The following is a 71,135-nucleotide window of genomic DNA, read 5'->3' as shown; positions in this document are numbered from 1 at the left end:
GAGATGTTCTATAACAGGTTAGTGTGACTGTTGAGAAGATACATGAGACAGTGTATAGCACACCTGTAGTAAAATTATGTGTGCATGCCTGATTGTGTACATTTGGGTAAATGGGTATAGCCAAGACTACATTAAGGAACATTAAAAAATTTTATTTCTGAAATATTTGCTTTTAGAAGAGGTAGTGAAGGGGGGAGGGGGAGAATGTATACAAGCATGCGTGCTCGAGAGACAGAGGGAGAAAGACAGAGAGAGAAGAGGGGGTTTCCAGACCCAATGGTGGTGCTAGAGATGGAATCTGGGGTCTTAGGTGTGAAAGTTCTGTGCTCTGCCACTGAGATCTCTCTCTAGGCCTATTTTTTTTAAAAAAATTAAAACAAATTTATTTATTCTCTTTAGTTGCCCTTGTTTTATTGTTGTAGTTATTATTGTTGTCGTTGTTGTTGGATAGGACAGAGAGAAATGGAGAGAGGAGGGGAAGACAGAGACGGGGAGAGAAAGACAGACACCTGCAGACCTGCTTCACCACCTGTGAAGTGACTTCACTGCAGGTGGGGAGCTGGGGGCTCGAACCGGGATCCTTATGCCAGTCCTTGCACTTTGTGCCATGTGTGCTTAACCTGCTGCACTACCACCTGACTCCCTCCAGGCCAACTTTTAAAACAAATATGTTTTAAAACGTGTCTCATGAATTACTTTTGCAATTTTACAGTCAAAATGAAGGAAAAAGTAAATATCATACATCTCATTTTTATTAGTTCCAAAAATTTTTTTATCAGTCTTCTCATCTCTGCACAATGTGCTTTTACTAGAAACTCAAATCTCTGATTTGCTGGGGAGGAGATAAACACTTACCATGTTAGCACTCATGATGGTTGAGTATATGAATGTAATAGCAAGTTCCATTAAGTAGAACGAAATTAAAATACTTGAAATTCTCCTCCCAAGTTTCTGAAATCAGAAAACAGGGATCCAGCTTGCATTATTACCTTACATGCAAATATGTTTACAGAAATCCCTAGTATCAGTCAAGACAAAGGGAAACAGAACAAATGAATTTCTTGTCACCATTTGACTTTTTTCTTTTTACTTTTTAAAACTTTATTGATTTACTAGCTAGAGATAGTCAGAAATTGAGAGGGACGACAGAGAGGAAGAGAGACAGAGAGACACCTGCAGCACTGCTTCACCACTCGAAAAGGTTTCCCCCTGCAGGCGGGGCTGGGGCTTGAACCTGGCTGGGTCCTTGTGCACTGTGAGGTGTGCATTGGATGAGGTGTGCCACCACCCGGCCTCACTATGAGATTTTTCTAGCTCTTTCTACACTTGTGTCTTCTGCTCCACTTTTCCTGGGTTTTGTTCCCCTACATCACAGCCTGCAGCTTCCATTCTTGATCTTTACCGATTCATTTTTAATTTCTTTATTGGGGAATTAATGTTTTGTACATTGGGGAATTTTTGTTCATGAGGAATTAATAGTTTGTACATGCATAACATCTCTGTTTTCCATATAACAATACGACCCCCACTAGGTCTTCTGTCATCCTTCTTGGACCTGTATTCTCCTCCCCACCCACCCCAGAGTCTTTACTTTGCTGCAATACACCAATTCCGGTTCAGGTTCTACTTGTGTTTTCTCTTCTGATCTTGTTTTTCAACTTCTGCCTGAGAGTGACATCATCCCATATTCATCCTTCTGTTTCTGACTTATTTTACTTAACATGATTTTTTTCTAGGTCCATCCAAGATTGACTGAAAATGGTGGAGCCACCGTTTTTAATAGCTGTGTAGTATTCCATTGTGTATATATAAAACAACTTGCTCGGCCACTCATCTGTTGTTGGACTCCTGGGTTGCTTCCAGGTTTTGGCTATTACAAATTGTGCTGCTAAGAACATATGTGTACACAGATCTTTCTGGATGGGTGTGTTGGGTTCCTTAGGATATATCCCCAGGAGAGGAATTGCAGGGTCATAGGGTAGGTCCATTTCTAGCCTTCTGAGAGTTCTCCAGACTGTTCTCCACAGAGGTTGGACCAATTGACATTCCCACCAGCAATGCAGGAGGGTTCCTTTGAGCCCTCACCCTCTCCAGCATTTGTTCCTGTTACCTTTTCTGATGTGTGACATTCTCACAGGAGTGAAGTTGTTGTCTTTACTTGCATTTTTCTGATAATCAGTCTTTACTGTTTTCATCTCACATTTTACAGCTTTTCCATTCTCATTATTTTCTTCTCTACAGACTCTGGAACTATTCAAAATATTCAGCTAGTAAGATCTTTGTTTTCTCCAGTGGTGATTATCCAGAGTTTCCCAAGCAGTGCTCAGGTTTTAAAGCATCTGTTAATTGTAAGTGTTATTTGTTTTACATGTGTGGTGACTCAAATCACACGTAAAATAATATGGAGGTGACCCTGGATCCATACTCCCAGCGAGACAGAGAATGGGAAGGCTATCAGGGGAGGGGGTGGGATATGAAGACCGGGTTATGGGAATTGTGGAACTGTACCCCTCTTATTCTATGGTTTTGTTAATGTCTCCTTTCTTAAATAAAAAAGAAAAAGAAAAAAAAAACACTGGTTGTCAGAGAAAAAAAAATAATACGGAAGATAAATAAAGTTAAACAGAGCTCAAAGAACAACGTTTCAATAGGAAGTAAAGATGATCGTGACTGCTGGGGTAAATAAGGGTCTTTGTCTCCATTAGAAAGGTATTTTCATTCAGGTCCTGGAACGTGCTGGCAGAGGAGGGCCTGGAGGGGTAATCGTTATGTGGAAAACTGAGAAATGTTACGCATGTACAAACGACTGTATTTTACTGTTGACTATAAAACATTAATCCCCACCCCCAATCAAGAAAATCAAAAAAGAAAGGTGTTTTCAGTTACCTATCAGCATGAATGGTATTTGTAATTAGTCCTGAAGGCAAATTTTAAGTTTTGTGCTGCCTGAGGAAGGAGGAGAATGGTGTTCAGACCTGGGAAGAATAGCATCACACACTCCACTTCAGTTTCTTCTACTTACCCTCCCCTTTTTCTTGGTTGGTTTGTTTAATACCTTTTGTATGCAATGAACTATTAGGTAGCAGGGATTATATGGGAAAATGAGGTCAAACCTAATAATTTCTCACTCCCTCAGTGTTGTTGCTCAAGTGGAAAAGCCAGAAAGCTAGTATGAGGTGACGTACAGTCCGGCTAAACAAGTCAGATTAGATATAAACTTGTTCAGCAATCACAGGTACAGGAGGCTCACCGCAAGCCTCCATGTAGGAAGATTCTATAAATATGTGGGACCTTGGAAAGTAAGAGTAAGAAGAGGAAAATTAAGGAGGGAAACAGCGCTCTAGGCAGTTTTCATGTTCACTTACCACTTGCTTCTTATTTATTCGCTTGTTATTTTTTGCTAAATTCCTTTATGGGGGGGTAATGGTTATAGGCTAGCTGATGATACATGGGTTCAGTTTCTCTTCTCCAATGATAGATGTCTGCAAATCACTCTCACCCCGAACTCAAGTCCCCCTCTCCCCGTCATGCACTGGGGCCCATGGCCCCTCTACCAGCCTCCTTCCTCAGCCTCCTTTCCTCTGCTTCAACACACTATACCTTGTTTCCCTGTAACTTGTCTTTTCCTAGAAAGAATTTAATAACATAAAAGTGTGACGACAGAACTAAGAAGTGGATCATAAACTAGAACTAGTAATGAAGTTAACATGGATTCGACCCGACCTGTGGTTTGACGTGAGCAAAAACTGAAGAGCAGCATAAATACTATGCTGTTGGGAGTCGGGCGGTGTCGCAGTGGGTTAAGCGCATGTGGCGCAAAGCACAAGGACCAGCTTAAGGATCCTGGTTCGAGCCCCTGGCTCCCCACCTGCAGGGGAGTCGCTTCACAGGCGGTGAAGCAGGTCTGCAGGTGTCTATCTTTCTCTCTCCCTCTCTGTCTTTCCCTCCTCTCTCCATTTCTCTCTGTCCTATCCAACAACGAACAACATCAACAATGGCAATAATAATAACCACAACGGGGCTACAACAACAAGGGCAACAAAAGGGGGAAAAGATGGCCTCCAGGAACGGTGGATTCATGGTGCAGGCACCGAGCCCAGCAATAACCCTGGAGAGAAAAAAAACAAAACTATGCTGTCAGCAAATTAGACAACAGCTTGCATGGATGAAACACTGTACTTGAGTTATGTATTTAAATGTGAGAAAAACATATTATCAGCCTATTTCCAAGACCATGAAAGAACTATAGTGGTCATCTATGGGGGTGGGGGTGGGGACACAGACCTTTGGTGGTGGGAGTGGTGAAATAAAAAAGAATTGGTCACTTACCGCTTGCCCAAAATTTCTATATGATACAGAATGAAAGGTAGACAACTCAACTATTGTTAGACATAATATAGAAAGTGCGATCAGTACACTGACGGAGTTCGCAATAATAGAAACCATCACCTGAAACGAAGATACAGGAAAAAATTATCATGTTAGCTTTGGTTAAATACTTAGCATTGCAGAAAAACAAGTGTGTTAAAATTTTGATTCTAGTTCTTGAAATGTTAGTACATTTGGAATTATAGCAACAGATATTCTGAATTCGGAAATAGTTGTGATGACTGCAAACACTGTAAATATATTACTAAATTATACAATTAGAAGTTGCCACAATGGCATTTTCCCCTGATTTTTATGAACCCAGTTCAGCTGGAGGAAACTCTGAAATCATACTAATAAGCACTAATCTTTCATTTGAGTTCACGAATATTGCATTTTTTTACTTGTCTGAGTCAGTTGGAAGAAAAGTTAAATGATTTGGGGAAAAAAAGGAGTTCCTCGGGAGTTGGGCGGTAGTGCAGTGTTAGGTTAAATGCATGTGGCGTGAAGCGCAAGGACGGGCATAAAGATCCTGGTTCTAACCCCTGGCTCCCTACCTGCAGGGGAGTCACTTCACAGGAGGTCAAGCAGGTCTGCAGGTGTCTATCTTTCTCTCCCCCTCTCTGTCTTCCCCTCCTCTCTCCAGTTCTCTCTGTCCTATCCAACAACAACAACAATAATAACCACAACTATAAAAAAAACAATAAGGGCAACAAAATGGAAACAATAGCCTCTAGGAGCAGTGGATTCATGGTGCAGACACTGAGGATCCCCAGAGGCAAAAAAAAAAAAAAAAAAAAAAAAAGGAGTTCCTCCACAAAAAAATAAATAACTATGTAGGAACACACTGAATAGGATTCAGTGATTTTTAATCTTGGGACTATTATTTTCTGGGGAGATCCATCAGTTAGTTACCTTTTGACATCAGTTTTTTCTCTCTTTCTTTTTTTAAAATCTGTATCACTATGGGATCACACTAATTAGCCTCTATAGTATCTTTTAAGATTCTCTCCACTATCTTTCCATTTATACTGTACATTTATTCATTTATTTATGCCTCTAGGGTTACTGCTGGGGATTGGTGCTGGCACTGTGAATCCACTGCTCCTGACAGACATTTTTTCCATTTATCTACTTATTGGATAGGACAGAGAGAAACTGAGAGAGGAGGGGGAGAGAGAGAGGGAGAGAGAAAGATAAGACGCCCAAAGACCTGCTTCACCACTTGTGCCGAGTCCCCCCCTGCAGGTGGGGAGCTGGGGGCTTGAACCCAGATCCTCGTGCAGGTCCTTGCACAGTCTTTGGCTTACTGCTCGCTATATGCGCTTACAGGATGTGCTACGCCCATCCTCCTACATTTATCTTTATTCTGGACAGGTCTTCTATTCTGTCAGAAGACACAGTCTTGTCTCTGCACTAAAAAATGAAGTTTGACAGAAATACCATGTTTCAATATAAAGTTCCAGTGCTAAGCATGCAGTATCGCAGGCAAAAATATTTCACAACACAGCATACTTATCTGATTAAGATATGTGCTCCTCCCTTTTAAAAATTTAATCCCTGCATTTATTTATGGGCTGGTAGAGTCCTTCATTGTTTAGATACTATCTTTTCATTAAACTCCTTAGCTGTTTTTTTTTTTGACAAGTTATTTCTAGGACAGTATAAACATTTCAACTTACATGTTTTTGAGTTGAATATATTGCTGCTCTTATTATAGAGGCTCCTGAAATGATAAACTGGATATAAAAACATTTATAAATACTCATTGATCATACACATCCACTTATAATGCATTTTTTTAACTCCATCTTCTGAGCCAATTATGTTTAAAATACTAACAAAACATCAAGAAATCTTAGGAGGAGGAAGAAAGTTTGTTTCTCCTTTTTCTTTTTCCTTGTTGCACTGGAATCTCACACATGCACAATTTCACTGCTCTGGGGCTTACTTTTTATTTCCTATAGCTAAGAAGATGTATTTGGGGTAGGCACAGACAGAGAGACATAGGCACAGACAAAGGAAGAGACATTACAGAATGAGAGTTTCTCCTAGTGTTGTGGCATGCCCATGTGATGCTAGAGTTGGAAACAGAACTGTGCATAGGGCAATCTTCCCGCGAGGGGCGCTCTCCCATCTCAAGTCTTTGTCATTAGTAGTGATCTCAAAGCAGGGCCGCCACTGGTAGAAATACATAGGGGACAGTGAACAGAATTCAGGTTGCAGCATATGCCACAGAGGATTTAAGTGGTCCTGAACTAGGGACCAGACGTGCTTAGAGTTCACTGGATTATTCTTCCCAATGAGATGATGCCAGTTACATCAATGACTATAGTAACTTTATCTACTCAGTTATGAAAAAGATACAGGAATCCACTCGAAAGTGTGTTTGTGCAAAAGAAATCTTTTAGCGGAGGTCATAGTCATCATTAAAGTGCCAGCTGCTATTCATGTCTTTACCTTTCTTCTTCAAGCATCTTATTTTCAATGTTTTTCTAGGGAAATGATGGTTTACAAGACAGTTGCTACCACATGGGTTCCATTTCTCAATCTTCTGTGACAGACGTCTCACACCAATCCCTCCACCAACTTGGGTCCTCTCCCAACATTGTGCGTCGGGCCTCCAGTGCCCTTAGCTGTTTCACATTGGGTTACTCTAGTTCTCAGAAGCACAAAGCTATCCCATAATATCTAAAGGTGAGATGCACAATTGTCTTGAAATACGCCCTTTTTCTGGTATGTTTTAGTAACTGACAGAAATCCAAGTTAAAAGTTAATTTGTAGAAAACTGTTTCTTTTTTTTTCTTTTTTTTAAATACTTATTTATTTATTTATTTATTCCCCTTTGTTGCCCTTGTTGTTTTATTGTTGTAGTTGTTGTTGATCTCATTGTTGTTGGATAGGACAGAGAGAAATGGAGAGAGGAGGGGAAGACAAAGAAGGGGAGAGATAGACAGACACCTGCAGACCTGCTTCACCACTTGTGAAGTGACTCCCCTGCAGGTGGGGAGCCGGGAGCTCGAACCAGGATCCTTATACTGGTCCTCGTGCTTAGCGCCACCTGCGCTTAACCCGCTGTGCTACCGCCCGACTCCCAGAAAACTATTTCTAAGAATGACTTATATCTAAAGAAGAAAAAGAATGCCACCACTTTGGATGTAATTTTTTTTCATTTTTAAATATTTATTTATTTATCTATTAGATAGGGACAGAGATATATTGAAAGGGAAGTGGGGAGGTAAAGGGGGAGAGAGAGATACCCGCAGCCTTGCTTCACCACTCATGAAGCTTTCTCTGCTGCAGGCAGGGACCAGGGGCTTGAACCCAAGTCCTTGTGCAATGTCCCACTTATACTCAACTGGGTGAACCACCACCCAACTTCCTTGGTTGTGAAATGTCTATGCTTGAATTAAAAAAAAAATACATTGTTAAAAAAAAAAAAAGAGTAACTAACAGAAAAATGAATATGGGATGATCTGACTCACAGGCAGAAGTTGAAAAACAAGACCAGAAGAGAAAACACAAGTAGAACCTGAACTGGAGTTGGTGTACTGCACCAAAATAAAAGACTCTGGGGTGGGTGCGGGGGGGGGGGGGGGAAGAACAAAAGGATGACAGAGGACCTAATGGGGGGTGTATTGTTAGGTGGAAAACTGAGAAATGTTATGCATGTACAAACTATTGTACTTACTGTCAAATGTAAAATATTAATTCCCCAATAAATAAATTAAAAATTTCCTTTTTATAAATAAAAAATAAAAAAAAAAGAAATTAAAAAATGAGTAGCTCAAATCTATGTATACTCAGTACTTCATTTTCAGAACACAAACGGCAATATCTTGTGGATTTTAAACTAGAGTAGTAACTAGATTGTTTTATCACAAAATGCTTTTATGCTCATAACCTAAATGAGAAGTTTTGCAGCGGATTACGTTTAATTGAAAGTTGAGGTAACTTATAATAGGAGCTAAGTGTGCTATTTTTGTAACATGAACAATCTAACACTGAGGGACATGCATCATTTTTCTTAACTTTGAAAATTCCCTTTATTATTCTCCCATTGTTCCTGAAAAAAAGCTCTTATTCTTATGAGGCAGTATATCAAGACAGGAGAGAGAGACCACTGCTCCCTCAAATAGTATTCATTTCTGATAACCTCTAAATTATTGACTCTAAGCATGGAGGGGGTTAAGTAGTCTCTACACTCCTTTTGTTAATTCCAACCATTATCTCTCCTCCAGCTTTGAATCAAATGTCATAAGGTTCAATCAGACACTATCTTCTCTGATATCTTCTCTGATGTGAGCTTTCTAATGTCTGAGCTTGTGGTTCTTTGAAGTTTTCTCTTCCAATCCTAACTCCTTTCTTTCTCATTTTCCTTGCAAGTACACCATCTTTCCAATCTCAGTTTCAATCACCTCGCTCTAACCACCACCTTTTGTCTTTTTAACTGACGTCCTGTGGTGTTACAGCTTTCCCAATCTTTGACCTCCATCTGGTTCTATAATCACCTAAGCCCCTTACCTCCTCTTTCTATTCTCTCCTTCACCAGCTTGTTTCTTGGTCAATTATTACAAAGCTCTCTTACTACACTCTCAATTCCTTGTCTGATCACAGTTGCGCGGTCAAACCCAGGTCTTGATTTGAGTGTGGTTCCCCTTTGTACTGCATATTTGCACCCATGGAGATGAACACAGCCTGAAGACACACAACTGTCTTGACACATCTTGTTACACAGTCATGAATGAATCATGCTCCTTCAAAATCAGTGAGTCCTTGGCGATGCATGAAAGTTAAGCGTCTTTTCCCCACTTCATGCATACTCTACTATTCTACTATATCTACTTCATGCATACTCTACTATTCTACTATATCTACTTCATGCATACGCTACTATTCTACTATATCTACTTCACGCATACTCTACTATTCTACTATATCTACTTCACGCATACTCTACTATTCTACTATATCTACTTCACGCATACTCTACTATTCTACTATATCTACTTCACGCATACTCTACTATTCGACATGACTGCTTCATATCTCCTCTTCTTTCTCAATCAGTTCTCTCTCTCATCCTCACTGCAGGCTCGTGACTTTGCTCTCTGATCCACTGAGGTAATTTGAAGTCATCAGAAGAAAAGGTCTGTAAGGTCCCAATATTCTGCCTTCCAATTTGTTTTCTACCTTTCCCTCCTGCTAAACCTGCCTTGATATTATTTTCATGAAGGGTGGATGATTAGTTGTTGTGGGGAATGCTTTGTGCACTGTAAAACGTTTTGGCCTCTAGCTAGCCACTTAGATGCACACCCCTAGTAGTGAAAACCGAAAATATCTCTGAGTGTCATCCTGGAGGAAATAGCACCTCTAATTGAGACTGAATTCTAGAGATGAATACCCAGACTCTTAGCTATTTGTATATTAAATTTCAGCATCTCTTGCCTCCACAGGTGCATGATTCCAGTGGTTCCTCTATCCCCTTGTTTACCTTTTATTATCCAATTTCTCTCTGCTGGTTCAGGTCCTTCAACAGAAGACATGATATTTGTCACTTGATGCAACAAATAAGAAAATCCTCCCTTGATCCAAATTTCATCCAGCTATCAAATCACTGCTACAAACCTAGTTATAGCAAAGTCTGTAAGGGGGTTATTTGTGCTTCTTGTCTCTAATTACTTAATGTCTCCCCATTACTTCTGAAATTGATTTCTAATTGGGCTTGAACCCAATCACTCCACTTGATCACATCAAGTTTTGGCCTCAGATTGCTAAATTCAGTGGTAGTCCTTGACTTCACAGACAATACAACTGAATTGAACACAATATTTTTTTTTCTATTTCTTTTAACACTTTTTTTCCCCCACTTGGCTTCCAGGATATCACACTTTTGAGATTTTTCTCCTACCTTTTGGGTAATTCAAAACCACAAAAGAGTTCAGGCAAAGACATGTTTACAAAATGTGTAAGTTTAGACCCATTCTGTGACAGAAGTAAGATAATAACCCTAAATATAAACGTTAACTTGTTAATAGATGTTGGGATTAAGATTCTTTACCTTTTTCATAATTAAAGGCAATCCTTTGGTTATCTTTTTGTATCTACTCTTCTTGGAATAGCACTACTAAACTAAAGGTACTCAATAAAGATTTGTTGGAAGACGGAATTTGATTTTGAATAACTAACAGAACTGTTACATAATTACACACACACAAAATCTGGTTTAGAAACTTCTGTTTTCCACCAGTGACACAAATATCAACAGTATTTACTGAATAATTAAATCATATAAGTGCATTTTACTCACAAAAATTCCCCATAAAGAAGATCCTGTTTTGTATGTTACAGGGTCATAAATCCCAAAGACTCCTTCAAATTGTCCCCAATACAAAGTGAATAGTAAATACCACATGAGAAAACAAAAGATGCCAATCATAATCTGGATAGCCTGTGAGAAGAGAATGCAATTAGTACCCAAGCTGTACAACCTATAACACAATTGTAGTATTACAATTAATACTGAAAGTATTAATACTAAAAGTAGCTAATTGTAAGAACTACCAAGAACACTTTTTTTTTTTTAAAGAAAAGAAGAAAGTACAATAACAATGTGGTAAATTACACAAAGTTTCAAGCCAGGACGTTCTGAGGTTAACCAAATAGGAACCAGAGAATCCGATGGTTCAATAATCATTCTGGCCACTGTCTTCACCAGTGTTGACAATCTGACTTAAATGACTAATGGCTTTTGGCTCTCCTCCCTACCAAGCAGTGGCCTCAGAGGGTAGTAGTGAGGCTTCTTACTTTTTTTTTTAAATACTTTTTTAAAAATATTTATTTTATTTATCTTTTCCCTTTTGTTGCCCTTGTTGTTTTATTGTTGTAGTTATTATTGTTGTTGTTGTTGTTGGATAGGACAGAGAGAAATGGAGAGAGGAGGGGAAGACAGAGAGGAGGAGAGAAAGACACCTGCAGACCTGCTTCACCACCTGTGAAGCGACTCCCCTGCAGGTGGGGAGCCAGGGGTTCAAACTGGGATCCTTATGCCGGTCTTTGTGCTTTGCGCCACCTGCGCTTAGCCCGCTGTACTACAGCCTGACTCCCAGTAGTGAGGCTTCTTGAGAGCAAATATGGCTACTAATTTATCTGCATGTAGGAAGTCATCTATCTAGTGCTTTCTTGTGTGTAGGGAACTTAATGAGGACAGTTTTTGGAATCTTATAGAAGTTTGATTTACTTTTTATTTTTCCCCCTTTTAAGGCATATTTGGAACTTTTTTCTCAAGGATTGTTGGACCTAAGTACAGTTGAAAACAAATATCAAGAATATTCAAAGTAGACTTTTGCTTGAACAGGGACTTTCTGTTGCATAAGAGATGGACTAGGGTAGGGGAGAATTATTACCCAACTTTATTTGTGTGAAGAGGATATAATCCCAGAAAAAATTCTGAATGTATATGTCAAGTGACAGTTCATCTACTGAATCATATTTCTGTCACTCTTTCAGAGAGGCCCGGGCAGCGGAGCGCCCATCCGGACACACACATTACCACGCCCAAGGACCAGGGTTCAAGCTCCAGGTTCCCTCTTGTAGGGGGGTATCTTCATCGAGTGGTGAGAAAGTGCTCCAGGTTCCTCTCTCTCTTTCTCCCTATCTCCCCTTCCTATTTCTCTCTGTTCTATCAATGTAAAAACAATTTCAGAGGGTACGTTATTTTCACTTTCAAATGCATTTTGATTGGAAGCTATCTAATGCTTTAATATGCCCCTTCTGGCCCCTGCAGGTGGAGACCAGGGCCTTGAACTGGGTCCTTATGCATAGAAACATGTGCGTTCAACCCAGTACACCATCACCTGGCCCCAAATTTACATCTTCGAGAAGTTTCTTTTAAATAACAATAACACTTAGGGGTAGATGATTTTATGTATCTTTTCACTGAACCCAAGGTCTCCAATACATAAATCAGGTATGCATGATTTCACTGCTCCTGGGCCAACATTTTTACTCAGGTAGACAGAAAGAGGCAGGGTATGATTACGAATTTAAAGTGAAATCTTACCCCTAAAACAAAACAATCTGCTGAAGATATCTTTTCACACATACACAGAGCCATGCTATCAGCATTTCCTTTAGATGTTTGATTCTAATCTTTTGTGATAACTTTATTAGTAAACTTCTGCAAAAAAAAAAAAACAGTATAAAGATATGCATTTTACTAAAAAAAGAAAACACTTGTTGGATGTTTCTCTTATTTCTTTCCACATTCATTTCCCCAGACTTGGAGGCAATTACTCCCCCCCTCCCATGTCTTAATTCTTAGAAGAATCACTTTGCACCCATCTGCCCCAAATAGCTTTTCTCATGACTGAAAAATCTCACCTATAAGTTAAACACATTTCTATATATAAGCATTATCTCTGAATTATGAGCAGTGTCTTTGGATGCTAAAAGGCACCTAAGTGAATAGAATTTCATAAACCATTTAAAAATATGCTATTTATTTATTTATTTATTTATACTTTGGATAGAGGCTGAGAGAAACTGAAAGGAAAGAGGAGAGAGAGACACCAACAGACCTACTTCACTACCTGTGAAGCTACATCCTGCAGGTGGAAACCAGGGGCTTGAACCTGGGTCCTTGCATTTAATAAGGTATGTGTGTGCTCAGTCAGGTGGGCTAGTCACCTGGCCGCCTCAGTAAACCCTTTTAACAATCCATTTGAGATTCAGTTGGTTCACTACAATTCACAATGATGTTTATGTTTGCAAAACTAAGTTTTGTACTTAAATTCATGGGAACGTAAGTTTTATTATTATTATTTTTATTTTGCTTTCCCTGACATATACCTGACTTCCTAGTTCCTCTTTCGACATCAAGTAACCTTTTTCTTCAAGCAGCCTCCTTATCAAAACTGCCACCCAAATTAGAAATGCTTCTTCCTGTTTTGTTCCTGTTATTCTTGAGAAAGTACCCCCTCCCCATGTTTATCTTGTTTGCCTCAAGGGCAACAATATTACTCATCTTTGTATTTGTATTAAGATAAAAACCTGGCTAATACTTGTGACCCTGGAATCACATCTGTACTGTATTTCCTAGCCTGGTGTACTGAGGTCAGCACCATGAGTCACAGCACTTAGCCAGGAGGCAACTTAATGCAGAAGTGGAGAACTTTTTTTTTTCTGCCAAGGACCTTTTGATTATTTATGACATCACCCATGGGTCACACAAAATCATCAGTTTAAAAATTAGCACTTAATGAGGTTATGAGAAAAGCTGCCTAGAATTACTGAATTTTGAGTCCTGCCTGCCAGCAGTTGCCTGGGCTGGGTCAGGTCAAATGATTTTGGGAGTTCTGTAAAGTCTGGTATCCCTTATCTCTGACGTAATGGAGGGCTTCTACTACTACTTGGCCCCTAGTCTTTTCAAAAAAGGAGGAAGATCGACCTAGTGACCTCTTATTCCTGCACCTTTAAAATGGCATGAGCTCATTATTTTAGTGAACATTTGGTTTCTAAAACTGATGGAAGAAGAGAAGGAACTAAGCTCTGCTCTATTTTCCTGAAACAAATGGTTAGAGGGGGCCGGGTGGTGGTGCACCAGGTGGAGGGCAAATGTTACACTGTGCAAGAACCCAGGTTCGAGACCTGCTCCTCACCTATGGGGGTGGGGGGGGAGCTTCCTGAGTAATGAAGCTGGGCTACAGGTGTCTCTCTTTATCTCTATCCCCCCCCTCAAGTACTTTCTGTTCTATCAATAAAATAGATAACTTGATGATTTCAGACTCAGTATATATATATATATATATATATATATATATATATATATATATATATATTTTTTTTTTTTCCCCTCCTCCAGGGTTATTGCTGGGCTCGGTGCCTGCACCATGAATCCACCGCTCCTGGAGGCCATTTTCCCCCCCTTTTGTTGCCCTTGTTGTAGCTTCGTTGTGGTTATTATTATTATTGCCCTTGTTGACGCAATTCGTTGTTGGATAGGACAGAAAGAAATGGAGAGAGGAGGGAGAAGACAGAGAAGGGGAGAGAAAGATAGACACCTGCAGACCTGCTTCACCGCCTGTGAAGCGACTCCCCTGCAGGTGGGGAGCCGGGGGCTCGAACCGGGATCCTTACGCCGGTCCCTGGGCTTTGCGCCACATGCGCTTAACCCACTGCGCCACCGCCCGACCCCCTCAGTGTATATTTAATGCCTAATTTAGTACCTGAAGAGATTTGGACCCAGTAAGCCATCTGCTTTGTCCCTCAAGCATGGATGGGCTTAAATAGCAAAAGCTCTCGGGAAGCCAAAGCTCCTGGGTTAACCCTTAACCCCTGGTATGTGAGGGAAGATGAATTAAGTGTTTTCTTTGGGGCACAACAGACAAAGATGGTGAGATGAGATATCAGAATGTGGAAGACTGAATTACTACCCCCCAAATCTGAAGGATGTTTGGATCATGTTGGCACTGTCTGGCCTGCTTCGTGCCTGAACTGACTTCTTTGTAACCTGGTATTCTCTCTCTGTTTTTAGTTTTATTTTATTTTATTTATTTATTCCCTTTTGTTGCCCTTGTTGTTTTTTTTATTGTTGTAGTTATTATTGTTGTTGTCGTTGTTGGATAGGACAGAGAGAAATGGAGAGAGGAGGGGAAGACAGAGAGGAGGAGAGAAAGATAGACACCTGCAGACCTGCTTCACCGCCTATGAAGCGACTCCCCTGCAGGTGGGGAGCCGGGGTTCGAACCGGGATCCTTATGCCGGTCCTTGTGCTTTGCGCCACCTGCGCTTAACCCGCTGCGCTACAGCCCGACTCCCCTGTTTTTAGTTTTTAAAATTATTATCTCTATGTATTTATTGAATAGAGATGGTCAGAAATCAAGAGTGCAGGAGGAGATAGCGAGGGAGAGAGACAGAAGTGACACCTGCAACACTGCTTCACCTCTTAGCAAAACCTTCTCCCTGCAGGTGGGGGCCTGGGGCTCCAACCTGGGTCCTTGCGCATTGTAACGTGGGCGCTCAACCAGGTGTGCTACTGAACACCCCCTAACTTGGTTTTCTCCATGTACTGTAAAACTTGCTATAAATTACAGAAGCTAGAAAGGCCCACCTTCTGCACCCCCCAAACTAATTTTGGTCCATGCTCTCCGAGGGGTAGACATGTTAGGGGGAAGATGACTAGAAGCCTCTGAAACCTAGTTCCATCAGGACACGGAGAGAGAAGTGGAAAAAAAAAAAAAAAAGGATGGACATCCGGAAGTAATAACAGGTGTAGGTGTGACTAGAAAGGAAGGGAAGGTAGGAACATAGGGAAAAAAATGGACATACCTATGTCTGTCTGTCTGTCTGTCTATCAATAATAGCCAACCCATATCTATCTATCTATCTATCTATCTATCTAGAAATAATAGCCAACCCATATCTATCTATCTATCTAACTAGAAATAATAGCCAACCCATCCATCCATCTATCTATCAATAATAGCCAACCCATATCTGTGACCTTGGGAGAACCACTGCAGTTTCCAATGGAGGGAATGGGGAGACAGAACTCTGGAGGTGTTCTCCACCTAACAGTACAATCCCCAATGGGTCCTCTGCCACCATGCTCCAGAACCCGAATCCCCCACCCTGACCCACCCCAGAGTCTCTTACTTTAGTGCAATGCACCAACTCCAAAGGTGTGGAACTGCACCCCTGTTATCTCAGAATTTTAAAGATCAATAATAAACCACTAATAAACAAAAAAAAATACTTGCTACAAAAAGGATTCTGGTCCTTAAGGGGAGGGGGGCTTGCTCCATTGTTTACCTCCCTCCTTTAGGGGTACGCGTTGGCTGGAGACCCCTTCAGGCTCTCAGACGGGTAACTGATGTCTCTTTGCGTCATCTTTGGGGGTTCTCCTGTCACCCTGTCCTGCTGGGAGTGTGGACAAGGGGACACAGAGGCCCCCATCACCCCTCCCCCGGGTCCCCTCTCTTCCCCTCCCGGCCCGGGTCTGGCTCTTGCTGTCAGGATCGGCAGCCATGTTGCTGCCCACTCCCAGACGCCCACTTCCGGTCACCGCCAGCCCTGGACCCTGACAGCCAGACGGACGGCAGGACACAACCCAGGGGACAGGGGTGGGCGCAGGGGTGGGGGTGGGGGGGCGGCAGGCCAAGAGGGGTAAGATCAGGAGGGTGGATTTTTTTTTATTTTGGGGAAGGGGGGTTCCCCAGACTGGGTGGCCATGTCCCCTTGTGACCTGTGACCCCGAGGGAAGAGGGGGGGCAAGGCGACATCTTTACCCCGCATTGTAGTACTCGCGCCTCTCAGCTGCCTCGGAAGAGCTGGTCCTCCCGGCAGTGCCCAGGCGGGTCTCAGAGGGCAGCACATTCAGGGCCAGGTCCCCGACAGGACCCAGCGGTCATCACTGAGGTCGCCAGGAGTCCAGGACTCCCACCACGGCTCCGCAGGCTCTTCAGGCCGCACAGGCCTCCAACGGGCAGCGGCCCAGTGCGCCTGCGCGGCCGCTCTGCGTGGGAGGGGGAGTGCGGTGGGGGAGGCCGAGTGCGCAGACTCAGTAGGGCCTGTGGCCTGGTGGTCAAAGCCAGGTCTGCTCCTAGCTGCGTGGGTCTGGCAGAAAGCGCTTGCCAACCTCCTCTTTGGAGTGGAACCCTGGGGTGTGGGTTTTTTTTTTTAAGATTTTTTTTTTTTAAATTTATTTATTCTCTTTTGTTGCTCGTTGTTTTATTGTAGTTATTATTGATGTCGTTGTTGTTGGATGGGACAGAGAGAGATGGAGAGAGGAGAGGAATACAGAGAGGGGGATAGAAAGACAGACACCTGCAGACCTGCTTCACCGCCTGTGAAGCGACTCCCCTGCAGGTGGGGAGCCAGGGGCTCGAACCGGGATCCTTATGCCGGTCCTTGTGTTTGCGCCATGTGCGCTTAAGCACTGCGCCACCGCCCGACTCCCCGGGTGTGGTTTTTCTAGGCATATCTGCTGTAGACTGGCTAGGATCCAGGATGGAAAGTCAGTCTTTCACGTTGTCCATGAAGTGGGGTGGTCCTACACACCTTTTCCCCCAAAGAAGACACTTAAGAGCTCAGATGAACTTCAGGAAAAGGTAAGATATTGAAAAAGACTGCAGGGAGCTGAATTGATGGATGGATGACTTTTTAATAGACACTCTTAAATGTATTTTTAACTGGCAATTCCAGTGTCGCTTTATTGAGGAAATGCAGCTTTGCAGAATTTTTGTTGCCAGAAGGGTACACTTTCAACAGTATAATTTTTTTTTTCCCCTCCAGGATTATAGCTGGGGCTCATTACGAATCCACTGCTACTGAAGGCCATTTTCCCCATACTGTTGCCATTGATGTTATTGTTGTTACCGTTGCTGTTGTTGCTGTTGGATAAGGCAGAGAGAAATGGAGAGAGGAGGGGAAGACAGAGAGGGGGAGAGAAAGACAGACACCTGCGGACCTGCTTCACTACTTGTGAAGCGACTCCCCTGCAGGTGGGGAACGAACTAGGGGCTCGAACCAGGGACTTACGCCGGTCCTTGCACTGCGCGCCAGGTGCACTTAACCTGCTGTGCTACCGCCTGACTCCCTTACCGTATAATTTTGTATTATAAAGATGTATTTATTTTAACTTTTAAGAGAGAGAAGGAAAGAGAGACAAGAGCAGCACTGCTCGGCTCTGGTTTATGGTAATGCTGGGGATTGAACCAGGGCCCACCAGGCTTTTTTTTTTTTTGCCTCCTCCAGGGTTATTGCAAGGGCTGCGAGCCCACCGCTCCTGGTAACCATTTTTTCCATTTTTTTTGGAGAACAGAGAAATTGAAAGGAGGAGGAGGAGGAGATAGGGAGAGAGAAAGACACCTGCAGACCTGCTTCACCGCTCAAGAAGGGGCCCCACTGTAGGTGGGGAGCCGGGGGCTTGAACCTGGAACCTTGCACAGGTGCTTGTGCTTAGTACTCTGTGCCCTTAATCTAATGCGCCACCACCCGGCCCAGCCCTTCAGTATTAAAACATATAAGTCTGTATAAGTCTGGTATTTCTGTAGAAGTCATATTCTGTATAAGACTGGTATTTCTGTATAAGTCATATTTCTCTCTTCTGTCTTTTTTTTTCTTTTTTCTTTTTTCTTTTTTAGCATAAGCGTCCAGGAAGGAAGTGGCGGAAGGCCACCTGTTGAGCTAAGTTTCCTTTTCTGGTTGATTTTGGCTCGGGTTTTTCTATGTGATGGGAACAGTCTTTAGATCTGGCTTTCTGTGTAAAGAAGAAGAGGGAGCAGCTTTAGGAGAGGTTTAGAAGAGTTGGGTCCTGGAAGAGGGATAAGGAGATGGACAAACAAACTGAAGCAAAAATTCAAGTGTAGCCTTTGGAAAAAAAAATGAGTGATTTAACAGTGGTTTGCAGGCTTATGAAATCACACACCACACTCAGCACCAGAGTTGTGTCTTGTGCTTGCTGCTCCCCTCCCCCTCCCGTTCTCCTAAAGTCTTAGAGACAGTTTGCAGTTTGGTTACATTGTTTGGTTTTTTTTTTTTTGTTGTTTTTTTTTTGCAAGTTCATGTGTCTCAATTATCTGTATCCCATATATGTGTGAAACCATCTGGCAGTTATCTTTCACTTTTTTACACTCTCCACTAAGCCTAATCACCTCCATCCATCTTATCCATACAATCACTACCTAGAGAAAAACATCGATGAAACACTTCAGGACCTTAACTTCTCATTAACTTTTACACATGCCTCCATGTTTCTCTGACTTCAAAAACAAAATTGACAAAACTCAAAAACCCTTCAGTGTACCATCCTGGTTCTATTTATCCACTAGGCATACTTTTTTAATTTAATTTTATTTACTTAAAAAAGGAGACATTAACAAAATCATAGGATAAGAGGGGTACAACTCCACACAGTTCCCACCACCAGATCTCTGTATCCCATCCCCTTCCCTGATAACTTTCCTATTCTTTATCCCTCTGGGAGTATGGACCCAAGGTCATTGTGGGATGCAGAAGGTGGAAGGTCTGGCTTCTGTAATTGCTTCCCTGCTGAACATGAGCGTTGACTGGTCGATCCATACTCCCAGCCTTAGGCATAATTTTAATGTCCCTGAAAATAGTCTAGAAATACCAAAACTCTGTAAATAGCTAAGAAATGATATGTTTGATGATACTTCCCCCCCTTGAATCGATGTTTAATATATGCATACAGTGAACCACACAGGAAATATTTGATGATATTGATAAAGAAGTTAATGGGCAACTGATCATTTGCTGCCAAACAGAAAAGGAGGGAAGGGAATTCAAGTGATTTGGGAAGGAACCCAGAGAAGCATAATGAAATTTATTTTTGATTTGGTCTGATTCCTCCTGCAAGTTCTGCATTATTTATTTTTTTTGTGGCTTTTTTTTTTTTTTTTTTTGCCTCCAGAGTTATCGCTGGGGCTTGGTGTGAATCCACTGCTCCTGGAGCCCATTTACCCCATTTTTGTTGCCCTTGTTGTTATTGCTGTTGTTGCTGTTGGATAGGACAGAGAGAAATTGAGAGAGGAGAGGAAGACAGAGACGTGGAGAGAAAGACATTTGCAGACCTGCTTTACCTCCTGTGAAGCGACCCCACTGCATATGGGGAACTGGGGGCTTGAACTGGGATCCTTAATTGTGTCCTTGTGTTTTGTGCCATGCGCTTCCAGGTTGTGTCCCCCAGGTTCTGAATTTTTTATTGTTTTTCTTTTTTTCATTTTAAATTTATTCCCTTTTGTTGCCCTTGTCCTATTGTTTTAGTTATTATTATTGTCGGATAGGACAGAGAGAAATAGAGAGAGGAGGGGAAGATAGAGAGGGGGAGAGAAAGATAGACACCTGTATACCTGCTTCACCGCCCATGAATCCACTCCCCTGCAGGTGGGGAGCCCGGGGCTTGAACCGGAATCCTTATGCCACGTGTGCTTAACCTGCTATGCTACCGCCCAACTCCCTTTTATTGTTTTTCTTTGCAGTTTTGTCCGATCTGCTGCTTTACAATTAATGCTAAGTCAGTGTGAATGAAAAAGAATACAAAAAGAAAGCTTATGCGTATAGTGATTTTTTATTGGGGCATTAATGTTTTACAGTAAGGACTCTTGTAGACACCTGGGTAAAATTTCTCATGTCTCCGTGATAGGTGTCTAAAAATACTCTCCTTAAAATTTTTAAAAATTATCTTTATTTATTAATTGGATAGAAACAGTCAGAAATCAAGAGTGTAGGAGGAGATAGAGAAGGAGAGAGACAGAGAGACACCTGCAGCACTGTTTCCCCACTCGTGAAGCTTTCCCCCTGCAGGTGGGGACCAGGGGCTTGAACCTGCGTCCTTGAGTATTGTAACGTGTGTGCTCAACCAGGTGCGCCACCACCCAGCCCCAAAACACTCACTTTAAGAGATGTAGATTTTTTCCCAGCCCTCTAGCCCTTCACTTCTCCCTGTGTGATAATGGAAGACAATAACAGGCAGATAAACCTGTTAACAAACCAAAACCCAAATCTCAAATATGATCTGTAAAGATTAGCAGTCATCACGAGCAGGAAAGCCCAGCTTCTGGAGAAGTCTTTGCAGACGCGTTTTTGCCTCCGTGAGATCGTCTGATAGTCCCTTCTCTTCTAAAATCCATTGGCGTTTATGGAAGGTAGGTAGGAGAACCCTGTTGTCACGGTATTGATGGCAGGCGAAACAAACATGACAGGCTGGAAACAATGAATACAACAAGCAGTATTGTTAGTATGATGATCCTAATCAGCCCTCTCTCTGAGTCCCATCCCACCAAGGCCAGTAGAAAGAATGGTCAGCTAGGTCCACGGTTGGACTCGGCAGACACTCAAGCCTTCAGTTCTCCAGTTCATAGATTATTTGATAGAGGTGAGGCCCGACTCACCCTCTGGATGTTGGCAGCTGCTTGGTTGGCCAGGTAGGCTGTGGTGAAAGCTACGCAGAAGTCCAGAAGGGAGAAGATGATCAGCACAGCTGAGATTCCTTTTCCAGAAAGCTGAATTCAGGAATAAACACTGTGAAATATGGGTCTCACACAAGCCTCAGACAGTTACTGGCTCTTTCTTTGTGTTACTGCTCACACTGTATTCACACCATAATTGTTTCTCTCTTACCAACTGCTGATTTCAGCTTGCATTTAAACAAAAGCATTTTATTGTTTATCTTGTGTGAGAGAGAGACTGAGCAGAACTGTAAGTTCTCATACATGCAAGTCCTGGGCTTTACCCACCAAGAAACCTGGAACATGCAAATTTCAGATCCATCCCTCCCTCCCTCCCTCCCTCCCTCCCTTCTTCCTTTCTTTCTCTTTTCCTTTTTTCTCCTCCTTTCTTTCTTTCTTTCTTTCTCTTTCTTTCTTTCTTTCTTTCTTTCCTCCTTCCTTCCTTTCTCCCTCTCTCTCTTTCTCTCTCTCTCTTTCTTTCTCTCCAGGGTTATCACTGGGGCTCAGATTCAGTGCCTACACTACAAATCCACTGCTCCTGGAGGCCATTTTCCCCATTTTGTTGCCCTTGTTATTGTTGGATAGGACAGAGAGAAATGGAGAGAGGAGGGGAAGGCAGAGGGGGAGAGAAAGACACCTGCAGACCTGCTTCACCGCTTGTGAAGTGCCCCCCCCCCACAGATGGGGAGCCAGACCTTGCACTTTGTGCCATGTGTGCTTAACCCACTGTGCTACTTGCCAGCCCCCAAATTTTGGATTCTTTAAAGTGCCAGGAGATTGTGAGTGGAATGCCATTTTATTTAGAAACATTAAAAAGGAGATAGATTTACTTTGGCATTATTATTTTTTCTTTTTAATTATCTTTATTTATTTGATAGAAACAGCCAGAAATTGAGGGGGGGAGACAGAGAGACACCTGCAGTACCTCTTCATCCCTCATGAAGTTTTCCCCTTGCAGGTGGGGACCGGTGGCTAGAATCTGGGTCCATGTGCATGGCAACATGGATGCTCAACCAGGTGCCCCCTAGCTGGCTCCTGCTTTGGATTATTTTTTTTTTAAAAAATCTTTTTTTTTTTTTTAACCTCCAGGGTTATCACTGGGGCTCGCACGGTGCCTGCACTATGAATCTACTGTTCTTAGAGGCCATTTTTCCATTTTGTTGCCTTTGTTGTTATTGTTATTATAGTTGTTGTTGTTATTGCTATTGTTAGATAGGACAGAGAGAAATGGAGAGAGGAGGGGAAGACAGAGAGGGTGAGAAAAAGATAGACACCTGCAAACCTGCTTCACCACTTGTGAAATGTCCCCTCTGCAGGTGAGGAGCCAGAGCCTTGAACCGGGATCCTTAATGCCTGTCCTTGCGCTTTATGCCGTGTCTGCCTAACTCACTGCAGTACTGTCCAGCCCCCTGAACAAATTTTAATATTCATATTGATTAAAAGATATAAAGCAGTAGAGGAAACCTGTCACTCCTAGATGCTAGGAATCGGTAAACGTAACATTTTATACCTTTTCTTCTAGGTGTCTCCGTACAGGCAGAAAGCAAATAGAAAAGTAAGAAAGGATTAAAACAAAACAAGGGGCACACCATTCTTTAAAAATGGAATCATTCTCCTGGTTCAAGCCCCTGGCTCCCCACCTGCAGAGGAGTCGCTTCACAAGTGGTGAAGCAGGTCTGCAGGTGTCTCTGTCTTTCTCTCCCCCCTGTCTTCCCCTCCTCTCTCCATTTCTCTCTGTCCTATTCAACAATGATGACATCAATAGCAACAACAATAATAACAACAACAATAAAACAAAAAGGGCAACAAAAAGGAAACATAAATATTTTAAAAATGGAATTCTTTGAACTACTATTTTGAGATGGATGTATTTATTGATTTCAAAAAAGGAAATTAAGTCACTAAAATGAAAATTTTATGAAACTTAATAAGAAGTCAAAAGCCTTTTAGCCTACAACTTTCCATATGAGACTGTGTGAGTGATGGCTCATTATGAACAATGAGGCAAATTACATTTGTAATTTATATCTTTCTCATCTTCTATCTCCATCTCTACTTTTCAGGTTTTCATGTTTATGCCATTTTCCACTTTTAAGTGATACATTTATATTCAGTTCTGTAGTTATCGTTGTTCAGCCTTAGATACACAGTCAAAGGGTTAGGGGTCTCCCGTTAATCTCTTTACACAGCTTCTCCCTGCCTGTCTGTCAGTATCCTTGCTTCGATTTAGCTTGTGTGACTGAAAACAACCAAAAACAAACAAACAAACAAACAAAAAAAGGGTTGGGTGATGGAGCAGCTGGTTGAACACACATGTTACAATACTCAAGGGCCTGGGTTTGAGCCCTGCCTGGTCCCCATCTGCAGGGGGCAGGTTTTGCAAGTGATGAAGCAGGGCTGCCAGAGTCTCTGTCTCTCATCCTCTCTACTCCCTGTACCCTCTCAATTTCTAGCTGTCTCTATCCCATAAATAAACGATAATAAAAAAATAACAAACATAAACAGCAGTGGGGATGAGTGTTGTTCTATGAGAGTGTCTTTTTATTGCCTTTATGAGTGTACAGTTGTCTTATTGGATATGTTATTGAATTTGTTCTCATCAAAAATTTAAAGTTTTTTACTCCTTTCTGTCTCCTTATGGGATTAACATTCATTGGTGGTGAAGACTGTCCCAATATGTTTTATTCAGCTTTTAGGCATTTTGATCTTTCCTCTTAAACATTATAACTATGTATGTATGTGTGTGTGGGTGTATGTAAAGAGAAATTATTTTGCATCTCTTCCTTCTAATATAGTTAATACTCTTTCAGCTTACTCTATTGTTTTTTGCCTACTACTGTTTTTACTAAATGTTGTTATAGGAGAGAAATAGTTTAGCTGGAACTAATTGGGCACCTGTGTCACTTGTCAGCATGGACTTTGCTTGCTTTCTCTTCAGAGAAGTGGCTTGTACAAAGGTCTGCTCCTATGGCCCAGGCGTTTTCTTTGTTAATGTGGAGGTGTGGTTCTGCCTGCTCCATTTTAGCCAAGAGACAGGCATGGCATTCACTCTGCATCTGTTTTTTCCAGTCTCTGAATTGTCTGCTCTCCACCTTAGTTTTCTTAGGTCTCAGTTGGTGAACACTAGGGAGAGTTTCCAGAATCTTTGACACTCCTGCCCCCCCCCCCCTTCAGTTTTCTTCTGGGGAGGAGGAGCCAGATGAGGCCTTGTGCTTCCTTCATAATCAGTAGTTTCTTTATTTGGACGTCAGTTTAAGTGGTGGCTCTTGACTATTTTGTTTGTTTGTTTTTCCTTTCGTATATCCTTGTAGAGGGGAAAGTTTGCATGCTCACTGTATCCCACCTTATTTACCTGATGTTCCTCTCATATTACTCAGCCCTATAAACATTTCCATACTCCAGAGGAAATCAAGTCCTTTGAGGAATACATAATGATAATGAAAAGACAGTTCTGTTTGGAACACATCAAGAGGCAGGTGCTTCATTGTTCAATGGCTTTATTATTTGGAGTTTTCCTAATAAGAACTGGATCTCTTTGTGACTGTCATCTTCTCAGGCCATCCTAAAACAACTCAGTACAAACAAACAACTCAGTAGCTTGACTTATTGACAACTCAGTAATCAAACAACTCAAACAATTCAGTAGCTTGACTGTCTTATTGACAAAGGATTTCAAATCTTTGGGTAGTTGTGTGGTTCTTTAGGGGTCTTTGGGAGTCTTCCCCACTGGTCATGGGATTCACAGAGCAGTGGAGTAGTAGGGGACCCTTTCTTTTTAAATTTTTAAAAATATTTATTTATTTCCTTTTGTTGCCCTTGTTATTTTTATAGTTACTATTGTTGTTGTTATTGATGTCATCATTGGTGGATAGGACAGAGAGAAATGGAGAGAGGAGGGGAAGACAGAGGGGGTGAGAGAAAGACACCTGCAGACCTGCTTCACCTGGAACCGGGATCCTCATGCCAGTCCTTGCACTTTGTGCCATGTGTGCTTAACCCGCTGTGCTACCGCCCAACTCCCAGGGGATCCTTTCTGCCTTAGTTCATCTGCAGAGTGAACCTTTCTGCTTGATTCTGTACTTCTAGAGATCCCATCGCTAGGAAATAGGACTGGAATAGAAAAGGGAGTTTACACAGCACTGCTATCAAACACAGAGAGAGCTACAGAATAGCTATGAGTCTATAAAAGTGGGGGAGGGGGAACGAAATACCTGCTAGAGTATAGTGAGTAATGGTCTACTTACCACTGCCCAGTAATCTTGACTGAAATAGCCATTGATGCTCTCATCCACCAGCAGTAGGATCACTCCAGTGAAGGAAAGGATTGCACTAAAAATGTTCATCCCTAGGCTGCTTTTTACCTAGGGAAGGGGTCAGCAAAGAAAAAAAAAAAAAAAACCCAAAACTGAGTGGGTGAGGAAAGAACAGGTGAACATTTCCCATTTGCTACCATCAGGTCGGGCAGGAGGGGAACGTGCTAAGTGAGACAAGTTAGAAGGAGGGAGAAGAAGACTGAATGATTTCACTCATCTGTGAGATTTAAGAGACAAAGCAAGGGAAAACTTGCTTTGAGTGAAGCACAAACTCTTAGTCTGTGCCTGCAGAACTGAGGTTACTAGTGAGGGAGACGGGTGACTGGGGCCAGGGAGCCCAGCGCATTGTGGTAGATGGAGCTTGGCATTTCGGTGTTTCTCCCTGTATGCTAGCACCTATTATGAAGAGGTGTGTGAAATCGTCCTCTTGAAATATCAACTTTGTAAGATGTTTCCTGGATTAAAAAATAGGCCATGTACAGGATACAGGAAACATGAACCAGCTTAATTTAATGATCCTTAATCTTTGAAATCTTTTTTTTTTTTTTCTCCCTCCATGGTTGTTAGCTGGGGCTCAGTGCACTACAGATCCACTGCTCCTGGTGGCCATTTCCCCCCATCTTATTCAGCCATTCCCCCTCCACCCCACTCCATCTTTTTTGATGAAACAGAGAGAAATTGAGAAGGGAGGGATAGATAGGGAGAGAGAAAGATAGACACCTATAGATCTGCTTCTGCTCATGAAGCATCTGTCCCCCTTGCAGGGGGGAACCAAGGGCTTGTGCATAGTACTATGCACACTTAAATCAGCACGCCACCAACTGGCCCCCAGTCTTTGAAGTCTTAAAGTGTTTGAGGTTGATAGAATTCTTTTTCTTTTCTATCCTTCTGGGTAGTTAGCATGCAAATGGGTAGCTTAAATGTAGGGTATTTCTAAAATCTGTAGGAAAAGAATAAATATAAAGCAGTTCATCTTATTAGACTTGTCTAAAAGCCCCAAACACTGCAAAAAGTTTACTTCCATAGAAAAATAAAACTACCAACAAGATTTTAGTGAGAATCTTCCATCAGGAATCACATTAAATTACTTAAATTATTGCATTAAACTTTTTTTTTTACAACAAACATATGAAGTAATACTATATGTACTAGTTATATCCAACTTTACTGGTGGAAAAATATAAGTACCCCATTTAACTGCCTGAGAGTCTAGGAAAGCCTGTGGCATCCTAGAACCTCTTCTTTGGTCTGTGAGTGGTTTAAACTCACCAGTCAGAAGACACGGAGTGGCTAGATGAATACTACTAATAAAAAAACAACCAAGATTGATCTATTCTGTGTCTGCAAGCAACTCAGATCTGAAATAAAGACAAATACATACTCAGAGTGAAAATAAGAAAGGCCAGGTCTTCTGAGTCAATAATACAGAAAAAAGGGGCAGGAACTACTGTACTCATAGCAGATAAAGTAAACTTGTAGACAAAAACATAACAAGGGGTATGGAAGGAAACTATATCTTGATTTAAAAAGTAGTTCAATTCAACAAGAAGATAAAACTATCATTTTATGTAAATTGGTCCAAATTGGTCCAGCCCCTGTAGCGAGCAGTCTGGAGAACTCTCAGAATGCTAGAAGTGAACTTACTTTACAACTTGGCAACTCCTCTCCTGGAGATAGATCCTAAGGAACCAAACACACCCATCCAAAGAGATCGGTGTACATGTATGTTCACAGTAGCACATTTTGTAATAGCCAAAACCTGGAAGCAATCCAGGTGCCAACAACAGATGAGTGACTGAGAAAGTTGCAATATGTATCAGCTATATTTTTAGGTGAATTCATCTTCATCTCATCTTGGATGGAACTTACAGAAATTAAGTTAAGTGAGATAAGTTAGAAACACATGGGTTGGAAGAATTGACATAATCAAAATGAATATACTACCCAGAGCCATCTACAAATTCAATACTATCCCCATCAAGATCCCAACCACATTTTTTAGGAGAATAGAACAAATGTTACAAATGTTTATCTGGAACCAGAAAAGACCTAGAATTGCCAAAACAATCTTAAGAAGAAAGAACAGAACTGGAGGCAACACGCTCCCAGATCTCAAATTGTATTATTGTGCCACTGTCATCAAAACTGCTTGGTACTGGAACATGAATAGAAACAATGACCAGTGGAATAGAATTGAGAGCCCAGAAGTAAGTCCCAACACCTATGGACATCTAGTCTTTGACAAAGGTGCCCAAACTATTAAATGGGGAAAGCAGAGTCTCTTCAACAAATGGTGTTGGAAAATAATGGGTTGAAACATGCAGAAGAATGAAACTGAACCACTATATTTCACCAAATACAAAAGTAAATTCCAAGTGGATCAAGGACTTGGATGTTAGACCACAAGCTATCAGATACTTAGAGGAAAATATTGGCAGAACTCTTTTCCGCATAAGTTTTAAGGCATCTTCAATGAGCGAATCCAATTACAAAGAAGACTAAGGCAAGTATAAACCTATGGGACTACATCCAATTAAAAAGCTTCTGCACAGCAAATGAAATCACTACCCAAACTGAGAGACCCCTCACAGAATGGGAGAAGATCTTTACATGCCTAATAACTTCCTAAGATACCACCTCACTCCTGTAAGAATGTCATACATCAAAAAGGACAGCAGCAACAAATGCTGGAGAGGTTGTGGGGACAGAGGAACCCTTTTACATTGCTGGTGGGAATGTAAATTGGTATGGCCTCTGTGGAGAGCAGTCTGGAAAACTCTCAGAAGGCTAGACATGGACCTTCCATATGATCCAGTAATTCCTCTCCTGGGGTTATACCCCAAGGACTCCATAACACCCAACCAAAAAGAGGTGTGTACTCCTATGTTCATAGCAGCACAATTCATAATAGCTAAAACCTGGAAGCAACCCAGGTGCCCAACACCAGATGAGTGGCTGAGAAAGCTGTGGTATATATACACAATGGAATACTATGCAGCTATCAAGAACAATGAACCCACCTTCTCTGACCCATCTTGGACAGAGCTAGAAGGAATTATGTTAAGTGAACTAAGTCAGAAAGATAAAGATGAGTATGGGATGATCCCACTCATCAACAGAAGTTGACTAAGAAGATCTGAAAGGGAAACTAAAAGCAGGACCTGATCAAATTGTAAGTAGGGCACCAAAGTAAAAACCCTGTGGTGAGGGGTAGACATTCAGCTTCCTGGGCCAGTGGAGGGTGGGAGTGGGTGGGAGGGATGGGTCACAGTCTTTTGGTGGTGGGAATGGTGTGTATGTACACTCCTAGCAAAATGTAGACATATAAATCAGTAGTTAATTAATATGAGAGGGGGAAAATCTATTGTATGTCTCAAAGTTTTTCAAAACACAAACTGAATCTTTTTAATATATAGGCTGTGTATTTGATATGTGGACTCTCTCAAAAGCCTAGACCAAGTAGATTAGAAGCATCCAATAGCACAGCTATATACAAGATACTGGATACTGTACAGCAAACCATAACAAAAGGACTTTTCAAAGTTAACCCAATTACCAAATAATGTGATGATAACATTAACTATCCATTGTATTTTTGAACCCTAAGACAGCAGGAACCTCACATCTCCACTATAGAGCCCCTACTTCCCCCAGTCCTGGAACCCTTGGATAGGGCCCACTTTCCCGTATGCCTCTCCCAATCCATACCAAATAATATTGCATCTGCCGATCACAACCTAACCAACGCAACGATTGCCACCTCAACATGCTTTACCTCAGACTGTGTCCAGAGATTTCACGTGTGTAATGACAACCCTTCAGCTTCATTACTCGGGTGAGACCTTTCCTTTTATAGTACACTCTAATTTCATCTCAGGTGGTTCACTTTCTAACAAAGTCCCATAACCTAGATATACACCAGTTTCTATGAGAGAGAGCTTATGTTCACACGTATCCATAAACTACTGCAAAATATATACCTGAAAGCAGAAGTACACTAGAGTTTGCAGTGAGTACCTCCCTAATACTTCCTCTCCACTATTCCAAGCTTTGGGCCCATGATTGCTCAACAGTTTGTTTGGCCTCGTATGTTAACTCTCTTTTCAATCACCAGGTGCCACCAGGATGCTGGCCAGGCTTCCCTGGATTGAAGACCCCACCAATGTGTCCTGGAGCTCAGCTTCCCCAGAGACACACCCTACTAGGGAAAGAGAGAGGCAGACTAGGAGTATGGACCGACCAGCGGGGAAGCAATTACAGGAGCCAGACCTTCTACCTTCTGCAACCCTCAATGACCCTGGGTCCATGCTCCCAGAGGGATAGAGAATGGGAAAGCTATCAGGGGAGGGGGTGGGTTATGGAGATTGGGTGGTGGGAATTGTGTGGGGTTGTACCCCTCCTACCTTATGGTTTTGTTCGTTAATCCTTTCTTAAATAAAAAAAAAAAGATCTTTACATGCCATACATCAGACAAGAGTTTAATAACCAAAATAAATAAAGAGCTTGCCAAACTCAACAACAAGACAACAAATAACCCCATCCAAAAATGGGGGGAGGACATGGACAGAATATTCACCACAGAAGAGATCCAAAAGGCTGAGAAACACATGAAAAAATGCTCCAAGTCTTTGATTGTCAGAGAAATGCAAATAAAGACAACAATGAGATACCACTTCACTCCTGTGAGAATATCATACATTAGAAAAGGTAACAGCAGCAAATGCTGGAGAGGTTGTGGGGTCAATGGAACCCTCCTGCACTGCTGATGAGAATGTAATTTGGTCCAACCTCTGTGGAGAACAGTCTGGAGAACTTTCAGAAGGCTAGAAATGGACCTACCCTATAATCCTGCAATTCCTCTCCTGGGGATATATCCTAAGGAACCCAACACACCCATCCAAAAAGATCTGTGTACACTTATGTTCTTAGTAGCACAATTTGTAATAGCTAGAACCTGGAAACATCGCAGGTGTCCAACAACAGATGAGTGGCTGAGCAAGTTGTGGTCTATATACACAATGGAATACAACTCAGCTATAAAAAATGGTGACTTCACCATTTTCAGCCGATCTTGGATGGACCTTGAAAAAAATCATATTAAGTGAATTAAGTCAGAAACAGAAGGATGAATATGGGATGATCTCACTCTCAGGGAGAAGTTGAAAGACAAGATCAGAAGAGAAAACACAAGTAGAACTTGGAATTGGAATTGGCATGTTGCACCAAAGTAAAAGACTCTGGGGTGGGTGGGTGGGGAGAACACAGGTCCAAAAAGGATGACAGAGGACCTAGTGGGGATTGTAGTGTTATATGGAAAACTGAGAAATGTTATGCATGTACAAACTATTGTATTTACTGTTGAATGTAAAACATTAATTCCCCAATAAAGAAATTAAAAAAAAATCAGATGGCTCAACAACAATAGCATCCAAGCAACTCAGTGAAAAAGTGGGGAAATGATCTGGAAGGTAATTCCCACAGTAGATAGACAGATGACCCATGGACATGAAAAAGTGCTTTACATAATTTGTTACAAGAGAAAGGCAAACCAGATCATCAGTGGGAGACCACTTCACACCAGTGAGGTGAACTGAATCAAAATAATTAGAAATCACAAGGGCTGATGAGGGCATGAAGAAAAAGAAACTGGTATGGTGTTGATGAAAATGCAGAATGGTGGGGGTCGGGCGGTGGCGCAGCGGGCTAAGCACATGTGGCGCAAAGCACAAGGATCGGCTTAAGGATCCCGGTTTGAGCCCCGGCTCCCCACCTGCAGGGGAGTCGCTTCACAGGCGGTGAAGCAGGTCTGCAGGTGTCTATCTTTCTCTCCCCCTCTCTGTCTTCCCCTCCTCTCTCCATTTCTCTCTGTCCTATCCAACAACGAACAACATCAACAATGGTAATAATAATAACCACAACGAGGCTACAACAACAAGGGCAACAAAAGGGGGGAAAAATGGCCTCCAGGAGCGGAGGCACAGAGCCCAGCAATAACCCTGGAGGAAAAAAAAATGCAAAATGGTGTAGTCTCTGGAAAACAGTCTGTAGAGTCCTGAAAATATCAGTAAGTCCTGACTATCTGTTTCTTTTTTTTAAAGTTATTTTTATTTATTTCTTTGATAGAGACAGAGAAGTTTAGAGTAGAGGGGGAGATAGACAGGGAGAGAGACAGACATCTGAAGCCCTACTTCACCAGTCATGAAGCTTTCCCCCTACAGGTGGGGGCCAGGAACTTGAACCCAGGACCTTGTATACTGTAATGTGTGTGCTTAACCAGGTGTGCCACCACCTGGCCCCTCTGACGATCTGTTTGTAGGCACATATCTAGGGAATATGAAAACACTAACTCAAAAGGATATGTGTTCATAGCTGAACTATTCACAGTAATAAAAATGTGTCATCAACACACATGGTCTCCAGCAGATGATGGGACAAAGAAGAAATAGGTCTCTAATGGAAGGCGACTGAAAAGATGATTTTGTGTTGTTCAGGGTCAAGTGGGTGGAATAGGCGGTGATGATGCCGACACATGACTGGCTGGTGTCTCTCCTATGTGGGCTATACATAACTAGAGGAAATGACATTGCGGAAAAGTTGGAAGCAAACTGTCTCTTAGACTGTGGAAACTAGGATGGTTTCCAGTGGGGAGGGTGGGGAGCACAGGGACTTTAGTGGTGGTCCAACTTTAGCAAATAGTACACACACATCTGTACAGCTAAAATGATACACCTGGAGTTTTGTAAACAAATGTGAAACCAATAACAAGTTTTTAAAAGGAGACTACTCCTAACTTACCAGGCAGGAGGAAAGGTCCTTGGATGCGCATATAGTGAGTGCACCAGTGATAATGAACTGTAAAAAGAAACACATTTATTTTGAGATAGTGCATTCTTTGTCCCTGGAAACTTCTCTTTCTAGGAAAGTTTGGTCTAGAAGGTGGTAGATGGTTCATCTGGTAGAGTGCACCCATTGCCATGAGCAAGGACCTGGGTTTGAATCCTGGACCACAATAGGGGAGTTTTGCTGGGGGGAAGCTTTGCAGTTGGTGGAGCAATACTGTAGTGTCTCTCCTTCCCTTTCCCTCTGTCTCTAAGTCTGTCTCTTACCCTGTATCAAAAGAAAGAAGAAAAAAATGTCACTCGGTCAGTGGAACCATGCAGCCAGCCATCAGTCTCCAGTAATAACCCTGGCAGTAAATAAAGAAAGAGAGAAAGGAAGAAGGGAAGAAGGAAGGAAGGAAAGAAGGGAGGGAGAGAAAGAAAAAAAAAAGAAAGGTTGGTTGATTTACAGTCATTTAATTTTCCCTCATAAAGTGTGTCTATATTTCTGACTTCTGGAATAACTCATAAGGCTTTTGACCTGTTGATATCCCTTCCCCCTTCATTTTTGGTAGCTAAAGAAACCATTTTTCTCTAAGCTTTCCTTCTTCTGATCATGCTGGAGAGCTCACTGCTCTGTCTCATCTCAAGACCAACCAGTTCCGTGTTTTTGCAGATACACTTCCATCTAAATATAATCTGGAACCCAAACCTTCACTTGTTAGTAACTCAGACAGAGGAGATTTTTAGGACGTGGGTGTAAATAAACTTAAGTTGAACGGAGAACAGAGCTTTCTTTTATTTGATTTCAGGCAAGGCTTATCAGAACAGGAAGCGTGTGCACAGCTCTACCTTATAAAACTAGGGGGCTGACCTTGCAGACATCACCAAGCAGACGCCACGATGATGCCAACCTGAACTTCCCTGGGCAGATGACTTCATTAGTGTGTCCTGGAACCTCACCCCTCCAGAGCCCTGCCCAACTAGGGAAAGATAGAGACAGGCTGGGTGTATGGATCGACCTGCCAGTGCCCACATCCCGCAGAGAAGCAATTATAGAAGCCAGACCTTCTACCTTCTGCTCCCCCAAAACAGCGTTGATCCCCAGTGGGGGAGAAGTGAAAGGACAAAGAGGTTAAGAGGGCTGTAAACTCCAGCTCCATCAGGTCCCAGAGAGAGAGGACAAAAAGGGGAGAGATATTTGGGTGTAGTAATAGGGTTATGTGTGGCATGGAGGGGAAGAGAGGATTGGACCTTGAAGAAAAAGGAGAAAATTATATACGAATGTAGACAGCTATAGAGATGACAGTTAACCCACGTCAGCAAGCTTGGGAGAAGTGCAGTGTCTTGCAATAGGGGGACTTGGGATTCAGAACTCTGGCGGTGGGAATGGTGTGGAATTACACCCCTGTTGACATGTAATTTTGTAAATCAGTATGGAGTTTCTAAAAACTAACAAACAAAACTAGGGGGCTGGGAGCTGGGCAGTGGGTTAAGCGCACGTGGTGCAAAGCGCAAGGATCAGTGTAAGGATCCCGGTCTGAGCCCCCGGCTCCCCACCTGCAGGGGAGTCGCTTCACAGGCGGTGAAGCAGGTCTGCAGGTGTCTATCTTTCTCTCCTCCTCTCTGTCTTCCCCTCCTCTCTCCATTTCTCTCTGTCCTATCCAACAACGACGACAATAATAACTACACCAACAAAACAGCAAGGCAACAAAAGGGAATAAATAAATAAATAAATAATTAAAAAAAAACTAGGGGGCTGGGCACTGAACCCCAGCGATAACCCTGGAGGCACAAACAAACAAACAAACAAACAAAAACAAACAAAACCAAACTGAGAAGGATTTTACACTCTACTCACAAAGAGGCCACCCCAGAATGGATATCCAGAGAGAAAGGCGATGGAAGTAAAACCAAAAACATCCCTGTAGGTGAAACATACTAAGCCCAGAACAACTCCGAAGCTCATGTGCATCAATCCGATAATGATCTGAATCGCCTGGAGAAAAGAAAGAAAGAAAGAAAAAACCAGGTGTGTTAAAACTTCTTCCTCAGTTTCAGGAACAGCGATTTCAGTCACAGAAACACTATTTTCACTGCTGCTGCTTTGGTCAGCTCTGTCCAGACACACGGGTGACAGGTGGGCACACCTCCTCTAGCAGGAGGTGGGGCTGCTAAGAATTGGACACAACACTGGAGCCTTGGCTGCAGCAGGAGGCTGAGTATTTGAGGATCCCTCCTGGGGTGGCCCAAAGACAGGCTGAGTGCTATGGCTTGAAGATGCATTAGCACCGCTATGAAGCCCTGCAAGACCTCCAGGAAGAATGCTAGAACCATTTTCTTTTTTCCCCCAAATGAACTGAATGCCTGAGTTTGACAAGCTGGGAACTGCATGCCAAGAGAGAGAAATTCAGTTTGGTGGAAATATGCTAATGACATGAGTGCAGTGGCCAGAAAGTGCAGTTAGAGGACTGACAGTTCTGCTTACACAAGTGGATGCTTCATCTGTGAATGGGACGTGTTTGACTTCATCAGTGCAGTTATTTTGATTGTTCAAAGCGTCCTTTGTCAGTGTTACATAACAATTCAGTACTGGCATCTCTGAGGCAGTGGATGAGAGACTCAGTACATGGGACTTCCAGTTTCTCAGATGGACCAAATGCGGTCCCTCCTATCTTTAAGGTAGTTGTCAGTGGGTGTCTGACTTTATGTGAATTTGCTTCTGTATAAACACCAGGCTTGGAACTGACTAATCCAGTGACAGGAGAAAGGGTTCCCATGATTTGCAGGAGTGAGATCAAGCCTGAAGTACTACCACTACCATAATGCCATGGTATTGAATTATCCTGGTGGAAAGAAACCTTTGGCATCCATTTTCATCTTGATTGATTCTAAAGTCAAATGTGCTCTGGGTAAGGTCTACATGCAGACAAATTAATCTTCTACCTACAAGGAAAACCATTGCCAGAGTTGTGATGAGAACTTGCTAATAAAAGGATGCAGTAAGGTCATACCCTTCCTTCTATCTCTGACTTAACATACAGCTTTGCAAATGCAGACTTTAAATTTCAGGAGGAGCAGATAGACTTACCCCAAGTGATTTTGCTTCTTCAGTAAACTTTGTTGCTGGCATTGCAGGATTAGAGTTTAATATCTGTATATTTCCTTGATCAAGCTGATTGCTAGCAAAGATTCCTGGAGAAATGATGGGAGGAGGCAGACCGCTCTGGGCTTGGTATCCTAGGCTTGTATAACTTGGGGGTGGTTGAAATCCCCAAGCTGTAGAAGTGCTTGTCTCGGAGGGTTTGGGCATAGTTTCTTGCAGATTAGGACTAATTTCTGGCTCTGTTGACATCATGGTGTCCTAAGTATTAAGAGAGAAAGCAAAGTGAACCACTTCCCTAGAATGGGGAAAAAAAAGGAATATTTTTGTCAAATGTCACTTACCTATGCAGGTCGAGGAAAACAAGTGGGAAATAAGAGAGAAACTCACCATTTTGGTCTTTAAGTTGGATTAAATATAAAATATCTTTAAATTAGGTAATTTAAAGGAAAACTGGAAAATTTACTTTCTTCTGGATTGTTTTACATTTTTTTTTTACACCAGGTTTATCGTTGAGGTTTGATGCCTGCAGAGTGATTCCATTATATTCAGTGATAATTCCTCCCCCTACCCCCCATTAAAAACCAAGAGAAACAGAGAATACAGAGGGGGACATAGAGGGAGAGAAAGGAGAGAACTGGGGGAGAGAGACACCTGCAGCACTGTCTCACCAAGTGCAATACACAAATCACTAGTCCCCAACTGCAGAGAGGGAAAATCCATGGGCTGTGGGTATGCCATTGCTTGGCCCCCTTCTTTTCTAATTCATTCATTCATTCATTCATTCATTCATTCATTCATTCATTCATTCATTCATTCATTCATTCCTCCCTTCCTTCCTTCCTTCCTTCCTCTCTCCCTCCCTCCCTCCCTCTTTCCCTCCCTTCATTCCTTTCTTTCCTGAGTCTTTGTGCATTGTAATGTGCACTCAACCGGGTGTGCTGACCCCCTCCTTTTATCTAGTTTCTGCCTTCCACAAACTCCTCCACTCCCTCCCCTTTAAAATAGATTTACTTATTTTTATGAGAGGTAGACCAGAGTACTGCTCTGCTCATGATTTATTTGGTGTTAAACCTGGGTCCTCTTGAAGGTGGGTCCTGTGATCCACTGCCGAATCATCTCCTGGCCCAGTAATATCACTTTTAACAGTAGAGGGTGAAGATGACAACTACCTTTGAGGTGACTACACTGGCAGCATAGTGAGACATACTACTTAACGCATTTTTTCATAGAATCACCTAGTCTACCCACGGGTGAGGTAGAAGCCTCCCACAAATAAAAGTTGCTGAACTAGTGAAAAGGTATAAGGATGGGCGTGAGAGTGTTTTTCAGACACCTATCATGATGAGCTGAGAGATTTTTACCCATGTGTCAACAACTGTACTTGCTGTAAACCATTATCACTTCCCATAGGAAAATAATAACAACAACAAAAAGAAAGATAAAAAGAATTGGAAAGAGAGGAAAAAAAAGAAAATTAGTCACCTTCCTTATCTGTAGTGTTTGTTTTCATGATAAAAAAGCTTTACTTAAAATTATTAGGGAACCAATGCGGTGGTCTGGGAGGTGGCGCAGTGGATATAGCATTGGACTCTTAAGCGTGAGGTCCCAGAAGCACATGCACCAGAGTATAGCTAGTTCTCTCTTTCTCTTTCCACCTATGTTCTTCATGAATAAATAAATAAAATATTAAAAAGGATCATAATTAAAAAAAGAAACCAAATCCCTGTAAGTTTTCTACCTAGCTGTGTAGACAGGTGCTTGTAGGGGGCCATTGCTCCTCTTGGTGGCTTATTCTTCATAATAAGGGGTGAACCTATCATTTCTCCTGCCTTAGTATTAATTAGCTCTTGATACTGTTTTTTTTCTTTGTAAAGTACCTTTTACCTGATTCATAGCAACTGCACTCCTCTTTCTCTCCTTCCACTCATTCCTGCCCTGTTTCCTTCCATCTTTCGTTCATTTATCTTGGAGTTTCTCTTTCCTTACTCATCTGCTTGCTCAGTGTTTAGTCAAGAATTGGTTTCTCCATCCAGCCTGGAGAATGGGAAGCTACAGGGATCCCACTCTGCTCGACCCACCTACCACCCATGTCTGCTGGTTTGGGAGGTGAGAAAGACTGAGATATTTCAGAGAACTTACTGTTTTCCTTGGCACCTCTTTCTGTGCTTTCTGTGTTTCTCTTCAAGTTCTGTTTGATCCCAGAAAGACACCTGTATTATACTTTACTTCCTTGCTTTAAACCAACCTCTCTTATATGTTTATTGAGTTCAAAGTCCTTTTATCTCTGACTCTCTTCTCTCCCCCACAGGATGATGCATAGGTCAGCTTTGGAGTTTGTTGTGCTGTCAGACTTCCCTCTCCTCCGGACTGGGAAGTCTTTTCTGACACTTCTAAACAATAAATGCTCATTTCTCTCTTCTTCTTTCTTTTTGTGATACTGTTGTTCTGTCTTCTTTTAAGAGGATTTTTTTATTAGTGATGTAATATTGATTTACAAAATTATAAGATAACAGAGGTGTCATTTCATACCCTTCCTACCGCCAACATTTTGTGTCCCCATTCCCTCCATTGGAAACTGCAGTATTTCTCCCAAGATCACAGATATGGGTTGACTGTTATTTCTATAACTATCTATATTTATACATATTTTTCCAGTTTTTCTATGGTCCTGGGGCTTGGTGCCTGCTCTATGAATCCACCACTTCTGGTGGTACTTTTTTCCTTTTTTTTTTTTTATTATCTTCATTTATTTATTCGATAGAGACAGCCAGAAATTGAGAGGAGTAGGGAAGGTAGAAAGGGAGAGAGGCAGAGAGACACCTGCAGCTCTGCTTCAACACTTGCAAAGCTTTCCCCGTGCCGGTGGGGATTGGGGGCTCGAACCCAGGTCCTTGTGCACTGTAACATGCACACTTTACCAGGTGTGCCACTGCCCGACCCCCTTTTTTCCCCTATTCTATTTGATAGGACAGAGGGAAATTGAGAGAGGAGGGGGAGACAGAGAAGAAAAGAGAAAGACACCTGCAGACCTGCTTCACTGCTTGTGAAGCATCCTACCTACAGATGGGGAGCAGGGGCTCACACCTGAGTCCTTGTGCATGGTACTGTCTGTCCTTAACCAGGTGCACCACCACCCAGCCACCAGTCGTATTTTACAGTCTTGCTTATTGATACCTTTGAAGTTAGGCAAACATGTTACAGTGGAGTAGTCTCCAGTGGACTTCATGCCCCTAACAGTCAGTATTACAATGAGATATCACAAGGAAATACATCAGAGCACAGTGGGATTTCTGTAAAAGAAAGTTTCATCGTTTGTAGGAGGGTGACACACATGTGGTCATCGACAAGGGGTGGGGAGAGGAAAGGGAATCTAAAGTGGAGATGTGGTGTTCACCACCAACAGCACCATTTTAACAAATTGCAGTTTCTCAGGCAATTGGGGAACAGTGGAGACTGCAAGTATTTAAGAGTTGGCTTATAAAAAGCTCCCAAGGAATCAAAGTTCTAAATTTTGTGCATTTGTGACAGCAAGGACAGACAGTCAAACTAGGAGAACAAGCCATAAAGACCCCATCTGGTAAGGACCAGCCTTCCCCCAGGGAAACTCCTTTCCAGTGAAGGCTCCAGTGTGGCAAAGAAGCTCTGCCCTACTCAGCAGAATCACTCCTTGCATGGGAGTTTAGAAATGGTGGGGAGCATAGTCTTTTCTCTGAACCCAGGCTCTTCTGCAGGATAAACTATCATGGCTGACAGTTCTTGTATTTTCTCTCTTTCTTTCTTTCTTTCTTTCTTTCTTTCTTTCTTTCTCTCTTCCTTCCTTCCTTTCTTTCTTTCTTTTTTTATTTATAAAAAGGAAACATTGACAAAACCATAGGATAAGAGAGGTACAACTCCAGACAATTCCCACCACCAGAACTCCTTTAATACATTTGAGTCAATGGTGTCCATACAAGAAGGAACTGTATGATGTTACATATAGACTTCCAACATAAGACAACTGTATTAAACCTCTTTAAAATTTCTCCCTTAGAAGTCAGCTTATGAAATTCTACCTTTTTATAATTAAAAGATAACTCTTTAATCTAAATCCATTTATCATGGTAATGTACACGCAACATAAAATTATTATTGAAATTAATCAAGGTATGCAAGTCAGTGACTTTAAGACACTCACTATATTGTATAATTATCACCACTACTTGGTTTTAGAAGATTGTCATTAGCCTATAACAAGACCTTACCCCAGTAAAATAATCATGTTTATCCTCCCTTTCTTGTAGCCTCTGGCTGTCATTCGTTATTTCTATATCTGCATTTTCTTTTGTTTTTACAGATATCTTCTGTACAGTCACATAATATGTGATCTGTGGCTGGTTTCTTACTTATTTCTTTTTTTATTTGTATTCTTTTAAAATTTCTTTATTGGGGAATTAATGTTTTACATTCAACAGTAAATACAATAGTTTGTACATGCATATCATTTCCCACCAGATCCTCTGTCATCCTTTTTGGACCTGTATTCCCCCCCAACCCCAGAGTCAATTGGTGCAATATGCCGATTCCAGTTCAAGTTCTACTTGTGTTTTCTCTTCTGATCTTGTTTTTCAACTTCTGCCTGAGAGTGACATCATCTCATATTCATCCTTCTGTTTCTGACTTATTTCATTTAACATGATTTTTTCTAGGTCCATCCAAGATCGGCTGAAAATGGTGGAGCCACCATTTTTAATAGCTGAGTAGTATTCCATTGTGTATATATAAAACAACTTGCTCAGCCACTCATCTGTTGTTGGACACCTGTCTTGCTTCTAGGTTTTGACTATTACAAATTGTGCTGCCAAGAACATATGTATACACAGATCTCTTTGGATGGGTGTGTTGGGTTCCTTAGGATATATCCCCAGGAGAGGAATTGCAGGATCATAGGTTAGGTCCATTTCTAGCCTTCTGAGAGTTCTCCAGACTGCTCTCCACAGAGGTTAGACCAATTTACATTCCCACCAGCAGTGTAGGAGGGCTCCTTTGAGCCCACAACCTCTCCAGCACTTGTTGCTGCTACCTTTCCTGATGTAAGACATTCTCATAGGAGTGAAGTGGTATTTCCTTGTTGTCTTTATGTGCATTTTCCTGACAATCAAAGACTTGGAGCATTTTTTCATGTGTTTCTTGGCCTTTTGGATCTCTTGTGTGGTGAATATTCTGTCCATGTCCTCCCCCCATTTTTCAATGAAGTTGTTTTCTTGTTGTTGAATTTGGCAATCTCTTTATTTATTTTGGTTATTAAACTCTTGTCTGATGTATGGCATGTAAAGATCTTCTCCCATTCTGTGAGGAGGTTTCTCGGTTTGGGTAGTGCAGCTTTTGCTGTGCAGAAGCTTTTTAATTGGATGTAGTCCCATAGGTTTATACTTGCTTTAGTCTTCTTTGTAATTGGATTCGCTCATTAAAGATGCCTTAAAACTTATGCAGAAAAGAGTTCTGCCAATATTTTCCTCTAAGTATCTGATAGTTTGTGGTCTAACATCCAAGTCCTTGATCCACTTGGAATTTACTTTTGTATTTGGTGAAATATAGTGGTTCAGTTTCATTCTTCTGCATGTTTCAACCCATTATTTTCCAACACCATTTGTTGAAGAGACTGCTTTCCCCATTTAATAGTCTGGGCACCTTTGTCAAAGATTAGATGTCCATAGGTGTGGGGGCTTACTTCTGGGCTTTCAATTCTACCCCACTGGTCATTGTATCTATTCGTGTTCCAGTACCAAGCAGTTTTGATGACAGTGGCACAATAATACAATTTGAGATCTGGGAGCGTGTTGCCTCCAGTTCTGTTCTTTCTTCTTAAGATTGTTTTGACAATTCTAGGTCTTTTCTGGTTCCAGATAAACATCTGTAGCATTTGTTCTATTCTCCTAAAAAATGTGGTTGGGATCTTGATGGGGATAGCATTAAATTTGTAGATGGCTCTGGGTAGTGTATTCATTTTGATTATGTCAATTCTTCCAACCCATGAACATGGAGTATCTTTCTACTTCTTTATGTCTTTTTCAATTTCCCTGAGTGGTGACTCATAATTTTCAGTATACAAGTCTTTCACTTCTTTGATTAAGTTTATTCCTAGACATTTTATTGTTTTTGTTGCTATAGTAAAAGGAATTGATTTCTGGATTTCAACTTTTTCTAACTTAGTGTTTGCACAGAGGCATGCCACTGACTTTTAAGTGTTAATTTTGTAGCCTGACAGCTTATTGTATTGCCTGATGATTTTCAAAAGCTTCTTGCTAATCTTAGAGGTTTTCCTCTGTTGGTTACCCTTTGTTTTTCTCTTGTAGCCTTCAGGATCCTTTCTTTATCCTTATTCCTTTCCATTCTAAATATGATATGTCTTGGTGTCTTTAGGTCTGGGTTAATTCTGTTTGGGACCCACCCCTCTGGGCTTCTTGAACCTTTATGTCTTTGATATTGTCTAGACTAGAGAAGTTCTCAGGTATTATGTTCTGAAGAATGCTTTCTTCCCCTCCCTCTCTTTCTTCCTCTGGTAAACCAATAATGTGTATATTATTTCTTTTAAAGTCATCCCATAGTTCTCTGTTGTTTTTTTCAGTATCTCTCAGTCTTTTTTTTTGAGATATCTTACTTCATTTTTAGTTATCTCTAATTCGTTCTTGATCTTGCTAATTCTGTCTTTAGCCTCATTTATTCTAGTCTCTCTCCCCTCTACTGTTTCCTGGAGTTCATCTATTTTGTTACCCTGTTCTGATACTGTTTTAGCTTGTTCATCCCTTGGCTTCCCACCTGCAGGGGAGTCGCTTCACAGGCAGTGAAGTAGGTGTGCAGGTGTCTGTCTGTCTTTCCTCCTCTCTGTCTTCCCCTCCTCTTTCCATTTCTCTCTGTCCTATCCAACACAATGAGGACATCAATAACAACAACAGTAACTACAACAGTAAAACAACAAGGGCAACAAAACAGAATAAATAAATTAATTAATTTATTAAAAAAAGAAAAAATAAAGTAAAACAAACAAAAAGCCTCTTTTGTTCTTTTTCTTCCCTGTAGGCTATGGGAGCCTGAAGGCTTTTAAAGTATAAGTAGGCTTCTTAGGTTAATCACTGACTCCTGACTAAGAGATAATGCAGAGTGGGGCAGAGATAACCCAGTGGTTATGCAAAGAGACTCTCACAGCCCCACCGCTCTGCCACCGAGGTATCGATCTTCTCCTGAGTTTCCTGGTTAGTTCTCTGTTTCCTGGTGTCAACACAGGGCCTCTCTGCTGCTGATCCAGATTCTGTGGGCAGTAGCAATGGAGAGTCACGGTTGCATTTGGTGAGCCTTAGGGGAGTCCTCTCCTCCTTTCAGCTGTCCCCTTGTTGGTGAAAGAGACTGGAGGTGGCGTCTCAACTGGTAAACTGCTAGACTGTTACCAGCCACTTAATCTCTCCCTAGGCTCCTCTCTGTCCATAAGCCACACGTATCTGCACTCACTGATGATTTGGTGGGTTCCTTACATTGATCTATTCCTGTCTTGTTGAGGTCCCAGATGATCTCCTTTGGTATTCCTAGTTGACTCAGGAGAGGGGAGGGGAGGGAAAGGGAGGAGAGAGGAGAGGAGGGAATCACAGCTACTGTTGCTTTGTAGCCTGCCTCTGGAAGTCCCACTACTATATTTTTAACTTCTGAAACTCACACTATAATGCATCCCTTATCTCTGATAGACTTACTCTCACTTGTCTAGGTTGTCACCACTGGTTTCTTTCTTTGTTTCTGGTGAGCCAGAACTTCACTGAGGCTTTGCACATTTCCTCCTGGTAGGCTCTTTTCTTTATTTTTTTCCTCCCTCCTTCCTTCCTTCCTTCCTTCCTTTCTCCCTTCCTTCCTTCATTCCTTTCTTTCTTTCCCTCCTGGCCTTTCTTTCTTTCTTTCTTCCTTCCTTCCTTCCTTCCTTCCTTCCTTCCTTTCTCTCTTTCTTTCTTCCTTTCTCTCTTTCTTTCCTTTTCCAGATAATGGTCAGAGATATGGAGAGAACATAGCATTATGCATCTTTCATAAATCTGTCCCCTTTGCATGGTGCTCTCACATGGCAGCCAGGGGTTCAAACACACATGTTCACTATTTTCTTTTTCTTTTGTGATTATTAACAGGTTACAAGATTGTGAGATTATAGTGTATAGTTTACATGACACATATACCACCAAAGTTCTGTGTCCCCACTCTCACTCTCCCAAAGATAAAAGATAACCACCAGAGTTCTCACAAAGTCTTAGAAACAGTTTGCTTGCTCCTGTTTTTTTTTTCTCTTCAAGTTCATGTAAATCAGATCTCTGGATTCCATATATGAGTGAAACCATCTGGTAGTTATCTTTCATCCCTTTACTTATTTTGTTAAGCATAATCACCTCCAGTTCTGTCCATTTGGCCCCAAAGAATATAATACTATCTTTGATTACAGAGATTCCATGGAATATATCTCCCATAATTTCTTCAGTTGGTCATCTGTTCACTATTCTGAACAGAAAAGGAAGGAGGAGAATACTAGAGACTTGGACATGCTGAAAACGATCAGTAAAATTTTTACTGCCTCTGTTCCTCCTGCCAGGTTCCAAAAATTTTAAGAGAGAGAAGAGAGAGTGAACCAGAGCATTACTCTAGCGCACATGATGCTTGGGATCAAACTCAGGACACATTCTTGTCAGTCCAGCTCCCTACTCACTGTGCCTCCTCTCAGGCTGCTGAAAATAACTACTGCTGGTCTGTGTGCAGAGTTTTTGGCTGATCTACTGTTTTACAATTAATATCAAACCAAAATGAATGAGAAAGAATATCAAAGAAGGCTTATGCTTATAATAATGTTTTATTGATAAAAAGTGACATTGATGGGGAATTGCCTGAATTTTTTTCTTATTTATTGAATAAAGAGGAGAAATTAAGAGAGAAAAGAGATGTTAGAGAAGAAAAATCTTTAAGAGACACCTTCAGCACTACTTCACCACTCTTGAAGTGTCTTCAAATCATCTACTTGCGAAGAGAGCTGCAGAATGATTCTCAGTCCCCTGGCCCTTCACTTTTCTCTGTGTGATAGTGGCATAAAGGAAGCCACAGCGGCAGAGAGATAAATAACAGTTATCATCAGTGGACAAACAAAAGCCAAATCTCAGGCATGTCCTGTAAAGATTAGCAGTCATCAGGGAAGGGCGGGAGAGCCCAGCTTCTGCAGACTCATTCTGTCTCCATGAGATCGTCTGATAACCTCTTCTCTTCTAGTACCGCATGGCAGGAGCTGGGTAATCATTATGTGTGGAAGGAGGGTAGGAAGGCCCTGTTGGCAAGGTGTTGACTGCAGGTGAAACAAATACGACAGGCTAGAAAGAGTGGAAAAGACAAGCAGTAATATTAGCATAGTCCTATTCAGCCCACTCTCATGTATCCCTCCCACCAAGTCAAGTAGAAAGAAGACTCAGCCAAGCCCACAGTGGGGCTCTGCAGACACCCAGGCCTCAATCTCTCTAGCTCATATGCAGATTATCTTATGGAGAGGAGACCCAACTCACCCTCTGGGCACTGCTGTTGGCGACTGCTTGACTGGAGAAACGGGCTGTGGTGCAAGCTATGCAGAACTCCAGGAGGCAGAAGATGATCAGCACCGCTGAGATTCCTTTTCCTGAAAGCTAAAATCAGGAATAAGCACACTTACACAGGCTTCAAAGAGTTACTCCCAGGGCCAGGAGGCGGCGCACCTGATTAAGTGCACATATTACAGTGCGCAAGGACCCAGGTTCAAGCCTCTGCTACTCATCTGCAGGGGAAAAGGTTCACAAGTGGTGGAGTAAGGCTGCAGGTGTCTCTCCCTTTCTTTCTCTGTCTCCCCTCCCCTCTCAATTTCTCTGTCTCTATCTAATAATAAATAAACATTAAAAAAATTTTTTTAAAGTTACCCACTCATCACACTGAATGCACACCGTGATGGCTTGTCCGTTATCACCTGCTTATTTCAAGATGTGGGAATTAATTTTTTTGTTATTGTTGTCTGCTATTTACATATTGCTCTTTTTTAAAAAAATATTTTTATTTATTCCCTTTTGTTGCCCTTGTTTTACTGTTGTAATTATTGTTGTTGTTGATGATGTCGTCGTTGTTGGATAGGACAGAGAGAAATGGAGAGAGGAAGGGAAGACAGAGGGAGGGAGAGAAAGATAGATACCTGTAGACCTGCTTCACTGCTTGTGAAGTGACTTCCCTGCAGGTGGGAAGCCAGGGGCTCGAACCGGGATCCTTACACTGGTCCTTGCGCTTTGCGCCACATGCACTTAACCCGCTGCGCTACAGCCCGATTCCCACATATTGCTGTTTTTAATGACTTTTGTATGGAGATAAACTTATGACATATTATTAAAAGTATTACAGAAATAGTTATTTTTCAGATACTTTCTTTTTCTTCTGTTTGTTCTTATCTTTTTAGTGGGGATTCATAGTTTACAGTAAAAATAGTTGTTGACACATGGATAAAATTCCTCAGTTTTCTGCAAAATACTTTCACCCCCAGGCTAGGTCCTTCTCCACAGTCATGCACCAGGACCTGAACCCCACTGCCCCCTCCCCCTAGAGTTCTTTACTTTGATGCAATACACCAGCGCCAGTCCAAGTTCTACTTTGTGTTTGTCTTTTCTGCTTGTCTTTCTTTTTGGCCTCCAAAGTTATTGCTGGGGCTCAGTGCCTGCACTATGAATCCACTGCCATTTTTTTTTCATTTTGTTGCCCTTGTTCTTTATTGTTGTTGGATAGGACAGAGAGAAATCGAGAGAGGAGGGGGAGACAGGGGGGAGAGAAAGATAGACACCTAAAGACCTGCTTCACCGCTTGTGAAATTGTGAATTGACCCCTCTGTAGGTGGGAGCAGGGTGCTCGAACCAGATCCTTATGCCGGTCCCTGCACTTCATACCATGTGCACTTAACCCACTGCACTAGTGCCCCCCCTGTTTTTATTTCTTAACTTCTATGAATGGGATCATCCCATATTCTTATCTCACAACACGATTCCTTCAAGCTCCATCCAAAGTGAGTTGAAGAAGGTGAATTCATCATTTTTAGTAGCAGAGTAGTATTCCATTGTGGAAGTAGACCACAGCTTTCTCAGCCGCTCGTCTGTTGTTGGACACCTAGGTTGCTTCCAGGCTTTGGCTATTACAAATTGTGCTGCAATATATGTGCAGATGTCTTTGGACAGGGGTGTTTGATTCCTTAGGATATATCCCCAGGAGAGAAAATGCTGGGTTGTAGCCTTCTGAGAGTTTCCCAGACTACTCTCCACAGGGGATGGACACTTATTTATTTTATGAGGCAGAAGAAAGACAAAAGTGGGGTGAGGGGGAGCTCTGCTCTGGTTTATGAATTGCTAGGGATGGAATCTGTGTTCCCAGTGCCTCAGTGAACTCTACCCATTCAGTTACTTTTAGGCCAGAAATTTTAGATTTTTTTTTTTTTTTTTTTTGGTAAAGTCTCAAAGGCTGTCGTTGTGACAGCCTTTTTACTTGGCAACGTTTGAAAGGGTATATCTTGTGTTTTACATTGAATTTCTTCTGGTTTGTAAAAAATGTCACCTGCTCCCCCCCCCCCCCGCAAAAAAAAAAAAAGCAACAGAGAGATGAACTGGCCTCCCAAATGCCATTGTCATACTCTGGTTTCTCTTCAGATTGCATAAATCTTTCGCCTTTTACCAAATGCCATTGTCTCGGAGTATCAAGCACCAATGCCTGGTTCCCATTCTTCTCACTCTGCATGTGCTGGCAGAGGACAAAGAGCATGACGGGTAAAAGCAGACGGCCAGAGAAGGTATGAGAGCCAAGGAAACATCAGTCTCTGCATAGGGAATATTTTTCTACTTAACTGCTTTGAAATGAAAGGATTTTTTTTTGTCTTAAAAATGAATAAAAAGAAGTCTAACAAGGTCACTAAAATGAAGTTTTTGAAATGAAGAAGTCAGAGGCTTTTCAGCCTGCATTTCCACTTGAGACCATGATGTAAAAATGATCTTTTTTTTTTTTTTAATGAAAAAAATCAGGTGATTCACATTCTTACTTTCTCATCTTAAGCCTCTTCTCGTCACCTCCCAGTGGTTGGGTGATTTTTGCTATTTCCCGCTCCTTCTGAGTAGAAGTGGAGAACGTTTCCATTCAGCTCTGTTGACCTCGTCTCTCTGTTGTTCAGTCTTGTTGTTCAGGCAGCGTTAAAGGTTGAGTGCTCACCAGAAGCTGTGGTCTTTCTTAGCTTCTTGATGGGATTTAGCTTGGGTGGGACTGAATACTTTCTTTTCTTTTTAAAGCAGCTGTGTTGGTGAATTTTGTTTATTTCTTTATTTTAAAAGATTTTTATTTATTTTTTATCATCTTTATTTATTGGATAGAAACAATCAGAAATTGAGAGGGTAGGGGGAGACAAAAAGGGAGAGAGAAAGAGAGACACCTGCAGCCCTGCTTCACCACTTGCGAAGCTTTCCCCCTGCAGGTGGGGACCAGGGGCTCAAACCTGAGTCCTTGCGCACTGTAACATATGTGCTCAACCAGATGCTCCACCACCTGGCCCCGCTGGTAAATTTTATTTTACAATTTTATTTTATCACTCTGCCTTTCTGATTTATAAGAATTACAATGGGAACTGCTATTCTTGAGTCAGAATTTATTTCCCCAAAGTTTTAAAGACTTTGCTTCCTTGGAGGGGTGTGGGGGTGGGGGTCAGGGGAGTGGGGGTAGATAGCATAGTGGTTATGCAAAGCGATTAGAGTCAATCTAATCTCTGGTTCAATCTCCCCCACCCTCCACAAATCAGAGCTGAGCAGTGCTCTGTTTTTTTTTTTTTTTAAGACTTTATTTTATTTTATTATTTGATAGAGACAGAGATATTGAGAGGGGAGGGGAGAGATAGAGAGGGAGAGAGAGAGAGAGAGAGAGAGAGAGACCTGCAGCCCTGCTTAACCACTCTTGAAGCTTTCTCGCCTACAGGTGGGGACCAGGGGCTTGAACCCGGTCTTTGTGCAGTAATGTGTGTGTTCAACCAGGTGTGCTACTTACTGGCCCCAAGACTTTGCTTTCTTTATCTTCTCTCACTGGGTGTTGTTGTGATAGAGATCAAACTGTTTTTTTTTTCTTTTTCATAGCTTATCTGCATTTTGATAATTCCTTTTAACCGTGTGTGTGCATATATAGGTAAATATGAATCATTTTGCATCTTAATGTTGCATTTTCCTCAATATAGGTAATGCCTTCTCAGATTCCTAGTTTAAAAAAAAACTAAGATACATAAGGACAGATGGGCAGAGAATGAAAGAGAGCTCAGCACCCAGGCTTCCTTCAGTGCTGTGGGGGCCGGACTTGAGCCTGTCCAGTAGCTCACTGAACCTCACTGCCGTGGCTTAAACTGATTACTACGTTTGTGTGTCTGAACGCTGCCACGGGCGGTGAGCAGGATTGCTGGCCGTAGGCGTGGCTTTTGCCTACTCTTTCTTCTGAGAAGTGGCCTGTCCAAACGTCTGCGCGGAAGGCAGAGAGAGGTGTTCTGCTCTCCGGTTCCTCTCGGCCTCCACATTAGCAAAGAGACAGGGCGGTGCCCATGCTGATGGCTTTTTATTTCCTTCTTTATTTACTTTTATTGCCACCATGGTTATTGCTGGGGCTTGGTTCCTGCACAACGAGCCAGCTGCTTTGAGTGGCTATTTGTTTTCTTTTTTTTTGCTGATAGAGACAGAGAGAAATTGAGAGGCAAGATTATAGGGACACACACACACACACACACCCTCCCTACAGTGCTGCTTCCTCCCCCCACCCCCACACACACATAGGTAGAGACTGGGCACTTGAACCAGTGTCCTTGCACAAGGTAATGTGTGCATGCTACCAGGTACGTCACTGCCCGGTCTGGTGGCCTTTCTGCCATGTGTAAAGGGCTTTCACTTTAGGGCATCTGCTTCATCTTTCTTCTGAGCTGTCTGCTCTCCGCCAGAGTCTTCTAAGCTTCCCAGTCTCTTTGACTAACTTCTTTCCTCACCTTTTTTTCTGGGGAGTAGGATCCGGACCTGTGCTTCCTACTGTCATTCGGGGACAACAGAGTCACTTGCTAAATTGATTTATTTGGATGATGCCAGTTTCTTATCAGATTATTATTCTTATTTTTGGATTGGTTTATACTTCTAGAGCCAAGTTTGTGTTTGCTTCCTGCCACTCTTTTTTCTTTCTTTTTCTTTAAAATATATTTTGTTTTATTTTCCCTTTTTTATTGCCCTTGTTGTTTTTCATTGTAGTTGTAGTTATTACTGTTGTTGTTGATGTCGTCATTGTTGGATAGGACAGAGAGAAATGGAGAGAGGAAGGGAAGACAGAGAGGAGGAGAGAAAGACAGACACCTGCAGACCTGCTTCACCGCCTGTGAAGTGACTCCCCTGCAGGTGGGGAGCCGGGGGCTCGAACCGGGATCCTTAAGCCGGTCCTTGTGCTTTGCTCCACGTGCGCTTAACCCGCTGCGCTACCTCCTGACTCCCTTTTATTTCTTTTTAATGAGAGAGAAAGAGAGAGAGAGAGAACCCTGCTCAACTCTGGTTTATGGTGTTGACTGGATTAAATTTGGGACCTCAGAGCTGCAGGCATGAAAGTCTTTTGCATAGCCATTGTGCTGTCTCCTCACCCTACTCTTTGTTGTTGTTGTTACTATTATTTGCCAGAAGGTGCCCCATATACTTGTATTTCTCTCCTTCTGAGCCCTCAGTCAGAGTCCCTGTTTGGCCTCTGTCATGATCACGGGGGGAGGGCTCTGGGTGGGGGGCACCCAGAGGCATGTGATTCATTCCACAATGACTTCATTCATTGGTTTTCTCTAATAAAAACTGGTTGTCCTTGTCCCTGTCATCTCATCCCATCCTGATTCTGATAGAAAACTACTTAGTCTCTCTCTCTTTTTGAAAATTTATTTTATTTAATTTATTAGAGAGACAGAAGTTGAGAGGGGGAGGGGAGATAGAGAAGGAAAGAGACTAGAGAGACACCTACAGCCCTATTTAACCATTTGTGAAGCTTTCCCCCTGCAGGTGGGAACCAGGGGCTTGAACCTGGGTCCTTGCTCATTGTAATGTGTGTGCTTAACCAGGTGCACCACCACCTGGCCCCCAGAAAACTGCTGTCTAACTTGACTGTCACAGAATCTCCAATCTTTGGAAAGCATGTATCTGGGATGCCTCTTTGGGCATTGTGTACAGTGAGTGGTGTTAGTCAGCAGTGAGCGAGAGATCCTTTCCAGGGGACGAGTAGTCCATCTGTGGAGAGAACACTCCCCCTTTGTTATTGCTATGTTTTCTTCACAAAATGATTTATTTAACAGTCAAGAGAAGAACAGAGAGGGAGTAGGAACAGAGCATGGCTCAGCTCTGGTTTATGGTCATGCCAGGGATTGAACCTGAGACCTCAGAGTCTCTAAGCTGCTGCTGGCATTACTACCCAGTCCCTCTACTTTATGTATTTGTTTATAACATGAGAGAGAGTTTGGGGGGAGAGAAGAGGGAAGGGAGAGCCACAGAGAGGAGAGATGTCACAACACCACTCAGTATTGCTTCCCCTTTGGAATCTGGGGGGCTCAAATCTAGTTTTCCTGCACGGTAAAGTGTGACTCTACTGAATGAACCACCTTCTGCCTCCCCTTCCACGTCATTTGTGTGTCCTAGAGAGTCTACAGCTATGTGCATGGCTAGAATCTAGAAAGGGGTGGGGGTTACTCAGGAGCAGTAAGAGCTAAAAGCAGACTCTGTGAGAGTGGAGAGGGAGGGAGACTCTAGCCAGCTGCAGGGGACTTACCACCGCCCAGTAGTCTTGGTTGACAACTCCATTGATGCTCTCGTCCACCAGGAACAGAATCACTCCAATGAAGGAGAAGATGGCGCTCAAAATAGTCATCGCCAGGCTGCCTTTTAGCTAACAGAGTTGCACAGAAGACATAAAGCAAGTGTAGGACGAATAAAAGAAGCAGCACTTGAATGATTCTTAATCTTTGAAACCTTAATTTTTTTTTTTTTGAGATTGAAAAGATTTCTTTGTGCTGGGAAATTAGTATGAACATATTTCTGTGGACAGCTTAATCGTGAGCTATTTCTAAAATCTCTGTAGAAATGTTAATACAAGGAGAACCTCTTCATATAGTATTTGTCTACAAGCCACAAGAGTGATATCAATCATTCACCCTCTGAAAGAAAACTGACAAATGAATCTTTTGATGAGCATTTTGCTGTAGGGTAATGCCCAACAGCAATCCTTTATTTATTGAGTCTTTTACCTTACGGATTCAGGATCAGGGTGTGGGGCTCTGAGTGACACCCCACTTCTGAGTGGTTCCTTGCTTGAACCAGGTGAGGGGCACATGCTTCATGGGGCCAGTCCCAGGTGTTTGGAGCAAAAGTGCTTTCTTTAAATTGTCTGAATCTATCTTCTTGATTTTTCCTCCCCAAATAAATGACCCATTTTTAAAAATGTGTTTTTAGAGAATGAACTTAGGGCCTTCTGTATACATGACATCCCTGAGTGACCTCACCAGCCTGCCTGCCTGCCTTCCTTCCTTCCTTCCTTCCTTCCTTCCTGGACATAGGACAGTACTATTCCATAAAATCTGCCCCCCCCCATGTAGTGCCCGGACTTTAACCAACCCAGAACATCATGTACAGAAAGTCAGGTGCTCAACGAGATGAACCACCCAACCGACTCTTAATTAATCTTTTTGTTTTTATTTTGCTTAATTAGGGTGTTAATGGATAATTACTGTTAGTTGTTGACACATGGGTGCAATTTCTTATCTCCCCATGGCAAGTGTCTGCAAAACACTCTGGATCCCTCCCCCTAATTTAGGCCCTTTTCCACCAATATTCATTCACTAGAGGATTAAACAGTAGAATTCCAACATACCAGACAAGGGGAAAAGTCCTTGGTTGCAGCTATAGAGAGAGCACCAGCGATAATGAACTGTAGAAACAGACACACAGGTATTTGTGAGATGATGGGCCCTTTGATTGTTTCTGAGAACTCTTTTGCTTTTTAATTTGATTTATTGTCACTGGGGCTGGGCATTGGCACTACAAATCCACTGCTTCTGGTGGCCATTTTTTCCCCTTTCTATTTTATTTGATAGGACAGAGAGAAATTGAGAAAGGAGGGAAAGAGAGAGAGAGGGAGAGAGACAGAGATATCTGCAGACCTGCTTCACTGCCCATGACGCTTACCTCCTGAAGGTGGGGAGCAGATGTTTGAACCTGGGTCCTTGCATAGGGTAAGGTGTGCATACAACTATTTTGCCCCCCCCCCATCCCCCTGAAAACTCTTCTGAAGAAAGTTTGGATTCTAGATTCATGTAGTTGCCCTCATTCTCAAATTTCTTTCTTTCTCAGTTTGTTATAGATGAAGGATTTATTCTCTTGCAAGCTCTCCTTGCTCAGGTGACTTTTGAGCTCACTGCTCCATCTCTCTCATGTTCAGTTATCCAGTCTCGATCCTTTTACTAGCCCGCCTCCCCCAACAATGTATTTCTGTCTAAAATCCAGTGGGGAATAAAAACTGGCCTGCTGATGGCATGATCAGAGTGAGTTTTTAGGATGTGGGTCTAAGCTGCAAGTTGAAGTGGGGAACGAGCTTCTCCCTTGTGTGTCTCTAGTCAGAGCCCTCCCTTGTCTGAGTTCTCCATGGAACCAGATGCAGGCATCATCCGCGTGTGAACCGTGCACAGCTCTACTTTATAAAGAGAGAAGGACTTAGAAGCTACTCACAGAGAGGCCTCCCCAGAACGGATACCCGCCAAGGAAGGCGACAGATGCAAAGCCGTAAACAGATGCATAGCTGACGCAGATTAAACCCAGAACAATTCCAAAAGCAATGTGCATCAGCCCGATAATGATCTGGATCGCCTGGAACAAAGAACACAGGCGGGTTAAATTGATAAAAAGCTCCCCATTGAGATCACATCGGCTTTTCTTTTTGTTACTAGGTAGTCTACCCATCCTGGTACATACACATAAGTATGACACTTGGGTATCTTATTAGCTATATTATCACATTCTAGCAACCAAGGGGAAATTTTTTATTTTTAATTTTGGCATACATTCTGTAAGTTAACATGCCCAAATCCAAAGGCAGTCACTGTTCTCTAGTCACAAGTGTGACGAACAATTACAAAAAGGTTCATTCATTTATTTGCCTTCTCTGTGGGTTAGAAAACAAATAACTCGGGATCCCTAAGGTACACATGTGCTTTCTTGGTTAAATTTACATGAATATACCCCACATTTTACTTGGCTTAAAAATACCAATAAAACTGTAAAGTTCAATCTGGGGGTGGGGTGGGGAACTTGCTAGAGTAACAGAAACATTACCGTCACTGCTGCTTCTACTTATGGAGAACTCTGCCAAGATGAATTGAATGTAAATTTGCTCCAATACAAGCACCAGGACTGTAACTGATTAATCTAGTGACAGGAGGCCCATATTACCGAGTTATCCTGATGGGGAGAATTCTTTGCCGTTTATTGGAATCTTGCTCGATGCTAAAGTAAGTGAACTCTGGATCAAGTTTCCATGCAAGTTTCTTTCTACTGCTCCTGGAGGCCATTTTTTTTTTTTTTTTACATTTTGTCACCCTTGTTGCTGTTGGAAAGGACAGCGAGAAATGGAGAGAGGAGGGGAAGACAGAGAGGGGGAGAGAAAGATAGACACCTGTGAAGCAACCTCCACCTCCCCCAGGTGGGGATCCGGGGGCTCTAACCGGCATTCTTATGCTGGTCCTTGCACTTTGCACCATGTGTGCTTAACCCACTGCACTACCACCTGGCCCCCTCTATGCAGGTTTCTCTACCTTCTAACCTAAAGGGGAGATCATTTCTAGAGTCATGTTGAGAACGGTTAACAACAGGATGTGTGTGATAAATAAGGTCCACCTGTACTTACAATGAAGCTGTGCAAATGCAGACTTTAAATTACAGTAGCAAGGAGACTCACCCCTAGTGGCTTTGCATAGTCATAAAACGTTGTGGCTGGCGTTGCTGTAGTTGGGTTTAATACTTGTATATTTCCTTGACCCAGCTGACTGTTAATAAAGATTCCTGGAGAAAGGGTGGGAGGAGACAGACCACTCTGGGCTTGGTATCCCATGTTTATGGAACTTGGGGGTGGTTGAGATCTCCAAGCTGTAGAATTGCTTGTCTGGGAAGGTTTAGGCATGTTTCCATACACACTAGGACTGGTTCCTGGCCTGGATGACATCATGTGTGTCCTAAGAATTATGAGAGATAATAAAATGGTACATTTTCTCAGAAGGGAAACCAATGCAGATCTTACCAAATGCCAGTTATCTACCCGGATAGAGGGGAAGCAAGTGAACAGATAAGCAAAAGCTCACCACTTTGCTCTCTGAATTAGATTCAAATTTAATATAATTTGAATTGTATTTAAATCAGATTATAATTTAAATCAGATTAAATATGAATTGTCTTTTTAAATTTATTTAAAACATTATCTTTATTTATTGGATAGAAACAGGCAGAAATTGAGAGGGAAGGGGGTGACAGAGAGGGAGAGAGGTAGAGAGACATCTGCAACACTTCTTCACTCACAAAGCTTTCCCCCTATAGATAGGGAGCAGGGAGCTTGAACCTGGGGTTCTTGTGCATTGTAATGTGTGCACTCAACCGGGTGAGCTACCACCTGGCCCCATGAATTGTCTTATAATTAGATAATTTCAAGTAAAATTGTACATTTTTTCTACTTCCCATCTCTCAGGATAATTTTGCTTTTAATTTTTTTTAATTTAGGCTAGAGACAGAGAAATTGAGAGGGAAGGAGAGGTAGAGGGAGAAGAAGGAGTCACCTACAGCATTGCTCCCCCCCCCCCCACCTGAAGCTTCCCCCGAGCATGTGGTTGCTTGAACCCATGTCCTTGAGCATAGTAATGTGTGCACTCTTCTGGGTGTGTCACCATCTGATACCAACAATTTTGCTTTTAAAAATAGATTTATTTATTTTGGATAAGACAGAGAGAAATTGAGCAGGGAGGAGAGAGAAAGGGAGAGAGAGAGAGAGAGAGAGAGAGAGAGAGAGAGTCCTGCAGCACTCCTCCACCACTTGAGAAGCTTCTCCCCTGCAAGTGGTGACCAGGGGGCTCAAACCCAGGTCCTTGTACTTGGTGACATGTGCACTTAATTGGGTGTTCCACCCACCTGCCTCCCCCTAATTTGTCTTTATTAAAGAAAGATTATAGTGAGAGAGAAAGAGGTCAGACTACTGACTGCTTAGCTGTGGCTTATGGTCCGCCCAGGACTGAACCTGGGACCTCATGGTTTCAGGTCCTGTGTGTTACTGCTGTGTATCTCCCAGCTCAATTACCTCATTTTTTTAGCAGTAGAATGGGAAGGTGACAACTATCTTTGAGATGACTATGTTAGCAGCTTATAATGAAACATACTACTCAACCCATTTCTGTAGAATCACTCCGCATGCCCACAGGCGAAGTAGAAGCCTCCTACAAAGAATGTTGCTGAAAATGAAAGTCATGAGCCCTTAGGAACATACCTACAATAGACTTTCTCACTTCTTTCCAACCTAAGGTCCCTATTCTCGTCTTCTCTATTCCTGCTTTTTGGTTCCTGTTAGTTAATTATTTTGTCTTACTTTATATCTTACCACCTTTCAGGCACCAAGTTTCAGATGCTACTGTGATTCCATCCTGAACTCGGTAGGCAGATGACCTCACCAAAGTGTCCTGGAACCTCACCTTTCTAGAGCCCTACTCCACTAGAGAAAGATAGAAACAGGTTGGGGGTATGGATTGATCTGCCAGTACCCATGTCCAGTGGAGAGGCAATTACAGAAGCCGGAACCTTCTGAACCTCAAAAAGAATTTTGGTTCCTACTTCCAGAGGGGGAGAAAAGTTAAGGGAAAATGGCTGTAGATTCTCTGACCTCTTAATTCTATAGGGACCCAAGGTAGAAGAGGAGAAAAGGGCATTCAGAAGTAGTAATAGGTGTAGGTGTGACTTAGAAAGAAAGAGAAGGCAGGACTACAGAAAAAAGGGCAAGCCAACCTATATCTGCTCTATCTGCAACCTTGGGAGAATTTCTGTAGCTTCCAGTGTAGGGAATAGGGCCATAAAACCCTGGTGGTGGGAATGGTGCAGACCCATGTTATCTTACAATTTTGTAAATCAATATTAAGCTACTAATAAAAGAAAAAAACCCAAAAATAGCACAGAAAATATCAAGATTCCCCAATTATTAACATTTATATCATTTGGTCTTCTCTCTCAATGTGTGTGTGTGTGTGTGTGTGTGTTTTCTTTCTGAACCACTGAAAAGTAAATTCAAGTATGATATAGCCCTCACCCAAATGAGGAAAGGACCTTGAACTTCCTGACTGTGATAACTATAGTTTTCATGGACTGGACAGATAGCATGATGCTAGATAAAAAAAACTTTCTGCAAAAGACTTTAATGCCTGAGGCTCTGCAGTCCCAGGTTCAATCTCCAGCATCACCGTAAGCCAGAGCTCAGCAGCTCTCACGCCTCTTCCTCCTTCTCCCTCATTCTTCTCTGTATCTCTCATTAAAAATAAATAAAATATTTTTGAAACAGTAAATAAAAAAGTTTCTGAACTAGAAAACCAGTGGTCTTTTCCATCTGTTGTTTTGTTTGTGTTTGCCATGAAAAGTCTTAGTTAAAGTCACCTAATAATCTAGCTCTATAATTTTCTCTTTGCACCTGGCTGTGTAGTTGTATGGTATCCGCATTACCTTCAAGGGTTTCTGAAACGCAGCTCTGTTTTCATGGGATGGTGTATATTCAAGCCCGTCATCGCACCCTCCGTAGCATTAGCTTCCCATTTATTTATTTTTTGAGATATCTTTTACAGGGGAGGGGTTGGGGGACAGGTGGTGATGCACTGGATTAAGCGCACATAGTACAAAACGCAAGGACCTGTGAAAAGATCCGGGTTTGAGCCCCCAGCTCCCCACCTACGCGGGGGAAGGCTCGCTTCACAAAAGCAGGTCTGCAGGTATGTCTGTCTCTCTCCCTCTCTACCTCTCCCTCCCCTCTCAATTGCTCTCTGTCCTATCCAATAAAAAAAAAAAAAAAAAAAAAAAAAAGGTCGCCAGGAGCAGTGGATTTGTACTGCGGGCACCGGAGGTTTAAAAAAAAAAAAAGAAATATCTTTCACCTGATTCATAGCGGCTGCCTCCTCTTTCATTTCTCTCCTTCGTCTCATTCCTTCCCTGTTTCGCTCGTCTTTCATACCTCTCAGGGTTTCTTTTCCCTCACCCAGTTGCTTGCTGCATATCAAGTCAAGAGCAGGTTTCTCCAGCCAGCCTGGAGAATGGGAAGCTGCCGAGAACCCACTCTGCTCACCCTTCCATCCCTGATGCCCGATGACTTGGAAGGTGAGAGAGGACTTACCGTGTTCCTTCAGCACCTCTGTGCTTTTTCTGTTTCTCCTCTGCAAACTCTGTCCGATCCCAGAGAGCCACCTGGGTATTACAGATTCTTCTTCTAGCGTTTGCCCTTCTTCCGTAGCCAGTTAACAGCGTCAAGTTGAGCCTGATGTAAAGTTTCCAGACCTCCTTTGAATCTGGAGAGGTGGCAGTATTACAGATACTCTAGTTCCTCTCTTTAAATCAGCTTCTCTTTTATTTTTATTGAGTCCAAAGTCCTTTCAGTTCCGACTCTCTCCTTCCCAGCAGTGGATCATGATGCATAAGTTCATGGCCAGTTTTGGACTATGTTGGACTGTCACACCTCCTTCTCGGTGCCGGGAAGCCTTTTTCTGACACTCCCACATATTCACTGTTCATTTCCTTTTACCCCTTTGCTCTTTGTGAAACTATTATTAAGGCATTATATTTTATCTTATCACCTTTCTTATGCCTTTTCAACTAGACCTACGCAATCCAAGGAAGAGTCATGGTGGAGTAATCACCAGTGGGACTGCACTGCCCAGATACAGCTGAATACTACATAGAAATGTCACTGCTGGGGTTTCTGGCAAACAGCATTTTCATTGTCTGTGGGAGAGTGACCCGCGTGTGGACAGAGGAAGAGAGATGGAAGGAAGCCTCGAACACAGATGCACTGCTTTACCCCAACTGGCACCTTCCTGGCAAGCCATGAGTTCTCTTGGACTTGTGAAAAAGTGGCAAGCAAGCACTTCAGGGCTGGGGGAATTACACTCTCTAGTGGGGGAACTAGACTGCAAAGCTGTGTGCTTTTGCTGTTGTAAGGAAAGCCAGGCAAAGTAGGAGACAAAACCATAAAGACCCCGTCAGAACAGGGTCAGCCCACTCCCGGGTAAGAGCCTTTTCAGTGAACTCTGCAGTCTGGCAAAGTGACTTGACTCCACTTTGCAGAGTCACTTGCAGGAATGCCTGGGAAAAGAAAGCAGCAGGCTGGAGGCCTCCCTCTGGACTGAACTTATGTTGCAGGGCAAGATATTTATGGCTGGCAGATATTCGCTATCTTCTAGCACCTTGAATAAGTCACTCAACTCTCACACTGGTCTCCAGTGTTTCTGGTGTAAAATGTGATGAGATTCTGTGCTGCATTGTATACATCACGTTATTCTTTTTTCCCTAGCAGCTTGAAGTGTTTTTTTTTCTTGGTCTTTGACTTGACAGCTTTCCAGTGCTACGTCTTGGAAAAGGTCATTCTGGGTTAAGGAATTAGTTGGTGTTTTCTCTACTTTCTGAATGTCAACCTCTTAGCTACAGCCAAGATTTGGAAACATTTTCTGCTGTGATTTCCTTGAATATGTTCTATTGACATTTACTTGAATTTTCTGGAAATGTATCCCCTCTCTAATACAAGTTGTGCTTTTTCCTCCAAACCATGTTATTGGGGTTAGTGGTTTACAGCATTGTTGTTGACACAGGAGTACAATTTTTCTCATCTCCCCATGACAGGTGTCTACAAAACACTATTACCCCAACTTAGGGCTTTTCTACCATCATGCACAAGAAGCCCAATGATTTCTCCTCTGTCTCTCTCTCTCCTTCCCCCCAGAGTCCGCTGCGTTGACTCACTACACCATACCCAGTTTCTGCAAGAATTTCTTTCAAAGTTGTTCAGTAAAGACTCAGTTTACCATGCCTACAGACATTGGGGTGTGTTGGTATGCTTCTAAATTCTGCTTCTAAGACCCCTTCTGTTGCATTGCTTGATGTTGTAGTCTATTTACATAATCATTGTCTTCATTGGTTTAATCCCCACTGGTTCAAGAGCTATTTTCCTTCTCCCCACCCCCTATCCTACGTACTTCCTCTTCCTGACACTTCCGCCTCAGGAGACATAAAAGACAGGGCTTTCAAATGAAAAGAGATTTAGAAGAGATTAGATAGTTGAACTGCATCCCCACTCATCAATAAAGATTGAACTGCGTTCCCAGCTCAGCCATGAGTTCCTGGTCGTCTGTCTCCCGCCCGCAAAGCTAGCCTGGCAGGGTGGGGGGGGGGCACAATTTAGCTTCTAAAATCTTAGCTATTAATTTCTTTTTTTTTTTCCTTTTTAAATTTTTTATTTAAGAAAGGATTAGTGAACAAAAGCATAAGGTAGGAGGGGTACATATCCACACAATTCCCACCACCCAATCCCCATAACCCACCCCCTCCCATGGTAGCTTTCCCATTCTCTATCCCTCTGGGAGCATGGACCCAGGGTCGTTGAGGGTTGCAGAAGGTAGAAGGTCTGGCTTCTGTAATTGCTTCCCCGCTGAACATGGGCGTTGACTGGTCAGTCCATACCCCCAGTCTGCCTCTCTCTTTCCCTAGTAGGGTGTGTCTCTGGGGAAGCTGAGCTCCAGGGCACATTGGTGGGGTCTTCAATCCAGGGAAGCCTAGCCAGCATCCTGGTGGCATCTGGAACCTGGTGATTGAAAAGAGAGTTAACATATGAAGCCAAACAATTTGTTGAGCAATCATGGATCCCAAGCTTGGAATAGTGGAGAGGAAGTGTTAGGGAGGTACTCGCTGCAAACTCTAGTGTAATCCTGCTTTCAGGTATATATTTTGCAGTAGTTTAGCTATTAATTTCTATGTTGGGGGAAGCATTCCTTCTCACCCAGATTCCTAAGTATTATAGTTGTATCTAGGCCAGTCAAGAATTGTTGCAACTATGACTTTCACTCAACAGATTATATCTACTTTCCCAGAAGCAAGAGTCTCCTCCTCCTCCTCCTCCTACTGTTACTATTACTTCTTCTTAGAACAGGAGAGTGTATGAGGACCTCCTCTTCCTCCTCCTCCTTCTTTGTTCTTTTCTTCTTCTTCTTTTTTTATATCAACCTCTTCTCTGGTTTTGATTTTTTTTTTTTCTTCCTACTCTCCATCCCTCTGGCTTTAAACGTTAGCTTGAACATTTCAAACTGGGTCCATTTTTTTATACTTTATGCTTTCATATCATTGCCACATAGTATGACCTCATTTGATCTTCAAAATAATTCTGATCTAAACATGTGACTTTTAAAAAAATCAATTGCCTGTGTGTTCCCCCCCGACTTTTCTCCTTATTTAGTTGAGCTCTCACTGTTCATCATCATTTGAACAATACTTTTCACATCACATTAAACTTCCCCTCCTACTTTCCTTCTACTGAAACCCTACACCTGGAGGAAATAAAGTAAATACTTCCTCCAAATCCATTTGAGAGCAGTCAAGCCTTGCTCTAGCCATCTGTTCAGACTCTGTATCTGTGTACACCCCTTTAAATGTGCCCTGAGAGCAGCCTAACAGACCTCTGATCAGTGTATTCTCTCTCTCTTTTTTTTCTACCACTTTTCACGGCACTCCTATTGTTAAGTATACTGACTCTACCTGTAACCCCTCCTTGCACATGGCCTCCTGTCTGCTTTGGCAGAGACGATTATGTGAGACCCGGTTACTGGCCACCATTATGGCAATCTCACTGATAACTGCAACTGTGAAAAGCCTTTTTTAAAAAGAAATCATTGCTTTAAAAAAAAACTTACTTATTATGGCTAGAGATAGGAACATTGGGAAGGAAGAAGTGATCAGAGAGGAACAGAGACTCCTGCAGCAGTGTTTCACTGCTCATGAAGTACCCCCCTCCGGCCCTTCACTCCTCTCAGTGGTAGTGACATAAAGGAAGACATGAGCAGAGAGATAAAAAACAGCTATCATCAGTGGACAGACAAAATCGAAAATCTCAAACATGGCCTGTAAAGGAGTCATCAAGGAAGGGCAGAAGAGCCCAGCTTCTGGAGAAGTTTCTTTTAAAAAAAAAAAAAAACTTTATTTATTATTGAATAGAGACAGAGAGAAATTGAGGGGAAAGGGAGGTAGAGATGGAGAGAGACAGAGAGACACCTGCAGCCCTGCTTCACCACTCATGAAGCTTTCCCCCTGAAGGTGAGGACCAGGGGCTTGAACCTAGGACCTTGCACACTGTAGTGTGTGTGCTTAACCAGGTGTGCCACCGCCTGGCCCCTGCTGGAGAAATTTCTACGGACTTGTCCTGCCTCCATGAGATGGTCTGATGCCCTTTTTCTTGTAAAACATAGTGACATAAGCTGGGGAGCCATCGTTTGTGGAAGGAGGTTCGGTAAGCTCTGTGGTCCAAGTCCACTCCGCACTTGGCTCATTCATGGAGACTGGAAAGAGAGAATGACACCATCAGGATTGTTAGTATGATCCTATTCAACTCATTTCCCACATCCCTTCCCACAGTCAGTTGAGCCCACGGTGGAACTTTGGAGATACACATGTTTTGATTTCTTTTTTTTCTAATATTTAATTTATTTATTTTCCCTTTTGTTGCCCTTGTTGTTTGATTATTGTAGTTATTATTGTTGTTGTCGTTATTGGATAGGACAGAGAGAAATGGAGAGAGGAGGGGAAGACAGAGAGGGGGAGAGAAAGACAGACACCTGCAGACCTGCTTTACCACTTGTAAGATGACCCCACTGCAGGTGGGGAGCCCGGGGCTCCAACTGGGATCCTTATGTCAGTCCTTGCACTTTGCATCATATGCGCTTAACCCACTGCGCTACCGCCCGACTCCCTGCATGTTTTGATTTCTACAGTTCATACCAGATTTGTTGTGGAGAGGAAGCCCAACTCACCCCACTGGTGCTGGTGCTGGGGGTTATGTCTGCTTTGAGTGGCAAACCAGGCTGTGGTGACAGTTACGCGGAACTCCAGGAGGGAGAAGATGGTCAGCGTGACTGAGAATCCCCTCCCAGAAACCTCAAGTCAGGAATAAACACACTGAAATTTGGGTCTCACACAGGCATCAGGAAGTGACTGACTCCCCAAGTATGCTACAGTGCATACTCTGTTGACACATTGTTTCTCTGTTATCAGCTCTTATTTCAGGGGAGTGTGGATTAATTTAAGATTATCTCAAAATATTTACTTATTTATTGTATGAGATGAAATGAGAGAGAGAGAGAGAGAGAGAGAGAGAGAGAGAGAATGAATGCATATGAGAACAGACCACTGCTTCAGGATGTGTCGTGTTGTGGATGAATGGATTCTATGATCCATTTATGCAAATCTTGGGTTTTACCCAATGAGATGCTTTGAAAACATTTCAGATTTCTTTTGATAGTGTCATAGGGTTTATCCTGTGGCTAGAAGATGACTGTATTTGGCAAATTTGAAAGGAGCCAGCTTTTGCTTTCCATGGACATCCTTCTTTTGATCAAAACGACACCTCCTCTTCTAACAGAATCAAGCCACAGAAATGAAACTGTCATCCAGATGCCACTGCCCCACATGAGCGAGCATGAATCTGATACCCATCATTCTAGATCTGCACATGTTGGCAGAGGACAGACAGTGAGAGGTCAACTGAGGAGAGAGTCACAGAGGGGGAGTCAGAGGAACATCATTCTTTACACATGAATCAGTTTTTGACTGAACGGTTTTGAAGTCACAGTATTTCTCAGTTTTAAAAAAAGATACATGAAGTCACCATAGGTCCCCTAAAGTTAAGTTTATGAAATCCTTAGAGATATTGGAGGCCTTTTCCCCCAAAAAATTTTCCCAGGTGAGACCATATAAAAGATAACTTATTATAGAAAAACAAGACAATTCCCATTCTTAAAAGTTTTAAAAGTTTCTTTATTGGGGGATTAATGTTTTACATTCAACAGTAAATACAGTAGTTTGTACATGCATAACATATCTCAGTTTCCCACTAGGTCCTCTGCCATCCTTTTTGGACCTGTGTACTCCCTCCCCTCCGCCCCCCAGAGTCTTTTACTTTGGTGCAATACGCCAACTCCAATTGAGGTTCTACTTGTGTTTTCTCTTTTGATCATGTTTTTCAACTTCTGCCTGAGAGTGAGATCATCCCATATTCATCCTTCTGTTTCTGACTTATTTCACTGACCATGATTTCTTCACGCTTCATCCAAGATGGGCTGAAAACAGTGAAGTCACCATTTTAAATAGCTGAGTAGTTTCCCAATGTGTATACAGACCACAACTTGTTCGCCACTGAATGCTTTTAAGGCCACAGCCTCCTGTAAGCTCTGTCCCTCTAAGTCCCGAGGCTAACGTAAGCCTCTGTCTAGACAGAACTGTGCGGAAGGAGATAGCAGTAAGCAAGCGGGCAGCCCTCCGTCCTAGCGCTGTGGATGGAAGACAGGACTCCCCTAACTTTGCCGTTTGGCTTCCATAACCACGTTTTTCCTCTCGTCCTGTAGCCCCCTATCAAAAGCTACACCTCGCGTTTGTTAAGGCCTAGGGCTCTGTGGAGTATGAGCTCTGAAGGAGCCTGAGATTCTCTCCCACAAGCTCCAGAGTGGTGGCTGGATTCTTTGCTGAACAAAGGGTCGCAGTTAGTCCCTCCCTGTTTTCTGCAACACCAGGACTGTGTATTTCTGTGACAGAAAAAGGAATTCATACAGGAAATGCCAGATGGGGGGTGGGCGGGGGGGGGTGGGGAGAGCTATGAAGCAGAGTCTTCGAGAGTGGAAAGGGAGGAGACTGTGATCAGTTGTGGGGACTTACCACTGCCCAGTAGTCTTGCTGGGGATTTCCCCCCGATCCACCAGCATCAGAATCACTCCAGTGAAGGCAAAGATTCATCCCTGTGTTGCTGTTGTTCTGAAAAAGACCAGAAAACAAAACACATGTAGAATCAGTAAAAGAAGAATCAGTTTAATGTTTTTTAAAATTTTTTTAAGATCATCCTTTAAGCTAATTGGCTTATTTGTATTTTGGAGACAGAGAAGACTGAGAGGCAGAGGTAAGAACAAAAGAGAGGGCTGGGGAGATAATGGTTCAGCAAAAGACTTTAATACCTGAGGCTCTGCAGTGCCAGGTTCAGTATTCAGCACCGCCATACATCTGAGCTGAGCAGTGCTCTGGTGTCTCTCTGTCTTTCTCTGTATATTTCCTCTCTCTGTCTCTCTTTTGTCAGTAATAAATAAAGTAAAATGTTAAAAAAAAAAAAGCAGAAGACCCCACAGCACTGAATCTTCAATGCAGTGAGATCCTGGGTGGAACGAGGATCCTACACACATGGCAAAGCAGCGCACTGTGCAGGTGAGCTATTCCACCAGCCCCAATTTAATGGTACTAAATCTTTGAAGCTGTAGAAAATTTTTGAGATTGGAATAATTTTTCTCTCTCTGTCTCTTTGGGCAGTTATCATGAACACATTTCTGTGGGCAGCCCAGTTGCAGGGTATTTCTTAAAATATGTATAGAAATGTCAATACAAAGAGAACCTCATCTAATGACATTTGTCAAAGAGCCTCACGCATGATACCAATCATTCACTTTTTAAAAAGTTTTCTTTCTTTTTAAAAAAGCTATTAATTAATTAATTAATTCCTTTTTGTTGCCATTGTTGCTTTATTGTTGTAGTTATTATTGTTGTTGTCATTTGATGTCATTGGCCAGGACGGAGAGAAATGGGGAGAGGAAGGGAAGACAGAGAGGGGGAGAGAAAGACAGACACCTGCAGACCTGCTTCATCACTTGTAAGATGACCCCACTGCAGGTGGGGAGCCGGGGGCTCAAACCGGGATCCTTATTTGGGTCCTTGAGCTTTGCACCACCTGTGCTTAACCCACTGTGCTACTACCCGAATCCCTCAATCATTCACTCTTCAAAAGAAAACTGAAAAATATAAATTTGGTGAGCATTTTTGCTATGCCATGCACTGCGTTGATGTCCTCCTGGTGCAGGGGGTCCCGAGTGAGCCAACACCACTCCCTCCTTTACTGATTCCACTCCTGGGAGTGAGGGTCAGGCTGTGGAGCTGTGGGTAACTCCCCACTTCTGAGTGGCTCCTTGCTTGGACCAGGTGAGTGGTGTACACATTTCACGGGGCCAGTCAGAGGTGGTCTGAGCAAAAGTGCTTCCTTTAGAATTTTTCTGGATCCATCTTCTTGATTTTTCTCCCCAAATTAATCTCTTTTTTAAAAAATAATATTTATTTATTTATAAAATGGAAGTATTGACAAGACCATAGGATAAGAGGTGTAAAATTCCATATAATTCACACCACCAGAACTCCATATCTCATCCCCATCCCTGATAGCTTTCCTATTTTTTTGCCTCCCGGGTTAGCACTGGGGCTCGGTGCCTGCACTACGAATCCACTGCTCCTGGAGGCTATTTTTTTTTCCTCTTTTGTTGCCCTTGTTGTTTATTGTTGTTGTTGTTATTATTGTCGTCGTTGGCTAGGACAGAGAGAAATCAAGAGAGGAGGGGAAGAAAGAGAAGGGGAGAGACACCTGCAGACCTGCTTCACTGTATGTGAAGCAACCCCCCCCCCCCGCCCGCAGGTGGGGAGCCGGGGCCTCAAATCAGGATCCTTGCGCCCATCCTTGTGCTTCGTACCATGTGCGCTTATCCCGCTGTACTACCGCCCAGACCCCTATTTTCCTAGTCTTTATCCCTCTGGGAGTATGGACCCAGGATCATTATGGGATGCAGAAGGTGGGAGGTCTGGCTTCTGTAATTTCTTCCCTGCTGAATATGGGTGTCTTCTTCTTTTTTTAATGTGGTACTGGAGAATGAATTCAGTATCTATGTGTCCATGATATCTTCCAGTGATCATTCCAGTTAAAATTTCCTCCCCTCCCCTCCCTTTTCTTTCCTGTTTTTCTCTTCTTTCCCCTCCTCTCCCTCCCTCCTGTCTTCCCTCCCTCTCTTCTCCCCTTTCTTCCTGGACAGAGAGCATAGCACTACTCCACGGAGTTCCCTCCTATGTTGTCTCAGGTGCTTCCATGCCGTGCCAGGACTTGAATCCACGACAAGTCAGGTGCTTTACCAGGTGAGGCATCCTCTGGAGACTCACTCAGTTTTGTAAAGGAGTTAAAGATAGAGGAATTCCAACTGGGGTTGGGGTAGATAGCATAGTGGATATGCAAAGAGACTCTCATACCTGAAGTTCTAAAGTCTCAGGTTCAGTCCACCACACCACCATACTCCAAAGCTGAGCAGTGCTCTGGTAAAATAAATAAATAAATAAGTAAACAAATTAAAATAAAGAAAAATTCCAACTTACCAGAAAGTGGGGATAGTCTTTGCTTCTGCATACATAGAGTATACCAGTGAGAATGAACTGTAAAGACAGACATATTTTTATTATTTTTTTATCCATATGGGTAGAGACAGAAACAGAGAGGGGAGTGTGGAGATAGAGAGGGAGAGAGACAGAGAGACACCTGCAGCCCTGCTTCACCACTTGTGAAGCTTTCCCCCTGCAAGTGGGTGCCGGGGGGGCTGAACCCCAGTCCTTGCGCACTATAATTTGAGCACTTAGTTTAGTGTGCCACCACCTGGCCACACAACAGACACATGCTTGTGAGATGACGAGACCTTTGATTGCTCCTCAGAACTTCTCTCTCTAAGAAAGTTTGGTCTCTAGATTCACCTGGTTTTCCTCTTATAGTCTCTTTCTCGTACTTCTAAGTATTCTGGGATAACTCTCAAGGAACATAACCTTTTAAGTTCCTTCTTATTCCTCCTTAGTTTGTTGCAGATTAAGAGTTTACTCTCTGGTAAATGTCCACCACCACTCTGAACATTTTGGAGCTCACTGTGTCCTCTCTCTCTCACGCTCAGTTACCCACTGTGGGTGCTGGCCCAGTAACTTCATTTTGTCCCTCCGCACCCCAAAACACACATTTCCACCCCAAAGCCGGAGGGGAATGAAAACTTGTGGCTTGCTGATGGCACGACTGGAGTGAATTCTAGGCTGTGGGTCTAAGCTGCATGTTCGAGTGGATCTCCACTCAGCCAGAGCTGCTCCTTGTCTGATTCTCCATCTGGCCAGATGCAGGAGTGTGAGCCGTGCACAGCTCTACTTTGTAAAGGAGAAGGACTTAGAAGCTACTCACAGAGAGGCCTCCCCAGAATGGGCACCCGCTAGTGAAGGCGACAGATGCAAAACCGAGACTGTTTTCATAGATAATAGATACTAAACCCAAAACAATTCCAAAACTTATGTGCACCAATCCAATAATAATCTGGACCGCCTGGAGAAAAGAAAAGAAGCATGTTAAAACTGCTGTTAAAATTGCTACAGTAACAGAGGTGTCCCTGTTACTGCTGCTGCTGCTGCTGCTACTACTACTACTTACTATCACCTCTGCCAAGGCAGACTAAATGTGAATTTGTTTCTGTACAGACACCAGCCTCGCACCCCAGAAAGAATTTAGGTCCATACTCTCAGAGGGTACATGATAGGGAAAATCACCTGCAGGAAGAAGTCTTTACAAGTGGTGAAGCAGTGCTTCAGGTGTTCTCTCTCTCTCTCTCTCTCCCTCTCTCTTCTCTTTTCCCTCTTGACTTCTCTCTTTCTGATCCAAATAAATAAATAAATAAATAATAAAATGATAGGGAAAGTAAACCAGAGGACTCTGTAGTCCCACTCCACTAGGACCCAAAGTGTTGGTCACCAGGTATCTTGATTATACGCCATCACCGAAAGGGAAGCGAATCTGGAAAACACCAGAGGAAGTCAGGCACTGTTTCTCTTACCTGAGAGAGAAAAGGAAAAAAGAAAAGACATTTGGAAGTAGTAGTAGGTGTGGGAGTGACTTGGAAAGGAAGTCAAGGCAGAATCATTGAAAAAAAATAAAGGAAAAACATACATAGATATAGGTATTTCTAGATTCAACTCATATCAGTGACCTTGGGAAAACCCCTGCAGTTTCCATTGGAGGCAAGAGGGCAGAGAACCCTGGTGGTGGGAACCATATGGCACTATGCCCTTATTATCTTACCATTTTGTAAATCAATATTAAGTCACTAATTAAAACAAAACAAACACCAGCCTTGCAACTATCTAATTCAGCGATAGGATTAAGGGTGCCCACTATTCCACAAGTGAGATCAAGCTAGAAGTATTGCTGCTCCCATGATGCCCGTGTTCCTGAATCATCCTGGTGGGAAGAACTTGTTCTCGCTCACTCATATCTTGCTTGATTTTAAAATAAAATGATCTCTGAGCAAAGCTTAACTACTGGCACATTCCTACTAGCTAAAAGGGAAACCATTTCTCGTTATGCTGAGTGATTGGGGTCATTCATTTCCTTCCATCTTCCAATAAAATCATGTGAACACAGACTTTAAATTCCTCTTTTTTTTTTTTTGCCTCAAGGTTATCACTGGGGCTCAGTGCCTACACTAGGAATCCACTGCTCCTGGAGGCCATCTGTTTTCCATTGTTGTCATTGTTGCTATTATTGTTGTTGGATAGGACAGAGAGAAATTGAGAGAGAGAGGGGAAGAGAATGATAGACACCTGCAGACTTGTTTCATCACCTGTGAAGCGACTCCCCTGTAGGTGGGGAGGTGGTGGCTCGAACCGGGACCCTTGATCCTTGTGCTTTGTAGTATGTGTGCTTAACCCAATGTGCTACTGCCTGTCCCCCCTCCCTGGACTTTAAACTCTAGTAGCAAGCTGCCTTACCCCCAGGGTGGTTTTGAGTAGTCATAAACCTCATGTCTGGCGTTGCTGTAGCTAGGTTTGATTCGTCTTTTAATTTGTATTTTAGTATGTATTTCCTTGACCCTGCAGACAGTTAGCAGAGATTCCTGGAGAACTGGTGGTTAGGAGACTTGACCATTGGTGAGCGTGGTGTCCTGAGTTTTTGAGACTTGAGGCCCTGAAACACGTGGTTTGGTCTGACTGGGAAGGGTTGGGCCTGGGTTCAGCATCAGGGTTGCTTCTTGGCTTGTCTGACATGGTGGTGCACTAAGTATTACCAGAAAAAAAAAAGATCCATTTGCTCAGAAAGTCAAGAAAATCTTCTTGCGTGTCAGATATCTACATGTTACAGAGGGAAACAAGTAGGCAGAGGAGAAGAGCTCACCATTATGTTAGATTTAAGCTGCAGCTTAACTTAGAATAAACTTAAATGGTTTTTAATCAGAAAATTTTGAGGAGCCAGACGGTGGCGCATCTGGTTAAGTGCACACATTACAATGCGCAAGGATCTGGGTTCAAGCCACTGGTCCCCACGTGCAGGGGAAAGCTTCATGAGTGGTGAAGCAGGTCTGCAGGTGTCTCTCTGTCTCCTGTACTGTTTCCCCCTCCCCTCACAATTTCTCTCTGTCTCTATTCAAAATAAATAAATAAAGAGTAAAAAAAAAGAAAAATTTGAGTAAAATTGGAAATATTGATTCTTTGCTAGCTCTTTTCATCCCAGAATCATTCCCCTATTAAAAATAGACTTACTCATATTTTGTCTTTATTAGAGAAAGAAAGATATAAAATGGTGGAGCAGTACTGCAGGTGTCTCCCCTTCTCTCTCCCTTTCTCTCTCTCCTCTTTCTCTTTATCCCCATCTCTCACCATCTATATATAAAAAAAAAGGTCAACAGGAATGGTGGAATCTTTGTGCAGTCACTCAACCCCAGTGATTGGTGCCAAAACCAAAAACAACCAACCAAACAACAATAACAACAACAACCAAAAAAAATAAAAAATAAAACCCACACAGATGTCCTACAACAGATGAGTGGCTGAGAAAGTTGTGGTATGGGATACTACCCAGCTATTAAAAATGGTGAATTCACCTTCTTCACTTCATCTTGGATGGAGCTTGAAGGCATCATGTGATGTGAGAGGAGCCAGAAAGAGAAGGATGACTATTTGATGGTTTCACTCATGGACAGAAGTTGAGAAATAAGAACAGAAGGGCAAACCCAAAGCAGAACATGGACTGGGCTGGGTGTATTGCAGCAAAGCAGAGAACTCTGGGGCAGCTGGGCGGGGGGTGGTGTTTGGATCCGGGAACATGATGGCGGAGGAAGATGTAGGTGGGGGTTTAGAGTGTTCTGTGGAAAACTGAGAAATGCTACACATGTACCAACAACTGTACTTACTCTTGACTGTAAACCATCAATCCCCCCAGTTAAGAAAAAAAAAAAAAAAACCAAAACCAACCCACAGTGCATCAGATATATGATGAAGAATTTAGTGGAGTGGGTACTGATTATTCTTCCCTAATTTCATCTGGTGTGCTTTTCAAGATTCCCCCCCCCTTCTTTTGTGTGTGTGTTTTTTTTTTTATCTTTCCTGTATTT

General features: G+C 42.5%; 3 protein-coding genes across 6 annotated transcripts in view; all 3 read right to left on the bottom strand.

Moving 5' to 3' along the window:
- MS4A13 (membrane spanning 4-domains A13) overlaps window positions 1–16,859 on the bottom strand; it is a 20,756-nt gene extending 3,897 nt beyond the window's left edge. The window contains exons 1-6 of one of the 4 annotated variants that reach the window (XM_060176269.1): window positions 16,656–16,859; window positions 12,431–12,544; window positions 10,679–10,819; window positions 6,051–6,107; window positions 4,330–4,449; window positions 856–951 (exon numbers count right to left, since the gene is read on the bottom strand). In XM_060176269.1, the coding sequence (XP_060032252.1) occupies window positions 856–951; window positions 4,330–4,449; window positions 6,051–6,107; window positions 10,679–10,819; window positions 12,431–12,484 (468 nt within the window). In that variant the 5' untranslated portion in view covers window positions 12,485–12,544; window positions 16,656–16,859. Of the gene's footprint in view, window positions 1–855; window positions 952–4,329; window positions 4,450–6,050; window positions 6,108–10,678; window positions 10,820–12,430; window positions 12,548–16,655 lie in introns of all 4 variants that reach the window. The other 3 variants (XM_060176266.1, XM_060176268.1, XM_060176267.1) reach the window with 3 other exon arrangements.
- Window positions 16,860–21,091: 4,232 nt separating this feature from the next.
- On the bottom strand, window positions 21,092–35,827 carry LOC103110476 (membrane-spanning 4-domains subfamily A member 12-like). Its single transcript, XM_016186608.2, has 5 exons — window positions 35,561–35,827; window positions 34,331–34,468; window positions 32,447–32,503; window positions 25,583–25,699; window positions 21,092–21,392 (listed from the first exon to the last, which is right to left on the bottom strand). The coding sequence occupies exons 1-5, from the start codon at window positions 35,825–35,827 to the stop codon at window positions 21,246–21,248; spliced, it is 726 nt and encodes a 241-aa protein (XP_016042094.2). The 3' UTR covers window positions 21,092–21,245.
- An 8,605-nt stretch (window positions 35,828–44,432) lies between these two features.
- LOC103110475 (membrane-spanning 4-domains subfamily A member 12) lies at window positions 44,433–58,224 on the bottom strand. The gene is made up of 7 exons (XM_016186606.2): window positions 58,025–58,224; window positions 54,578–54,851; window positions 53,353–53,490; window positions 52,499–52,555; window positions 51,401–51,517; window positions 45,121–45,237; window positions 44,433–44,931 (listed from the first exon to the last, which is right to left on the bottom strand). The coding sequence occupies exons 2-7, from the start codon at window positions 54,842–54,844 to the stop codon at window positions 44,830–44,832; spliced, it is 798 nt and encodes a 265-aa protein (XP_016042092.2). The 5' UTR covers window positions 54,845–54,851; window positions 58,025–58,224; the 3' UTR covers window positions 44,433–44,829.
- Window positions 58,225–71,135: the final 12,911 nt, after the last annotated feature.

The sequence above is a fragment of the Erinaceus europaeus genome, chromosome 17 (assembly GCF_950295315.1).
Source record: "Erinaceus europaeus chromosome 17, mEriEur2.1, whole genome shotgun sequence".
Lineage (NCBI taxonomy): Eukaryota > Metazoa > Chordata > Mammalia > Eulipotyphla > Erinaceidae > Erinaceus > Erinaceus europaeus.
Note: the sequence above shows the minus strand (reverse complement) of the source record. Positions and strands in the feature narration are given on the sequence as shown.

Bases quoted from the DNA above. Each gene is read 5' to 3' on its own strand.
- LOC103110476 (XM_016186608.2), bottom strand. From the start codon at position 35,827: ATGATGTCAACAGAGCCAGAAATTAGTCCTAATCTGCAAGAAACTATG. The intron at 34,469-35,560 runs GTAAGTCTATCT...TCTTTTCTCCAG, and splicing joins AAGAAGCAAAATCACTTGGG to GCGATTCAGATCATTATCGG. The intron at 21,393-25,582 runs GTAAGTAGACCA...TCCTGAATTCAG, and splicing joins GTCAAGATTACTGGGCAGTG to CTTTCTGGAAAAGGAATCTC.
- LOC103110475 (XM_016186606.2), bottom strand. From the start codon at position 54,844: ATGATGTCATCCAGGCCAGGAACCAGTCCTAGTGTGTATGGAAACATG. The intron at 53,491-54,577 runs GTGAGTCTCCTT...TCTTTGTTCCAG, and splicing joins ACTATGCAAAGCCACTAGGG to GCGATCCAGATCATTATCGG. The intron at 44,932-45,120 runs GTGAGTTGGGTC...CACTCTTTCTAG, and splicing joins CCAACAGCAGTGCCCAGAGG to CCTGTCGTATTTGTTTCACC.